This window comes from Malus sylvestris, chromosome 11 (assembly GCF_916048215.2).
Source record: "Malus sylvestris chromosome 11, drMalSylv7.2, whole genome shotgun sequence".
NCBI lineage: Eukaryota > Viridiplantae > Streptophyta > Magnoliopsida > Rosales > Rosaceae > Malus > Malus sylvestris.
Genome location: NC_062270.1, coordinates 37,961,050 through 38,025,885, shown reverse-complemented (window position 1 = coordinate 38,025,885; position 64,836 = coordinate 37,961,050). Strand labels below are relative to the sequence as shown.

General features: G+C 37.2%; 5 protein-coding genes across 11 annotated transcripts; 3 read left to right on the top strand and 2 right to left on the bottom strand.

Annotated features, from left to right (window-relative positions):
- Positions 1-18,516: 18,516 nt before the first annotated feature.
- LOC126590477 (uncharacterized) lies at positions 18,517-19,581 on the bottom strand. Its single transcript, XM_050255926.1, has 2 exons — positions 19,556-19,581; positions 18,517-19,212 (listed from the first exon to the last, which is right to left on the bottom strand). The coding sequence occupies exons 1-2, from the start codon at positions 19,579-19,581 to the stop codon at positions 18,687-18,689; spliced, it is 552 nt and encodes a 183-aa protein (XP_050111883.1). The 3' UTR covers positions 18,517-18,686.
- Positions 19,582-36,612: 17,031 nt separating this feature from the next.
- Positions 36,613-40,512, top strand: LOC126588332 (heat stress transcription factor A-6b-like). 5 transcript variants are annotated; one of them, XR_007611418.1, is made up of 5 exons: positions 36,613-36,918; positions 37,117-37,418; positions 38,435-39,624; positions 39,735-39,838; positions 39,942-40,512. XR_007611418.1 is itself a non-coding variant. In XM_050253409.1 (3 exons), the coding sequence occupies exons 1-3, from the start codon at positions 36,870-36,872 to the stop codon at positions 39,209-39,211; spliced, it is 1,128 nt and encodes a 375-aa protein (XP_050109366.1). In that variant the 5' UTR covers positions 36,613-36,869; the 3' UTR covers positions 39,212-40,286. The 5 variants fall into 5 exon arrangements, 1 of the variants encoding a protein (XP_050109366.1); XR_007611417.1 differs by having other exon boundaries at positions 39,727-39,831; XR_007611416.1 differs by having other exon boundaries at positions 39,735-40,286.
- A 6,593-nt stretch (positions 40,513-47,105) lies between these two features.
- On the top strand, positions 47,106-51,327 carry LOC126588389 (protein indeterminate-domain 12-like). Its single transcript, XM_050253475.1, has 3 exons — positions 47,106-47,860; positions 48,128-48,527; positions 50,289-51,327. The coding sequence occupies exons 1-3, from the start codon at positions 47,686-47,688 to the stop codon at positions 51,112-51,114; spliced, it is 1,401 nt and encodes a 466-aa protein (XP_050109432.1). The 5' UTR covers positions 47,106-47,685; the 3' UTR covers positions 51,115-51,327.
- Positions 51,328-56,532: 5,205 nt separating this feature from the next.
- On the bottom strand, positions 56,533-62,329 carry LOC126591610 (lysine-specific demethylase JMJ31-like). 3 transcript variants are annotated; one of them, XM_050257367.1, is made up of 16 exons: positions 62,145-62,329; positions 61,949-62,026; positions 61,437-61,520; positions 61,169-61,333; positions 60,967-61,035; positions 60,732-60,858; positions 60,310-60,382; positions 60,033-60,149; positions 59,798-59,917; positions 59,669-59,687; positions 59,272-59,343; positions 59,064-59,148; positions 58,596-58,924; positions 57,818-57,933; positions 57,636-57,729; positions 56,533-56,884 (listed from the first exon to the last, which is right to left on the bottom strand). In XM_050257367.1, the coding sequence occupies exons 1-16, from the start codon at positions 62,232-62,234 to the stop codon at positions 56,819-56,821; spliced, it is 1,704 nt and encodes a 567-aa protein (XP_050113324.1). In that variant the 5' UTR covers positions 62,235-62,329; the 3' UTR covers positions 56,533-56,818. The 3 variants fall into 3 exon arrangements, with proteins under 3 accessions (XP_050113324.1, XP_050113326.1, XP_050113325.1); XM_050257369.1 differs by having other exon boundaries at positions 61,213-61,333; positions 62,145-62,311; XM_050257368.1 differs by lacking the exon at positions 59,272-59,343 and having other exon boundaries at positions 62,145-62,328.
- Positions 62,330-62,523: 194 nt separating this feature from the next.
- LOC126591611 (transmembrane emp24 domain-containing protein p24beta3-like) lies at positions 62,524-64,368 on the top strand. The gene is made up of 4 exons (XM_050257370.1): positions 62,524-62,833; positions 63,043-63,229; positions 63,836-63,943; positions 64,131-64,368. The coding sequence occupies exons 1-4, from the start codon at positions 62,606-62,608 to the stop codon at positions 64,262-64,264; spliced, it is 657 nt and encodes a 218-aa protein (XP_050113327.1). The 5' UTR covers positions 62,524-62,605; the 3' UTR covers positions 64,265-64,368.
- The last annotated feature ends 468 nt before the right edge of the window (positions 64,369-64,836 follow it).

The window sequence follows — 64,836 nt, the reverse complement described above, 5'->3', positions numbered from 1 at the left end:
TAAATGTGACATATTCCATAAGTGGTGGCACACCCATATCTAAATCTTCCAACAGGGCCATGAAAAATAGTGAACGAGCTTTAAGGTCTGGCCACCAAGTGTTTCACGTGGAAGACATCAGCGAAGGTAAGTATCAAAAACCTAACTGGGATCCAATATGTTTCTACCCTGAGGAAAAAAAAGGTATCATCTACCCTCATAATGACCCACTGATCGTGGAAGCTCACATAGCCAACTTTGAAGTACGACAAATCCTGGTATACAAAGGGGCTTCAGTGAATATCATGTTTGCTGAAGCTTTCAGGGCACTTAATGTAGCTGAACACTTGCTCGACCGCTTGATTTCCCTTCTGATAAGCTTCTCCGGTGATATCGTACAACCTTTGGGGAGCATACACTTACCTTTCACCATTGGTACAGGCCTTTACACAACTACCATTACCACTAACTTCCTGGGGGTTGATTGCCCAACGGCATACAATGTCATCTTCGGACGCACAGGCATCAATGATCTCAAGGCCATGGTATCCACACATATGTTGTTGATGAAATTTCCAACCCCTTATGTCAATGGTTACATCAGAGGAGATCAACTTAGTGCACGATCATGTTACAACACTTCGGTCAAGCAACAGCACCTGCATGTGCCCAAGGAAACCCTTTCTATACATGACCAAGTTATAAAGACCAGCCCAAACGAAGCCAACTTGGATCTTCACAGTGGCAACAGTCAACCCGACGATCCTCGAGATGACTCTTTCACCCAGCAAACACAACCCACTGAAGAGTTGGAGAAGGTTTCTATCTCAAAAGATTATCTGAATCGCATGGTAAAGATTGGTACCACCTTGTCACCACCCACTAGGTTGGCATTGATCTCAATTTTGCAAGAGAACACTGAGGTCTTCGCCTGGTCATACGAGGACATGCCAGGCATCTCTCCCGATATAATTTGTCATCGTTTAAGTATTAACCCCAGGACCAAGCCAATGAGACAGAAGCGAAGATCTTATGACGCTGAACAGTACGAGACAATGAAGGCAGAAGTTGAAAAACTCAAAGGCATAGGCTTCGTCCGTGAAGTCAATTATCCAACGTGGGTAGCAAATGTTGTCCTTGTTAAAAAGAATCCGACCAAGGAAAGTCTCATGCTCCAAAAGGTCTTGTGGAGAATGTGTGTCGATTACACCGACCTAAACAAATGATGCCCGAATGATAGCTTTCCTCTCCCTCTCATAGACAGACTTATAGACTCTACGGCAGGGTGTGAACTCCTAAGCTTCATGGATGCTTACTCAGGATACAACCAAATCCTCATTAACCCTCCGGACTAAGAACACACAACCTTCACTACTGACAGGGGACTATATTGCTATAAAGTCATGCCCTTTGGCCTAAAGAATGCAGGAGCGACTTATCAGAGACTGGTCAATTCAATGTTCGCCGAACAGATTGGGAAGAGCATGGAAGTTTACGTTGATGATATACTAGTCAAGAGCAAACATGCTAACCAACACATCACCAACCTACCTGAAACTTTCACCATTCTGAAGAGGTATCGAATGAGGTTGAACCCCAACAAATGTGCCTTCGGCGTAGGCTCTGGAAAATTCTTAGGCTTCATGATAAGCCAACGAGGCATTGAGGCTAATCCCAAGAAAATCAAAACAATCCTCTACATGAAGGAACCGGTAACTTCAAAAGACATCCAGAACCTTACTGGCAAGCTGGCAGCCTTAACTAGGTTCATCTCTAAGGCCACAGACAGATGTGCTCTTTTCTTCAAATCACTTAAGGGAAGTAAGAAGTACATTACATGGACTGATGAATATGCTGAGGCATTCAAGGACCTCAAAGACTACATGAGTAAAGCTCATTTGCTCTCCAAACTTGAGGTTGGTGACACTCTCATTATCTATCTGTCGGTATCGGCTTCAGCAGTAAGTTCCGTTCTCATTCGAAATGATGGTAATGTCGAACGGCCTGTCTACTACGCTAGCAAGGCCTTACAAGATGCAGAGACACGATACTCCAACATTAAGAAATTGGCTCTAACATTGGTCATGTCTGTTCGAAAACTTCGCCCTTACTTCCAAGCACACTTCATCATCGTGCTTACCAATCATCATCTTCGACAGATACTCCAAAGTCCTGAAACTTCCGAGCGAATGATCAAATGGGCGATAGCATTGGGTGAGTTTGACATCTCCTACCAACCAAAGCCAGCTGATAAGGGCCAAGCAGTGGCAGACTTCATCGCCTACTTCACATATCTTATTAACATTGTTTCTACGCCTAAAGAATCAATTTCATTACCCTTGGAAGCTCAGAAAATAGAACCAACAGCCCCAGCATGGAGTCTATATGTTGATGGCTCGTCTAACTAACAGGGTTGTGCAGCAGGACTAGTCCTTACGACCCCTGACAAAGTGGCGATGGAGTATGCTTTTTGTTTCAAATTCAAGGCATCGAACAATAAGGCCGAATATGAAGCCCTCCTAGCAGGCTTACGTTTGGCCAAACACCTTGGGGTTAAACGAATTGATATCTTCAGTGACTCCCAATTGGTGGTTAACCAGGTCACCAACAACTTTGTCGCTAAGGATAGCTCCATGGCAGCATATCTGGTACAAACACAATTGTTGCTCAAGCACTTCCACTACCAGATCACCCAAATTCCTCGAGCGGCAAACAGTCATGCAAATGTTTTGGGTCACCTCGCCTCAGCGGTGGAAGACAAGATTAGGAGAAAAATTCAGGTCAAATTGTTGGCAGCACCAAGCACCATGGCTGCGGAAGTGTGCAACTTACAACAAGGAGATAGTTGGATTACCCTGATTTATAGATTCCTTGCTCATGGCACCCTTCCAATTGACAAAGTCCAAGCTAAGCAGATTCGATACAAGGCTACCCGTTACTTGATCATTAATGACCAACTCTACAAGCGGGGTTTTAACCTACCATACCTAACCTGCGAAGATCATGCTGGATCTCGATTCCTAGCACACAAGGTTTTTCGCCAAGGATATTACTGGCCAACACTCCACCAAGATGCCATCAGAATATCCCGCTCATGTGATAAGTGTCAACGCTACGCAACTATTCTTCACTCCCCTCTCTAGCTGCTCACTCATATAATCAGCCCTTGGCCCTTTGCCCAATAGGGACTTGATGTGATCGGCCCAATGCCTGCAGGGAAGGGCAAGGTTCGTTATGCAATCGTTGCAATTGACTACTTCATAAAGTGGGCCGAAGTAGAACCCTTGGCAACCATTACTGAGCCAAAAATAGAAAACTTCGTATGGAAGAACATCCTTTGCAAATTCGGCATTCCTAATGCAATAGTCACTGACAACGGGCAATAGTTCGACAACAATAAGTTCAAGATGTTCTGCTCTAAGTTCAACATCAACTTATGTTTTTCCTCCCCAGCTCATCCCCAGTCTAATGGACAAGTTGAAGCCATCAACAAAATAATCAAGTGAACTTTGAAAACCAACTTGGACAAGGCTAAAGGTTGTTGGCCAGAATTTGTACCCCAAATTCCTTGGTTATACCGCACTTCGTATCGGACATCAACAGGAGAAACCTCATTCTCACTTGCCTTTGGTACAGAAGCAGTTGTCCTAGTTGAGCTTGAGCAAGCAACGTTCTGAGTCTAGAACTATGTGCAAAGCAAAAATGACAAACAATTTACCCTCAACTTAGATCTAGTCGAGGAACACATAAACCGGGCTTACTTGAGGAATGTCGCCTACAAGCAGCGCATCTCCAACTACTATGACTTAAGGGTCAAACCTCGTTCTCTCAAATATGGGGGACTGAGTATTGAAGAAAATATTACTCTGCGACAGAGTCCCGAGTGAATGAACACTTAGTCCAAACTGGGATGGACCGTTTGAAGTTGTTGGCATCAGTCACCCTGGCTCCTACAAGCTTAGAAGCTCTGATGGCAAGACCCTTGGCCATCTATGGAACGCTAATCACTTGAAGTACTATTACAAGTAAACTCACATTGTATAAGTGATAAGCTTCAGCCGTTCGGCATCCTATGTAACGAAGACTATTTGGCATGAATTCAATAAAGAGGTGATTTAGACAACTCGATCATAATCCTCTTACATTCCTAGCAATGAAACACTCGGGTTCAAAGCTTCAACATAAATGCTTCCAACATGAAACAAAGTCTAAGTATATGTCAACAAGACTATAGAAATAAACGAACAGCTTCACAGTATATTCGTTCAATCATACATTCCAACACATTCATACATAAGCCAATTGTGCTTTGAAAGGGTTCAACATATTTTGTGTCATTCAACACTTGCTACAATGTGCCTAGACACATTGCCCTTATTCTCACCAACCAGGTGATGAAATGTACAACCTGTACTCTCCTTCATGCCACCAACCAGGTAATGAAATGTACAACCCGTACTCTAATATCATTTGGCAACTTGCCACTTATGCCACTAACCAGGTGAAGAAGGAACTCATCTTCATGCCACTAACCAGGTGATAAAATGTACAACCTGTACTCTCCTTCATACCACCAACCAGGTGATGAAATGTACAACCTGTACTCTAATATCATTTGGCAACTTGCCACTCATACCACCAACCAGGTGAAGAATGAACTCATCATCGTGCCACCAACCAGGTGATGAAATGTGATGAAAGGTGATGAAGGAACTCACATTCGTACCACCAACCAAATGATGAAAGCAACTCATCATTCATTCCACCTACCAGAAGACGAGTGGTACAACTTGTACATGTGAACTCCTAGCATTCACAAATAATCAAAAACCCTCAAGCTTGACAACTCAACTAGGGGAGCACTTATGCCCAACAAGAGTTATAGTCACCAACAAAGTCTTATTGCAAGCCAACATCATATTCAGTGCATGGCATACGAAGATTAAGCTATTCAGCCCTCTTGCATCTGCTTCAAACATTTCCCCTCTGTAACAATGCAAACACTATAATTCTCAAAAGTTTCACACACTCTTGATCAAGACAGTGTGAAGCAAAACCAATTTATGGTGTCAACAAGAGCTTCATCAATAGAGGGCAACCACAATTCTCAAAAGCTTCACACACTCTTGATCAAGACAGTGTGAAGCAAAACCAATTTATGGTGCCAACAAGAGCTTCATCAAAGGAGTTCAACCACAATTCTCAAAAGCTTCACACACTCTTGATCAAGACAGTGTGAAGCAAAACCAATTTATGATGCCAACAAGAGCTTCATCAATGGAGGGCAACCACAATTCTCAAAAGCTTCACACACTCTTGATCAAGACAGTGTGAAGCAAAACCAATTTATGGTGCCAACAAGAGCTTCATCAATGGAGGGCAACCACAATTCTCAAAAGCTTCACACACTCTTGATCAAGACAGTGTGAAGTAAAACCAATTTATGGTGCCAACAAGAACTTTATCAAAGGAGTTCAACCACAATTCTCAAAAGCTTCACACACTCTTGATTAAGACAGTGTGAATCAAAACTAATTTATGGTGCCAACAAGAGCTTCATTAATGGAGAGCAATCACAATTCTCAAAAGCTTCACACACGCTTGATCAAGACAGTGTGAAGCAAAACCAATTTATGGTGCCAACAAAAGCTTCATCAAAGGAGTTCAACCGTAATTCTCAAAAGCTTCACACACTCTTGATCAAGATGGTGTGAAGCAAAACCAATTTATGGTGCCAACAAAAGCTTCATCAATGTAGGGCAACTACAATTCTCAGACCTTCGAAGCAAATTCAATTTATATGGTTCATCCAAACCTTCGACTACTACAAGGTGTGGCTTGCATCACAATCTCTTGCTCAACAGTGTGGAAGCAAAATTTGTATATGTTGTCTCTCCCACATTTTCAAATTTCTAGTTTCCCAAAAAAACAAAGCTTCAACTCCAAAGCCTCACCTCCAAAGTTTCAACACAAAAGCTTCACCAACAAAAGCTTCATCAATGAAGGACAACTACAAATTCTCAAAAGCTTCACACTATCTTGATAAAGATAGTATGAAGCAAAATCAATTCATGGTACCCAACAAAAGCTTCAACTCCAAAGCTTCACCTATAAAGCTTCAACTCCAAAGCTTCACCTACAAAAGCTTCAACACAAAAGCTTCACCCATAAAAGCTTCACCAACAAAAGCTACATCAATGGAGGGCAACCACAAATTCTCAATAGCTTCACACTGTCTTGATCAAGATAGTGTGATAATCAATTCATGGTACCCAACAAAAGCTTCAACTCCAAAGCTTCACCTACAAAGCTTCAACTCAAAAGCTTGACCCACAAAAGCTTGACCTACAAAAGCTTCACCCACAAAAGCTTCACCTATAAAAGCTTCACCCACAAAAGCTTCACCCACAAAAGCTTGACCCACAAAAGCTTGAAACACAAAAGCTTTAACACAAAAGCTCCACCTACAAAAGCTTGACCCACAAAAGCTTGACCTACAAAAACTTTACCCAAAAAAGCTTCACCCATAAAAGCTTCACCCATAAAAGCTTCACCCACAAAAGCTTCACCTACAAAAGCTTCACCCACAAAAGCTTCACCCACAAAAGCTTCACCTACAAAAACTTGACCCACAAAAGCTTCACCCACAAAAGCTTCACCTACAAAGCTTCAACACAAAAGCTTCACACTATCTTGATCAAGATAGTGTGAAGCAAAATCAATTCATGGTGCCCAACAAAGCTTCAACCTCAAAGCTTCACCTACAAAGCTTTAAAATATATATATATATATATATATATATTTTTTTTTTTTTTTCGGAAATTCAAAAATTCAAAAATTCGAAAATTCGAAAATTCGGAAAAAAAAATTGCCTAGGCCTCCTATCCTTTGGGCCTAACAATTTTCATAACAAATATATATGAAGGAGTTTTGGGCTACCACTTAGAAAGAAAATGCCTCATTTGTCAACTTCCTCGACCGGAAACTTGGGGGACTCCTACCATATGCTACTGCACCTTGATACTCGGAAGTCTCACGACCACTTAGTGACTTGGATTTTTCAAGTCTCCCAACGAGAAGTTTTCCTCACTCGGGAAATTAAAGGAGCACTACCTCAACCTACATGCTTCACTCACAAAGCTTCAACATACAAGCTTCAACAAAAGGAAAAATTCAAAGAACTTAGTGAAGAAGGCCTTGGTGTATTTAACACAATACGTTGAAATGAAGCAAAGCTTGTTTATTGATATCTCCGATAAGTTACAAATATGTACATATACATCAATCAAAATAAACAAACAAGAGGGAGCATTCACAAAGGTTGCTCGGGAGAAGTCTCAACAGTCGGCAGAACCCCAGAAAGATGAGGCACCAGAGGGTGATTATTTGGAGCCTCAGTACTAGGCAAAACCCTAGAATGAGGAGGCACCGAAGGTTGATCATTTGGAGCTTCATTACGCGGTACATCCTCAGAAGACGAAGGCAATAAATGTCTTTGGAACAAACCCACAAACCTCTGATGATCAAGTAAAATCTGACCATCAGATTCTTGCAGCTCGTCGAGCTTCCTTTTCATGTTTGTAGCATAGTCATGTGCGAGCCTGTGCAATTGTTTATTCTCATGCTTGAGCCCTCTGATCTCCTGTTTGAGACTTATCACTTCAGCCGCCAATGATTCAACATGGCGGGTTCGAGCAAATAGGCGTTGGGCCATATTAGACACAGAACCTGCACATTGAACACTGAGACCCAGAGAATCCTTAACAACCAACTCATCAGACAGTTTAGAAAGTAGTCTGTTATCTTTGGGAGTGAAAAGGTTCATGGCCATCACCGCAACGGTCAAATCATTCTTCATCACATAGTCCCCAACGGTAAGAGGACCAATATGGGATAAGAAGGATGTGCGCCATATGTTGTCTCGAGAAGGCATGGTTGCCTCTTCACCAAAGTTCAAGTCAAAACGACGGTCGGATGGGCCAAACATTCTCATAAATTATGAAGGAGAAATGAGGTGCAATAAATCTCTGAAGTAAGGGGAAAATTCCTACAAACAATAACTCTCTGAATGTACTCCTTGCACACAATTGGTGCCCTTATAAAAGAAAAGACAACAGGGCCATTGGTTCAAAAATCGAAGATGCACCACTCTCCGGATTTCGAAGAGGCACCACTTTCCACACGCAACATTAGCCCCTCAAGTACCACAGATAACTTTGCCAAATATCTCTGACAAAGTTTAGACACATAAATTTTGAAGGTCCAGCTACTCTACTATTACCCACAAGGGTAAAGGAACAGCACCACTGCTTGATAACTAGAAAGTCCCAATGTGTGTCAACCTCCGTGCTCCGTGGCAAGGCAGAATGGCAAAAATGCCCAACCTTTACTCACATTCAAGAAAACATTCCCAACAATATTACTTGCTCAAAAATCGAAGAGGAACCACTATCCGAATCTCGAGAGCCAGACTCCCAACAGGTTACTTTTTCAAAAATCGAAGAGACACTGCTCTCTGAATCTCAAGAGTCAGACTCCCAACAGGATTGCTTTCTCAAAAATTGAAGAGGCACCGTTCTCTGAATCTCGAGAGCCAGATTCCCGACAGGATTACTTGTTCGAAAACCGAAGAGACACCGCTCTCCGAACTTCGAGAGCTAGATTTCCTTGGATAAAGCTTGTCTGCAATCTTCACACGCAACATCAGCTTTCCATATACCACAGACCACTTTTTCAAAGCGCTCTGACAAAGTTAAAACATGTGAAACTTGAAGCTCCCACTACATTGCTATAACTAAGAAGGGTAAAAGAATAGCATTATTACTTGCTCAAAAATCGAAAAGGCACCGTCCTCCGAATCTCGAGAACCAGACTCCCAACATGATTACTTTCTCAAAAATTGAAGAGGCACCGCTATCCGAATCTCAAGAGCCAGACTCCCAACATGATTGCTTTCTCAAAAATCGAAGAGGCACCGCTCTCCGAATCTTGAGAGCCAGATCCCCGACAGGATTGCTTGTTAGAAAATCGAAGAGGCATCGCTCTCCGAACTTCGAGAGTCAGATTTCCTTGTATAAAGCTTGTCTACAATCTTCACACGCAACATCAGTTTTCTAGATACCACATACCACTTTTTCAAAGTGCTCTGACAAAGTTAAAACACGTGAAGCTTGCAACTCCCACTACATTGCTACGACCAAGAAGGGTAAAGGAATAGCATTACTACTTGTTGTTAGGGATACTCCTATATATGTCGACCTCCATCCTCTACGGATAGGCAGACCAGCAAAAATGCTCAACCCTTCCTCATATCTGAAAGGACACTCCCAACGAAGCCTCTCGAAATACTCAGCCTTCTTCCCCCCTCCCCAATAATACCTATGCAAACCAGCCACACCAGAGCAAGAGTATCTCATATCATCAAGGTCAAAAGCAAGAGTATCTCATGTCATGCTTTTTCCCTGTCTTTTCCTTTGCCCTTGTTCTTACCTGCAAGACAATGAGAAAGAGAGCAATCAGTCAGCACTTGGAATCAAACTTCCAGTCAGGAACTGACTGCCTGAAACCCCTTGCCTGATTACTTACCTGGCATTACTCTCGAGTACTGATCTTCAACATCTTATGCTTCCAGAAAAGATACCACATCTGCCTGAGGAACGGATAGGGCAAGTGAGAAGGATACAAGGAAACATGTGGAGACAAACACAACAGAACACATGTTGATTCATCTATTACTTCGTCAACAGCAAAAGTATCACATATCATCAAGGTCGAACGCACTCTTGATTTGAATGACTTGTTTTGACCCTCAAATTCTTGAGTCGGCCTTATACTCTGGAGGAAACCAGAAAACCTCCAGCCCAGTTCAAGAATAAACCTGTAGAAAGTTACTTCTTCAAAAGAAAAAGTATCTCATATCATCTCTTCTCCATTTGTTTCTCCTTATCCTTGTTTCTGTTTACGACACAAGGAGAAGGAGAACAATCAACTAGAAGCCGAAGTCAAACCTCCGATCCAGGTTGCTTGCTTGGAAGTCTGATTACTTACCTTGTCTGTTACCTCTTTCGGCAAATCTCCTAGCTCAGCGACTTGGATGACTCCTACTATAGGGTTTAGTATCGCACTTAACCAAGCCCGAAACTATAAGAAAGCTTCAAGTGAAATTGATACATTACCTTGTGCATCTTCATCGGTTAAATATACCACCCCTGGATGAAGGAAAAGTACTTCCAGAGAAGATACCACATCTACATATGAGACACATAAGGCAAGTGAAAATGATACCACACTTCGGTACTTAGAAGTTTCATGATTACTCAATGTCTTGGATCTTGCAAGTCCCCAACTGAGGAGCTTCCCTCACTCGGGAACTTAGGGAAGTACTGTTTGTACCATACTTGACCAATCCCGAAACTACTGAGCACCGGTCAACGTTATACTATCAAGGACCCAGAAGAGTTTCCCTCCAACCAGGAGGCCAATCACAGCGCGACACGTGTCGATATCAGAAGCCAATCATAGCGCGACATATGTCAACATCAAAAGCCAATCACAACACAACACGTGTCAATGTCAGAATGAAACTAGAAACTCTCTTCTATAAAAAGAGATCATTCTCTCACAATATTGCCTAATGTCATTTGTACTAAATCATTCAATAGTACTCACAAAATGAGAGCTTGAACCTATGTACTTGTGTAAACCCTTCACAATTAATGAGAACTCCTCTACTCCGTGGACGTAGCCAATTTGGGTGAATCACATACATCTTGTATTTGCTTCCCTGTCTTTATCTATTTACATACTTATCCACACTAGTGACCGGAGCAATCTAGCGAAGGTCGCAAACTTAACACTTTCTGTTGTACCAAAGTCCTCATTGATTTTGTGCATCAACATATCCAATGATAAAAAAAAATATCCACGGTTAAAATTTAAATTCAACGGTCAAAATAATAAAATTAATTTTCTAAAACAAATCCACTTTAAAAAAATTATCCCAACCTCTATAAATACTCATTCATTGGTTTATTCATCTTCACAAAATCAATTTCTTCCTCAATTTTTTTATGATGTCTTTAAGACAAAATGCAAGAGGTCCAAATTGGAAAAAAAAGAAGAAGATGAAGCTTTATGTGAGGCTTGGTGTCACAATTTTTCAAATGAAAATTTATTGTTGTTTAGTGATTGTTTAGGTAGTTTTGGTTGGTGGATATTGAAGTTGGTTGGTGGATCTAATTTGGTTGGTCCGTTTATTGAAGTTTGGTTGGTTAGTTTGTTTATTGAAATTGGGTTGGTGTGTCATTGAAGTTTAGTTGGTTGGTTCGACATTGAAGTTTCGTTGGTTGGTTTGTATATTGAAGTATGGTTGGTTGACTGGTTGGTTGGTGTGATTAGTTCGGTTTTGGAAATTTTGTAGGAACTTAAATTTGTTTAAGTTAAAACATTCGTAAAATTAAATTAAGATAACAATTAATATATTTTAGGTTCTGAAGTTTAGGTCATGAGAGTTGGGTGGCATTCATTGTTCATAGAGCTAAATTTTATCTTTGAACCTAAATAATTAAGTTTGGGTCTAAAGGTTGAAGTTGGTCCGATACTTAACAACCAAAGTGCCGGCGCTAGACTGGGCTGGAGAACAACACAACCCCATGAACTTTGGGTAGGTTAGCCCATTGAATTTGGTGATGTCTGCATTCTTTCTTGTGTTTGAAAAATAGCACGTTCCAACCACTTAATACTATATTTTAGCGATATTTATCTTCACCTATAATTGAAAGGTCTTAGATTCGGGTCTCGTTAAAGGTGAATTTAAATCATATTATTATTAGCCTATTGTGAAGCTAAGTTCATCTCATTCTCCTTTAGTGTAAATAATATCGTTTATTAAAAAAAAAAAAAAAAGGCACGTTCCACGATCCTTTCAGGGTTCCAACGAATAGAAGTGTTGCCAAAAATGCCGTATCAACAAGCTCAACTCTCCCTCAAAATCTTTCACTAAAGGGGTTGATTTTGGACTCCGGAGTCGGGAGGAAGCTTTAGGTGATAAGCAACTGATCCACCAATCTTAGCCAGAATTTCATTGAAGTTCGTTCAACTCTAAAACTTTTGGAGATTTTGATGTATATAGTTTTGTTCATATCTCCTTTCTTGTTTTCGTCCAGATGGTGAAGTGAACTAGGATGAAATTGCAAAGGAATTTTAAAATTCCCTTGAACATACTATTGTATTACTTGTTGATAAATTCTAGTGGAAAATGGTTGAAAATCTATACAAGATAAAAATGGCATGATTTTATTATGATTTTTCCTTTTTACTGAAGATGAATTCTTTAATGTTGGGCCTATATACTATACATATGTTTTGTTTATATTAGTGGCGGTCTTTTCTTTGTATGTCGGTCTTTTTTAAAACTGTGTCCATTTATACTTATTATGAATGTTCTCTACCATTTGACCCAAGAAAATACTATATACATGTGCTTGGGGTGGATCATGTACTTACATTAACTGAAGCACTTGCTAATATGATTAAAGTTAAAGGGGTGAATTATATAATATTTCTACAAGGAAAACAAAACTACAATCCTTTGAAACTGAACTCCAACAAACAACAATTGCAACTTTGGAATCCTATTCCTCAATTAGTTTATGCACTCTCATCGACTTTGCAAGCACCAGCGCATCTCAGATGGCTCATCTTCGCCAGCAGAGGAGAGATCATCATTTGAGCGTCAAAAGATTGAGGGACTCTACTCAAATGGAGGAACTCCATAGCTGCTCTATCTGCACTGGTTGCCACCTCTAGGGGGGGGAGGGGTGCAGAGTTTTTCCTTTCATAAATAAAAGTTCGTATGTTACGTTGCGACAACAATAAACGAGAGTTTTATCTTCAAGCCAGCTATCCTTACAAGTCTGATTAGTATATCCAAATTATATTGAATTTCCAGTTTGTAATAGTAATGACACGCTTGCCTTCTTCTCCTTCCTCCACCGAGAAAGGAAAAAAAAGGTATATTGCTTAGCTTCTCTCCCTTTCTTCCTTGGATTAAATGCTTCTTAGCCTATTGGGGATTTCCTTTGTTTTTAGGAAAGGAAACTAACCTGCAACACAGTATTATAAATATAGATCTTTCTATTCTAAACACACTCACCTTTAAGTTTACGTGAGTACTTGCCCTTAGACGTCTTCAATTGGCCTTGTGTTAGTTTGTTTCAGTTATCAAGATGTCAACCCCAACAACTAAAGAAAGTAGATTATATTAATGCGACCAAAAGATGTGTCATGTCCGCCAACTCCAAAAAAGTATTGACCTCCTCAAGATGGAGTTGATCCTAAGAAAGCCGCAAAACGTGATTTGAATAAATACTTAAATGAAGAAGCAAACTAAGAAAAGAAGTAATATTAGAGCTATCAAGAGAAGGGATGGAGTTCAAGTTGAGATTATTTAAGGTTTAGGAGTTTAATTTGTTTTTTCTCCTTTTGGTTGTTCCTTTTTTTTTTTTTTGGTTGTCGAAGTTTATCGTATTGTTATGTTACTTTTGTGATGAAATTTTGTTCTGATATGTGGTAGCTAAGAGGAGTTTATCATTATGGATAAAGAGTTTTGTTTGCTAACTTATATAAAATGAGCTTCAAGATATACACATGGAGTTAATTACGATTATTTTAGCATATGTTGAAATTCAAATAGTATTGATACTACTTGGTAGTTGGTACCGTGGAATGGAACTGCTGAGTGCTGATGAAGAGAATGCAACTTCGATTCTCTGTAGGCATGCATCTCCAAAAATATCCTTGGACTAAAATTATACTCAAGTCACTTATCAAAGTTTCCAATAAAAAGTGCTGCAGTTTACAAATTACCCACCCAAATAAATCTGAACCAGTAATTCTGTTTTTGCACCCCACAATTCAAACGAAAAAATCCTCAACTTCATAGCATAGTTAAAAAACAACTCTTTGTATTGAAAGGCTTTGTAGAGTTGTGGATTGCTTGCGCTAAAGTGCTCCAGCTGGTTCTACAAAGCAATGATCCGAAAGGGTAATAACAAAATGCAGCAGATAACCGAGTATCACTTGAGCTCGTCAAGGCCCAATGTTCCCTCTGGTTGGCCGAACATTCCTTGGGATGTTCAGTGGACTTGGCCAAACTCTCCAATTGATTTGCCGAGCCATTTGCATACACATTCGGTGTTAGTTTTCGAGTAAATTATAGCAATGGTCTCTCAACTTTAATCAAATTAGAGCAATGGTTCATCAATTAAAAATTCATTACCATTGGTCCCTCATCTCATAAAAATGTGTAGCTATGGTCATTTTCGTCAACTTCGTTAGAATTTTGTCAAAATAAGTTGTATTGGAAGGATCATTGCAATAATTGGGGTCCCTCAACTCATCAAAACGTGTAGATATGATCATTTTCGTCAACTTCATCAGAATTTTGTCAAAATTAGTTATGTTGGAATGATCATTACACCAATTTGGTTAAAGTTGAGAGATTATTGCTCTAATTGAGTTAAAGTTGAAGATTCATTGCTAAAATTTACTCTTAGTTTTCCGAGCAATTCTCAAATCTTTAGTTTGTCAATAACGGAAAATCACAATTCAATCTAAAAATTGTTTGCGTAACCGCTTTTTGGTTTCTCCAAGTGACTTCTTAGTCATTCATTCTTCAAAACTTTGTATCAGTTCAACAAAATTGAGTGTTGAAGAGAATGAACTTAGGTTCTTGATGGTTTGGAGGGGTGAGTCGTGAGTGTTGTGCGGGGATCACTACACAAAAAGTGAACAATAGTAACAAGGGTTTTGCATGAGTTTGTTGGGTGGCGAGTATTTTGCTTTAAAAGAAGGGTAGTGCTATCCACACACCAATTTTTACTTCTCACACATCTTCTTAATTTTTAGTTGTTGGATCTAATGAATTGAAGAAGATCGATGGTAAAAAATTAACATGAGTGTGTAGGAAGTGAAAATAGGTGTGTGAATAGTACTATCCTAAAAGTTTTTTTTTTTTTTTTTTTTGAAGTTTACATCTTTTTTTTTTCAAGAGAAACGATAGTGATTTTATTCAAACTCAAAAAGTCATACAATCATCTAAGAGGGAATTATGGATAATATCCGAGGGCTCCTCATACTAATATTTAATCGAATCAAAATACAAAGCAAATTTAGCTAATCTATAAGCAACTAAATTAGCAGAAAATCGGACATGTGAAACCTGCGCACCATCAAGAGAATGAACCCACATTTTGATGTCCTCAGTAATGAGACTTAGAGGGGAAGCATCTCATGCATTCTTTGTCACTGCTTGAATCAAGAGGAAAGAGTTACTTTCAAAGAGACTCCACTGTCACCGGGTTGGAAAATTGATAAAATCGATGGACCAAAGCCCAGGTCAACCACCAGAGCTGTCTCTAAAAAACATTTGTTATGCTTGTGTGCCAAAACCTTTAAATTTCAGTCGAAAACCCTAAGTTATGGGGTCCAGGATCCTACGTTGAGGTCCAAACCTTAAGAGTTTTTTTACATATTTATATCATTTTCGTTCCTAATAATTAACTAAATCAATATTATCTTAATATTCGTCGATTTAACTGTAATTAAACTATTGATATTTCCGTAAGAACTAATACTCTATGAGCAAGATGAGCTTTTAGAGCTAGAATTTTGTCATCAGAATACGTGTTGCCTCAACATGTAGTGATTAAATTAAGAACGATCCATATATAAGGCAGATATTTATGTCCCATTTTCTTAATCGAGGACGCAGAAGACAAAATACCAAATTATGATGAAAAAGTGTTGAGAGGCACTCATGAACTCCTAAATGGCTGATAAAGTTTCATGTAATCTTACACGATTCATTAACACAACACGTAAACGACACGAAAATAATAGGTTTCGGATCGACACGACAACTAATCGGATCACACGATGATAAACAACTGATAATAGGTTTCAAATCTTTCACTAAAGGGGTTGATTTTGGACTCAGGAGTCGGGAGGACTCTTTAGGTGATAAGCAACTGATCCGCCAATCTTAGCCAGAATTTCATGGAAGTTCGTTCAACTTTGATGTATATAATTTTGTTCTTTCTCCTTTTTTGTTTTCGTCCAGATGGTGAAGTGAACTAGGACGAAATTGCAAAGGAATTTTAAAATTCCCTTGAACATACTATTGTGTTACTTGTTGATAAATTCTAGTGGAAAATGGTTGAAAATCTATACAAGATAAAAATGGCATGATTTTATTATGATTTTTCCTTTTTACTGAAGATGAATTCTTCAATGTTGGGCTTATATTATACATATGTTTTGTTTGCATTAACGGCGGTCTTCTCTCTGTATATCGGTCCTTTTTAAGGCTGTGTCCATTTGGACTTATTATGAATGTTGTCTACCATTTGATCCAAGAAAATACTATACATGTGCTTGGGGTGGAGCATGTATTTACGTTAACTGAAGCATTTGCTAATATGCTTAAAGTTAAAAGGGTGAATTATATAATATTTCTACAAGGAAAACAAAACTACAATCCTTTGAAACTGAACTCCAACAAACAACAATTGCAACTTTGGAATCCTATTCCTCAATTAGTTTATGCACTCTCATCGACTTTGCAAGCACCAGCGCATCTCAGATGGCTCATCTTCGCCAGCAGAGGAGAGATCATCATTTGAGCGTCAGAAGATTGAGGGACTCTACTCAAATGGAGGAACTCCATAGCTGCTCTATCTGCACTGGTTGCCACCTCTAGAGGGGGAAGGGGTGCAGAGTTTTTCCTTTCATAAATAAAAGTTCGTATGTTACTTTGCGACAACAATAAACGGGAGTTTTATCTTCAAGCCAGCTATCCTTACAAGTCCGATTAGTACATCCAAATTATATTGAATTTCCAGTTTGTAATAGTAATGACACGCCTGCCTTCTTCTCCTTCCTGCACCGGGAAAGCAAAAAAAGGTATATTGCTTAGCTTCTCTCCCTTTCTTTCTAGGGTTAATGTTTCTTAGCCTATTGGGGAGTTCCTTTGTTTTTAGGAAAGGAAACTAACCTGCAACACGGTAGTATAATTATATGTCTTTCTATTCTAAACACACTTACCTTTAAGTTTACGTGAGTACTTGCCTTTAGACGTCTTCAACTGGCCTTGTGTTAGTTTGTTTCAGTTATCAAGATTTCAACCCCAACAACTAAAGAAAAGTAGATTATATTAATGCGACTAGAAGATGTGTCATGCCCGCCAGCTCCAAAAAAGTATTGACCTCCTCAAGATGGAGTTGATCCTAAGAAAGTCCCAAAACGTGATTTGAATAAATACTTAAATGAAGAAGCAAACTGAGAAAAGAAGTAATATTAGAGCTATCAAGAGAAGGGATGGAGTTCAAGTTGAGATTATTTAAGGTTTAGGAGTTTAATTTGGTTTTTCTCCCTTTGGTTGTTCCTTTTTTTTTTTTTTTTTGGTTGTCGAAGTTTATCGCATTGTTATGTTACTTTTATGATGAAATTTTGTTCTGATATGTGGTAGCTAAGAGGAGTTTATCGTTATGGATAAAGAGTTTTGTTTGCTAACTTATATAAAATGAGCTTCAAGATATACACATGGAGTTAATTACGATTATTTTAGCATATGTTGAAATTCAAATAGTATTGATACTACTTGGTAGTTGGTACCGTGGAATGGAACTGCTGAGTGCTGATGAAGAGAATGCAACTTCGATTCTCTGTAGGCATGCATCTCAAAAAATATCCTTGACTAAAATTATACTCAAGTCACTTATCAAAGTTTCCAATAAAAAGTGCTGCAGTTTACAAATTACCCACCCAAATAAATCTGAACCAGTAATTCTGTTTTTGCACCCCACAATACAAACGAAAAAATACTCAACTTCATAGCATAGTTAAAAAACAACTCTCTGTATTGAAAGGCTTTGTAGAGTTGAGGATTGCTTGCACTAAAGTGCTCCAGCTATTTCTACAAAGCAATGATCCGAAAGGGTAATAACAAAATGCAGCAGATAACCGAGTATCACTTGAGCTCGTCAAGGCCCAATGTTCCCTCTGGTTGGCCGAACATTCCTTGGGATGTTCAGTGGACTTGGCAAAACTCTCTAATTGATTTGCCGAGCCATTTGTATACGCATTCGGTGTTAGTTTTCGAGTAAATTGTAGCAATGGTCTCTCAACTTTAATCAAATTAGAGCAATGGTCCCTCAATTAAAAATTCATTACCATTGGTCCCTCATCTCATAAAAATGTGTAGTTATGGTCTTTTTCGCCAACTTCGTTAGAATTTTGTCAAAATAAGTTGTATTTGAAGGATCATTGCGACAATTGGGATCCCTCAACTCATCAAAACATATAGCTATGATCATTTTCGTCAACTTCATCAGAATTTTGTCAAAATGAGTTATGTTGGACGGATCATTACACCAATTTGGTTAAAGTTGAGAGATCATTGCTCAAATTGGGTTAAAGTTGACGAATCATTGCTACAATTTACTCTTAGTTTTCCGAGCAATTCTCAAATCTTTAGTTTTTTTTTTTTGGTAGAAACTGGGATTGAAAACCAGGGCAAAGATGCCAGAACGAACACAAAAGCCTACAGCAAGGCAAGCTAAAACAAACCAACAAAAACCAAAGCAGAGGGTTACAATAAAGAAGACGCTGCAACAAGCAAGCGTCGCCCCCTACCCAGTCAAAACAAATTAATAAGGACACGGCAAGCCATCATTGTTTAGAACATGTACCAAAGAAGATGGGGGTCGATCGACCCAGACAACATCACACATCTCCTGGTTGTTAATTGACGCAAGAGAGTCCGCCGCAACATTGGCTGATCTTGGAACCCAAGACCAGCGACAGTTCTGAAAAGTCTTCCCCATCTCCTTGACTCTCACCAAAGTTGGAAAAGCCTCCCAGGAACCATCCTCCATCGAACCCGTGAGGCAAGAAATGGATTCTAAGAAGTCAGATTCAAAAATCACAGATGAAAGACCCAAAGAGGATCCCACCTCACAACCACGAAGCAGTGCATAAGCCTCCGCCAGGGCAGCACACGAAGCAGCAATAGCAAATCTCGCAGCTGCAACGAACTCCCCCACTTCGTTCCTCACCACAACCCCAACAAAACCAGATTTGGCCAACTTGGACCAGCTCGCATCGACGTTTACCTTACAGAAGGGAGCTGCAGGAGGACTCCAACTAGAGACTAGACCCACCCTATTCTCAAATCTTTAGTTTGTCAATAACGGAAAATCACAATTCAATCTAAAAAATTGTTTGCGTAACCGCTTTTGGGTTTCTCCAAGTGACTTCTTGGTCATTCATTCTTCAAAACTTTGTATCAGTTCAACAAAATTGATTGTTGAAGAGAATGAACTTAGGTTCTTGATGGTTTGGAGGGGTGAGTCGTGAGTGATGTGCGGGGATAATTCTATATAAAGTACTCTTTCTCCTTCCCTCTGTCTGATGTGGAACAATTGATTTCAACACTCCCCGCACGTGAGGCCCCATTTATGGGTCACACGTGAAATTCCACACATCGGCAACCACGTGGAGCCATGTTGGGACTCACCCAATCGCACGGCAGTACGGACCCATCCCCTGGCTCTGATACCATGTGGAAATTTTCAGGTCGACGGGCCGATGGCCCACTCTAACAACACCGATACTGTCCCCACTTAACCACCTGCACAATCCTCAGGTGTAGGGTTTTATCACAAAAGGCCTCGGTGTTAGTTAGAGTGGGATAATTCTATTTAAAGTACTCTTTCTCCTTCCCTTTGTCCGATGTGGGACAATTGGTTTCAACACGCTACACAAAAAGTGAACAATAGTAACAAGGGTTTTGCATAAGTTTGTTGGGTGGCAAGTATTTTGCTTTAAAAGAAGGATATAGTGTTATCCACACATCAATTTTTACTTCTCACACACCTTCTTAATTTTTAGTTGTTGGATCTAATGAATTGAAGAAGATCGACAGTAAAAAATTAACATGAGTGTGTAGGAAGTGAAAATAGGTGTGTGAATAGTACTATCCTAAAAGATTTTTTTTTTTTTTTTTTTTTGAAGTTTACATCTTCTTCTTTTTTTTTTCAAGAGAAACGATAGTGATTTTATTCAAACTCAAAAAGTAATACAATCATCTAAGAGGGAATCATGGATAATATCCGAGGGCTCCTCAAACTAATATTCAATCGAATCAAAATACAAAGCAAATTTAACTAATCTATAAGCAACTAAATTAGCAGAAAATCGGACATGTGAAACCTGCGCACCATCAAGAGAATGAACCCACATTTTGATGTCCTCAGTAATGAGACTTAGAGGGGAAGCATCTCGTGCATTCTATGTCACTGCTTGCATCAAGAGGAAAGAATTACTTTCAAAGAGACTCCACTGTCACCGGGTTGGAAAAATGATAAAATCGATGGACCAAAGCCCAGGTCAACCACCAGAGCTGTCTCTAAAAAAAATTGTTATGCTTGAGTGCCAAAACCTTTAAATTTCAGTCGAAAACCCTAAGTTATGGGGTCCAGGATCCTACGTTGAGGTCCAAACCTTAATAGTTTTTTACATATTTATATCATTTTCGTTCCTAATAATTAACTAAATCAATATTATCTTAATATTCGTCGATTTAACTGTAAATTAAACTATTGATATTTCCGTAAGAACTTAACTCTATGAGCAAGATGAGCTTTTTAGAGCTAGAATTTTGTCATCAGAATACGTGTTGTCTCAACATGTAGTGATTAAATTAAGAACGATCCATATATAAGGCAGATATTTATGTCCCATTTTGTTAATCGAGGACGCAGAAGACAAAATACCAAATTATGATGAAAAAGTGTTGAGAGGCACTCATGAACTCCTAAATGGCTGATAAAGTTTCATGTAATCTTACATGATTCGTTAACACAACACGTAAGCGACACAAAAATAATAGGTTTCGGATCGACACGACAACTAATCGGATCGTTATCGGATCACACGATGAGAACCCGTCAATAAGGGGTTCTTAACAGGTTCACACGAGATTGACACACGAGTAACCCATTTCAACACGTTAAGAAAAATGTTATTTTGATGATTTTAATTTTTTAAACTAATAAAAAAATCTTACTATAAAATACAATAGGCATAGTATATATGTATATTATATATTGCATTATTATATTTAAGTTTTATTTATTTATTTATTTATTTTTATAGTATACTATAGCAAAGGGTGAGATTAAAAAATCATAAAACACATTAAAAGTAAAAATACCAAACACATTCAAAAATTATAATAATTAATTTACAAGTACAAAAAATGTGAAAAAAAATAGGCAAACGCTTGTGATCGCATCCTCTACACTTTGAGGATGGGTACATTGCCGTTTGAATGTTTAGAATCATACAAAACCTCATGAATAGTATATTTAAGGGAGTTCAAAATAAATAAAATTCATATTTATTAATGTACAAGTCTGAAAAATGTGAAAGCATATATAAATACTCGGGATTGGATCCTCAACCTTGAAACGTAACTCCATTTATTTTGCATATCCTTGAACCTTTGGTATTTTGTAGTAATGTACTAATGTTTTTTCATTATACTCTTATTTTGGGGTATGCAATACTTGAAAGACAAATGTTTTTTTTTAAATGTTTTGAAGTGATATTTACATGACAGTGTGATATACATACACAAATTTAGTATTATGTTTTTCATTTTTTGGGTCAAATTATATTTTTCATTTTCATTATTTATTGATTTAAAATATATTTTTTTAAAGGGTAACGGGTCGGGTCATATTACTTAATAATATTAACGGGTTAATTTCGGGTTGAGTCATATTACCCATTTACTTTAACGGGTGTTACACGACACGACATGTTAAGATATCAAGTATGTCACGAAAACGATACGAATACGAGAAACACAATACGAATGACAGGTTTAATGTAATCAGATTTGGATGCTACGAAAATATTAGGACCAAAATTGTGCCACCTGCCCACTATAGGTAGGCCAAATGTAATAGCCAGAATGGTCACACCCGGAAAGGGATCCTCTCCGGATCCCTTCTTCCTAATTCACCAAGTCCGGGGATCTGAACCGTTGAAATTTGATCCAACGGCTAAAGTTATTATAATTTTTAAAGTGGACCCCTATTTGTAGCCGTTGGATCAAATTTCAATGGTCCGGATCCCCGAACTTGATAGATTAGGAGGAAGGGATCCGGAGAGGATCCCTTTCCGTCAAACCCTAAACCTAAATTCCTAATAAAAACGTACTAATTACCGCGTACTTATATTTAAGGGTGTGATATCCACACACACCTTTTTACTTCTCTCACACCTTTTTTGTTTTCGGCCGTCGGATCGGATGAATTGAAGAAGATCAATGGACATAAATTAATAAGGGGTGTGTGAGAAGTAAAAAGGGATGTGTGGATAGCACACGCCTATATTTAACGCTTTGATTCTCTTGACACTTGTCCCCTACTTGTAAAGCCAAATGTAATAACAACCCTAGACTCCTAATTATATATCATTTGCATGATCTTCCTATGATCTTTTCGAAGTAACACGTATATTATGATGAGGCAATAGAGGAAACAATGCCCAACGTAAGGGAGATGATGCACTCCTAGAACCCTATCTTTAGTCTAAAGTCTCCAACACTCCATTCACGATTGAAATGTAAACCCAATCCATAATTAGGGTATTCGATCTACCTATCATTTATACTTAATTTTCTCTATCAGTGACGTACTTTCATTATTATCTTTTCATTATGCAATTGATGCAGAACATTTGGCTTAGTGATTGAAAGAGGAGGACGCCACTGTTCAAACACATGCCTTTACCATGACATACAATGGATTTTGATTATTTGAGGTCGTTTAGGCTTCCAAACTGCATTTTAAATTCTTTAATAAAAAACGAACTTCTCGTTTATCGTCCGATTAATGTCGTTTTAATGTCGGTCATTTCCTTAAGGCCCTTGAGTTTCCTCAAGGAGTTGTGATTAAGCTATTTAAGCAGTTGGCTTCAATGTAATCACATCTTTCATCAATAATCAAACAAACCTTTCGGTTTTCTAATAACTATAGTGGATTTCAGAACTTATTCAAGGACTTATGTTGGTATCCCCTGTGACCTTCGTGTTACGTCGGCAATGTTGCATAATAGTCAAAAAAAATTACTTTAACGTTATTCTAGAGAATGAAGCCACATTTTGATGTCCTCAGTAATAAGACTTAGAAGGGAAGCATCTCGTGCATTCGAAGTCACTGCTTGAATCAAGAGGAAGAGAGTCACTTTCAAAGAGAACATGAGAAAAGTTAAGCTCCATAGCACGACGAACACCCTCCCTAACTGCAAGAAACTCCACTGTCACCGGGTTGGAGATATGATAAAATCAACGGACCAAAGCCCCGGTAAAACCACCAGAGCTGTCTCTAAAAAAGTTTTGTTATGCTTGAATACCAACACCTTTAAGTTTCCGTCGCAAAACCTAATTTATGGGGTCAAGGATCCAACGTTGAGGTCCAAATCTTGACAGTTCTGTTACATATTTATATCATTTTCGTTCCTACATAACTAAATCAATACTAATATCTTAAATTCATCGATATAAACTTAATGATATTTCTGTAAAAACTAAAAACTGATACTCTATAAGCAAGATGGGCTTTCAGAGCTAGACTTTTGTCATCAGAAATGCGTGTTGTCTCTCAACACGCACTGATCAAAGAACGATGCATAAGCCAGATATTTATGCCCAATGCTGTTGATCGAGGAGACAGAAGACACGAAAGACCAAATTATGATGAAAAAGTGTTGAGAGTTAGGCTGGTCAACTCATGAACTCCTAAATGGCTGATAAAATAAGTTTCATGTGATCAGATTTGGATACGGTACAAAAATATTAGGACCAAAATCGTGCCACCCGTCCTCTAGGCAGGTCAAATGCGATCACAACCAGACTGGTCAAAACCCCAAACCTAAATTCCTAGTAAAAAGTACCAAGTACCGTGTGATTACATTTGAGGCCTTTGAGTGTCTTGACACTTGTTCCATAGTTGTAAAGCCAAATGTAATCACAACCCTAAAATCCTAATTATATATCATTTGCATGATCTTCCTTTGATCCTCTCTAAGTAACACGTGTATTATGAGGGAATCAAGGAAACAATGTCCAACGTAAGGCAGATGATTCACTCCTAGAACCTAAATTCCTAGTAAAGTATACCAAGCCGCGTACTTTAGAGACAATTGTCCCCTACTTGTAAAGCCAAATGTAATCGCAACCCTAAATTCCTAATTATGTATGATTTGCATGATCTTCCTATGATCTTCTCTAAGTAACACGTGTATTATGATTTGCATGATCTTCCTATGATCTTCTCTAAGTAACACGTGTATTATGAGGCAATCAAGGAAACAATGCCCAACGTAAGGCAGATGATTCACTCCTAGGACCTAAATTCCTAGTAAGTACTAGTACCACGTACTTAAATTTGAGGCAATTGTCCCCAATTTGTAAAGCCAAATGTAACCACAACCCTAAATTCCTAATTATATGTGATTTGCATGATCTTCTCTAAGAAACACGTGTATTATGAGTCAAGGAAACAATGTCCAACGTAATGCAGATGACTCACTCCTAGAACCCAATTTTAGTCCAAAGTCTCTAACATTCCCACGCACGATTGAAATGTAAACCCAATCCATAATTAGGGTATTCGACCTACCTATCATTTGTACTTTTCTTTATCGGTCATGTACTTTCTTTTTACTAGGAATGTTGAAAGCAATGTTGCATGATAGTCAAAACTGTTTACTTTCAACGTTATTCTACAATGCTTCATGAAAAAATCAATAAAATAGAAAATTGTTGAACTTTTTATTAACAGTGAGATAATTCATTTTACGGTCAACGATACTCTGTATTCGTCTAGTTAGTTGATTGCAACTAAATGACTAAGGTCTAAATTTTCATACCATACATAAGAACATGGTGGAAGATGATAGAAACGGAAGGTAGCTACCATGCCTCATGAATCATGCATTATCTTTAACGGGTGACATAAAGAATAACGTAATTTTCGTCTGATTAAGATTCAACCCTAAAGCCGAATCATAAACCCATTTATTTGATTGGATCTCCCTCATTAAATTATCATTTCCCTGAAAAATATCTTGCAATGTGGTCACTACACAAAAAGTGACCAATAGTAGCTAGGGTTTTGCAAGAGCATTTGGGTGGTGAGTCTTTTGTTTTAAAAGAATTTAAAAAAAAAATATCTAAGAGAAACGATAGCGATTTTATTCAAACTAAAAAAGTCATACAATCATCTAAGAGGACATCATGGATCATAGCCGGATAATATCTTTAAGCTCCTCAAACCATTGTTCAATCGAATCAAACACAAAACATTAGTTACTCTGTGAGCAATTGAATCGGCATAATGTCGGACATGTGAGGTTCGCACACCATCAAGAGAACGAAGCCAAATTTTTATGTCCTGAGTAATGAGACTTGGAGGGGAAGCATCTCGTGCATTCGAAGTCACTGCTTGAATCAACAGGAGAGAGTTCTTTTCAAACAGACTCCATTGTCAATGGGTTTGAAATATGATAAAAGCGACGAACCAAAGCCCCGGTAAAACAACCAGAGCTGTAAAAAAGTGTTGTTATGCTTGAGTACCAAAACCTTTAAATTTCAGTCGCAAACCCTAAGTTATGGGGTCAAGGTTCCTACCTTCAGCTCCAAATCTTAAATGTTTTTACATATTTATATCATTGTCGTTCCTAATTAACTAAAACAATATTAAATCTTAATATTCGTAGATATAATTGTAAAGTAAGCTATTGATATTTCCGTTAGAACTAAAATCTGATACTCTATGAGCAAGATGGGCTGTCAGATCTGAACTTTTGTCATCAGGATACGTGTTGTCCCCTCACGCAGTGATTAAGGAACGATGCGGAAGGCAAATATTTTTATGTCTAAAGAACAATGCATAAGGCAAATATTTATGTCTACAGAACGATGCATACGGCAGATATTTATGTCCCATGCTGTTGATCGTGGAGGCAGAAGACACAAAAGGACCAAATTATGGTGAAGAATTGTTGAGAGTTAGGCTGGTCAACTCATGAACTCCTAAACGGCTGATAAAATAATTTTCATGTAATCAGATTTGGATATGGTCGAAAATAATAGGACCAAAATCGTGCTACCTGTCCACTAGGTAGGCCAAATGCAATCACAAACCGGACTGGTCACAACCCTAAACCTAAATTCTTAGTAAAAAGTACCAAGGAATATGTACTTACACTTGAGGGTTTGAGTGTCCAGACACTTGTCCCCTAGTTGTAAAGCCAAATGTAATCACAAACCCTAAATTCCTAATTATATATGATCTGCATGAAGGTCGTATGATCTTCTCTAAATAACACGTGTATTATGAGGCAATCAAGGAATCAATGTCCAACGTAAGGCAGATGACTCACTCCTAGAGCCCAGTCTTTAATCTAAAGTCTCCAACACTCTCACGCACGATTTAAATGTAAACCCAATCTATAATTAGGGTATTCGACCTACCTATCATTTGTACTTTTCTTTATCAGTCATTAATTTCTTTATTATTTTTTCATTATACAATATTGTATGATGATCAAAACTGTTTATTTTCAGCGTTATTTTACAATGCTTCATGAAAGGAAACTGTTAAGGAATTTATCTCTATTAATTAGTCAATATTGTAAATTGATATTGTAGTTATTTACTTCCTTGTTTAGTTTCTGATCAAGCCTTGTTTATAGGCGATAGTTTAGAATCCTATTGACTGTATCATTTTATAAAGTTGTAAACCTAGTTGTTGAATGATATATCGAAAATCATAATCCCATTATATGCTTCTTATGATGGTACCAGAGTGATTGATATCTGGGAAAATAAAAAGCAAACACACAGACACCAAAACAACCCTAGCAAAACATAGCCATGGGTGATAGCGCAGACATGAAGTCAACCTCCTCAGGCATGACTTCGCATCCAAAGTGGGAGAGTCCTAATCATCCACTTTATCCCCACCATTTGGACCAACCTGGTGCAGTCCTTGTGCCGGAGCCATTGGTGGAAGACAATTATAGTACATGGGTTCAATCCATGACCATGGCCTTAACGGTCAAGAACATATTAGGGCTTGTTGATGGGACAATCAAGAAGTCAAGTGAAGATGAACATGAAGAATTGCAGCAATGGAATCGATGCAATAATCTGGTTAAGACATGGCTCTTAGGATCCATGTCAAAAGAAATCTCAGGTAGCGTCATCAATTGCATGGATGCAAGGCAGATGTGGCTTGATTTGCAAGAAAGGTTTTCTCATGTGAATATTGTTCAATTGTTTCACATAGAAAACGAGATTCATGACTATGTGCAAGGCAACATGACAGTGAGTTCATATTTCACCAAATTAAAAAACTTGTGGGACGAACGTGACGTGTTATGTTCTATTCCTGCATGTAGTTGTGATACGAAGAAGGAAATCATCTCTTGTGTTGAAACCCAGAAAACAATGAAATTTCTCATGGGTTTAAATGATTCTTATTCCATTGTTCCTAGTAATACCCTTCTTCTTAAGCCTTTACCTACAGTGAACAAGGCCTACTTTCTTGTTCTTCGCCATGAGAGACAGGCAGAAGTCTCAAGTGGAAAGCATACTTTCCAACCTGAAGCGGCATCTTTTGCTGTGAAGAATGGTGGCGGAGAAACTGAACCAGAAGATGGTGGTCTTCGCTGTGGAAAATGTAACAAGACAAATCATAGCACCAAAAACTGTTGTGCTCATCTCAAGTGCACTTTTTATGGGTGGAAAGGTCATTCCTTTGAATATTGCCACAAAAGCAAAACGGCTGCTGAAACTGAACAAAGCCACTCATCCACTTCCAAGGGCAACCAAGTTGCCATGCACGACAAAAAGGACGGGATGCCAAACTTTCCTTTCTCCAGGAAGATTGCAAGTAGATACTCGCAATGTTGAACAAAAACAGATCTTCCTTAACAGATTCTCCTTTGCAAATCAAGTTGGTAATTCCTCGAATAATGAAGAACTTTCAGGTAAAGCTTTTCATGCATAATGGCATAAAAAAATGTTTGGATCTTGGATAGTGGTGCAACGAACCACATTGTTTGCAGCCCTCATTGTCTCATGACGTCAAGACCTATTACAAACCATACTGTTAAACTACCCACTGGTTCTCTTGCCACGGTCACCCACATTGGACAAGTTGTCTTCTTTCCCAACCTTGTGCTTGATAATGTTTTGTGTGTCCCATTTTTCAAATTAAATTTGATATCCATTAGCAAGCTCGCTCATAATTCCCTCTATATTACCATCTTCCTAAAACAATTTTGTGTTATACAAGACCTACGCTCGGGGAAGATGATTGGGACAGGAATTAAACGAGAGGGACTATACTATCTTGATCCACCAAAGAAAGGAACATGTAACACCATTCAAACATCCAACCATCATCTTTAGCATCAACGCCTAGGACATCCATCACAAACTATTTCCATGTTATTTCCTTTTTTCCAACAGAAATCTTGTGATTCTAATAAATGTGTCATTTGCCCATTGGCCAAGCTAACAAGAGCACCATTTTTATTGAGTTTCATATCCACTAAATCATGTTTTGAATTGATACATGTTGATATCTTGGGGGGGGTATCATGTTCCTTTTATTTCGAGTGCAAAATACTTTCTCACTATTGTTGATAATTACACCAGAAGCACATGATTTATTTGATGAAACACAAATCTGACATACAACAGCTCATTCTACAATTTGTCCATTTGGTCGAAACCCAATTCACGACCAAGGTTAAAATGATTTGAAGCGACAATGGTCCCAAATTTAAACTTGACAATTTTAATGCCAAACAAGGTATCATTCATCAAACTAATTGTGTCAACACACCATAAAAAAAAGGTGTTGCTGAATGTAAGCATCGACATTTATTAAATGTTGCCAGAGCCCTCATCTTTCAAGCCAACATGCCAAAACGTTTTTTGGGGGGACGCCATACTTGCTTCAACCTATCTTATTAATCGCACACCCACACCCCTTCTTCAAGGAAAGACACCTTATGAAAAGTTGTTCCAGAAAGCACCTACTTACTCACACTTACGAGGGTTTGGTTGTTTGTGTTTTGCTTCCACTCACGCACATAAACCTTCAAAATTTAATCCTTATGCTCGTCGCTGCTATCTATATGGTAAAAAGGGCTATCGATTATTCGACCTTCAACTCAACAAAGTTTTTGTCTCACGAGACGTGATTTTTTTAAAGAACAATTTCCTTATCACTCAGACATTTCCGTTGCTAATCCATAGTACTCCACTCTAACCAACTCCTTGTCACAATTTGATATGGACTCTTTTCTTGCTCTATCTCATACGCCACACGACTCCCCCGACCATGACTCTACACTTTCTCCCATTAACTCCCCACTATCAAACTCCACACCCTCAGATATCCCACCCTCAGACACCCTACCTTCACCTTCCCTACCTTCTCGACCCTCAGATATCCATGCGTCTTCCCCGTTCCCACCCACTATAACCCTAACCCTACCTTCTCCATCCACACCACAAACAGCCTCGCCAACTCCACCCCGCCGTGGAACACGACCTACCAAACCCTCTACCTTTTTGCAGGACTTTCATGTCGATGTCTCTCTTCCGTCCAGGCCTGCTCCCACATCTTATACAAACGTGGTCCAATCCTCGTCAAGTACTTCCCATCCTCTATCCACTTATTTATCCTATGATCGTCTCTCACCTCCCCATAAATCTTATACCGCTAATCTCACCCTCCTCAAAGAACCAGTATGCTTTTTGCAGGCTGTCCGAGATCCAAACTAGCGCGATGCCATGCAAAATGAAATTGATGTTCTTCAAGCCAATCATACCTGGACACTCGTGCCTTTGCCGCTACATAAACGTCTCATTGGATGTAAATAGGTCTACAAGATTAAGCTTAAACCTGATGGCACTATCAAACGGTACAAGGCACGCCTCGTTGCCAAAGGTTACAGTCAAATTGAAGGTGTTGATTACCGCGAAACCTTTGCTCCGGTGGCTAAGTTAACCACAGTTCGTGTGCTTCTTAGTGTTGCCGATATGCAAGGTTGACACTTCCATCAACTGGATGTGAACAATGCCTTCTTAAATGGTGATCTCGAAAATGATGTCTACATGACCTTGCTTCCTGGTTTCGGATGAAAGGGGGAGACTCGAGTCTGCAAGTTAAATAAATCTCTATATGGTTTAAAGTAAGCTTCGAGGCAATGGTTCATTAAGTTATCCAATGCTCTTAAGGCCACTGAATTTCATCAATCATGGTCCGACTATTCACTATTCATCCAAAGTCGTCATGGTAACTTCATTGCTTTATTAGTCTATGTCGATGATGTGATATTAGCAGGTAATAATCTGCATGAAATTGAAGAAACCAAGCAGTTTCTCTCTCAATGTTTCAAGCTGAAAGACTTGGCGCAACTCAAATATTTCTTGGGAATAGAAGTTGCACGTTCAAAGTGTGGAATTACTCTATGTCAACGAAAATATGCACTAGAAATATTGGATGATGCTGGGTTTTTAGGAGTTAAGCCTTCACGATTTCCTGTGGATCAAAATTTGTCTCTCACACAAATGGAAGGAAAGGTGTTAAATGATCATTTATCATATAGACGACTTGTGGGCAGGTTGATATACTTGACCATAACAAGGCCTGACTTGGCTTATGTTGTTCACATGCTAAGTCAGTTCATGCAGAAACCTCGGTAACCACATCTTAAGGCTGCACACAAGGTCCTCAAATACATTAAACAAGCACCAAGACAATGAATTTTTCTTCCTTCCACGGGTTCATTGCAATTACAAGCATTTTGTGATGTTGATTGGGCTAAATGTAGAGATACTAGAAGGTCGATAACGGGGTACTGTATTTTGCTTGGTCAAGCACCTATTTCCTGGAAAACTAAGAAACAAACAACTATATCTCATTCTAGTGCAAGGCTGAATACCGTTATATGGCCACCACATGCTGTGAAATCATATGGCTGAAGAATATTTTGAAGGATCTAAGAGTGAATCATCCATGACCAGTCAAGTTATTTTGTGATAATCAAGCGGCATTACACATCGCTTCAAATCTTGTTTTTCATGAACGAACAAAGCATATAGAGATTGATTATCACCTAGTACGAGAAAATATTCAAGAAGGAATGATACGCAGGGCTTACATAAGGACAAGTGATCAACCAGCTGATATATTCACCAAGCCATTGAGTTCAACGCAGTTTGAAGTCTTACTTAGCAAGTTGGGTGTCATTAGCATACACTCCAACTTGAGGGGGAGTGTTAAGGAAGATATCTCTATTAATTAGTCAATATTGTAAATTGATATTGTAGTTATTTACTTCCTTGTTTAGTTTCTGATCAAGCCTTGTTTATAGGCGATAGTTTAGGATCCTATTGACTGTATCATTGTATAAAGCTGTCAACCTAGTTGTTGAATGATATATTCTATGCTTCTTATGAGAAACAATAACATGAAAAATTGTTCAACTTTTTTTTGGGTAAATTACATAGTACCCCCTCAGATTTGAGATATATTATAACCCCATACAACATTTTTAAAACATTTCATTTTCATACAACTTATCATTTTATTTCAATTTCATACAACAGTTAAAAAATCTGTTAAATTAACTGTTAAGTGATGATGTGGCAAATATGGGGTCCCCATTTGTGATGACGTGGCTGCCACATGTGTGCCACGTGGCTAAACAATTAATAAAATATTTAAAATATTAAAATAATTAATTAACAAAAGTTATATTAAAAAAAAACCCAGAAGTTGTCTTCCCCACCCATCCCTCTCTCCCATCCATCATCACCCACCCCCAAAAATCCCACCCGAGCCCACCCCCTTCTCCCATCCCCCATCACCCCTCCCAAAAATCCCCTTCTCAGTCTTCTCCTCATCACCATTTCTGATAGCTTCTTCCTCTGCTATTCTTCTTCTCTCTCTCATCTCTCTCTCACTCTCGGAGATGAGCTTCTCCGCAAAGCCTCAAACCCTAACCCTAATCTCATGCACTTCTCTCTCTTCTTCTTCCTCTTCCCATCGCCGATAGATTCGTAGAGACGCTCGTCAGCGGTTTCCGCTCTCACATAAAATGTAGGAGCTTGGACGGAGGGGGTGGGCTCGGGTGGGATTTTTGGGTGGGTTGGGGGGTGGGGTTGCAGAGAAGGGAGAAGGGGAAGGGATGGGTAGGGAAGACGACTTCTAGTTTTTTTTTTTTTTTTTTTTTAAGAACAAATCTGGGTATCTAGGTAGGGTGGGGTGGGGGGTTGCAGGGAAGGAGAAGGGATCGGCTAGGGGAGGTGAAGAGAGTGGAGGATAGGGGGTGGGTTGGGGGGGTTGCGGGGAAGGGGAAGGGATGGTGGGGAAGACAACTTCTAGTTTTTTTTTTTTAATATAACTTTTTTTTAGTTTATTATTTTAATTTTTTTTTTTAAATTATTAATTGTTTAGCTATGTGGCACACATGTGGCAGCCACGTCATCACAAATGGGGACTCCGTATTTGCCATATCATCACTTAACGGTTAATTTAACAGATTTTTTAACGGCTGTATGAAATTAAAATAAAATGATGAGTAAATGTATGAAAGTGAAATGTTTTAAAAATGTTGTATGAGATTGTAATAGACCTCAAACCTGAGGGATACTATCTAATTTACTTTTTTTTTTTATTAAAAGTGAGATAATTCATTTTAGAATCAACGATATTGTATTCGTATAGTTAGATGATTCCATTTAAATGACTAAGGTCTAAATTTTCATACCATACAAAATAAGATGGTGGAAGATGATAGAAACAGAAGATAACTTCTAAGCCTCGTGAACCATGATCTTTAATGGATGACATAAAAAAATAACGTAATTTTTGTCTGATCAAGACTCAACACTAAGCCCGAATCATAAACCCATTCATGATTGGTTCTCTCATTAAATTATCATTTCTCCAAACAAATATCTAGCAATGTGGTCCTATAACTTGAACAAGACCGAGTGAGAATCAAAGCACAATTTGCATTATCTTACAAAAATATTACCGATGCTTAACTTTTTTATCGGATTAATCAAATGCAACTTGTCCTTAGTGCGTGGCTGGTGACTGTGTAATATTATTATATTGTGCCAAGAAACACTATTGGCTCTGTGCTGACCAATCCCCTAACTCCACTTTCCCTAAGCCTGTGCCGAGAAGGTGGCGTGTCGGCATCGTAGGGCACCACGTCTGACTATTCCATAATCATATTAACGTAATTAGAAGAAGACAAGCATTTTTTAACAGCTAAAACCGTGCTACGTTTCAAGTTTGGATTGGTCCACGTAGCACTTTTCAGAGACCCAAAGAGGGTATTTTACTTGGATGAGGATCATCTCTGGATCCTCTTTATAAGGATCCTAAGATCCTCACATTCTAATCGTTCATCGTATATCGTGCGGTCAATTTTCGTTAGGTACTATTTATGTTTAATTTTAAATAATAAAATTCAAATAATTTTTTACCGTACGATGTACGATGAATAACTAAAATGTAAGGATTCCCAAAATCCCCACAATTTGAATCCCGTATCCAAATCCATTTTACTTTGCCATGCTCAACGGTGGTGACTACTTGCTCATGCTCAATTTTTTTTTTTTTAATAGGACATGCTTAATTTTTGTAAGGAGGGATTCTCTTTGGATTTAAAGATTAATTTACTGACCATTAAAGTAAGTTTCAATATACAACTTTCAACCAAAACCTAATTCGGGACACATGGAACTTAGCCATCTGCCCTTAGAAGACTCTTTGAGGTTTTTTATTAAATAAAAATGATATTTTTATTCTAACTTATCTAAAAATAGACGAGAGTTTGAACCCATAGACGAGTCGAAGAGACAAAAAGGTTTACGATTTATAATTTAGAGAAAAAATATTTATCCACCAATATAACACTTGCGACGACTACTAAAGCTCTAAACTTCAAATACAACAATAAATATTCTTTTTTTTTAGTCCTTTAGTTTCTCCTTTTACTGTCGACATCTATTTTAAAGAAGAAAAACACCACACCAAAATTGATAAAACGAAAGACCACAAAGAAAATGCCAAAAGCAATGTTTTTCAACTCAAAAGCTAAATATGATGTGGCATGATATGGATTGTCAACCCTTATTCCTGTTGCCAAAATTGGCAGCAGCTTCAAATTTTTTTTAATGATTATTAAATGTATTTTATTATTGATTTAAAAAAAACATTTATTATAATTATTAATGTAATAAAATAATAGTTTAATTTGACATATCAGGTGGAAAGAAAAAGTTTAAAAGTTGTTAAAGTGCCACATAGACTGTTAAATTTAAATTTTATGTAATATGATTTGACATCTCGTCTGGAGATGCCCTAAGATGTGTTAGGGCATGTTTGTTTACCCTCGCTAACTTTTACTGGACTGGACTGACTTAGCTAGGATTACTAGTTTGTATTTGGTGCAAGTAATTAAGGACTAACTTTAATGAGACTACGTCGTACTCGTGTCAACTAAATGCTTCACTGGTGGTCTTAGCAAGACTCCCCAAAAAGTAAAGGATTGCCCATCTCCAACACCCGCGTCATTTGCACACCTGAGTGTCTGCAAGCACGCATCGTTTACAAATCCAACATCTGAAACCTAGGCCTTGTTGAAAGGGAGAGCTCAAGCGCAGAGTTGGAGACGGAGGTGAGGCCTGGGTTTGGAATCCATGAAAGCTTTCCAGGTTGAAGGGGGAGAAGTTGGAGATAGAGGTGTGCCAGACGTTGCAGGATTCGATTGAATTTTTCTCCATTTTTTGTCAAAATAAAAACAAAACAATTTGGGATTTTTTTTTGTTTTTGTTTGATTTGAATTCGCCATTGTAATTGCTACTAGAGAGGTTGGGTACAATGCTTGGTTTTTTGGTTCAGGTGTTTATTCGCAATTTCCTAATGCGTTGATAGGAAGGCGTTTTGAGAGCAATTATGGACGATGCGAAGAAGAGAAAGGAAAAGAAAATAAGAGAAAAGAAAGGAAAGGTGGAGAGAGACGACAAAGAGTGAGTCAGATAAAAAAGTAAAGAAAATTAATGAAAATGGTTTGAAAACTTTGAATTTTAACGATAAAGACAAATTTAATGGTAAAGTGAATAGTATCAAGATTGATTTTTTAGTGTAAAAATATATTTTTTCATTAAAGTGAACAATACCGAAAGCTTTTTGTTAAAGTTTCCAAAAAAGTATGGATTAATAGTAATAAAATATTAATAAGATGAATTAAAATGACAAAAAAAATATTGGGATCTCAAAAATAATTTAGTATGTGACTTAGTCCGATACTGCATTAAGAGTTTCATTATTCTTATGCTACTTAATCCATATCAAGTCAATCCAACTTAATCCTTGAAGTTAATATTGTCCAAGATAATCTGGTGCAACAAACCGTCTTTAGTATTCAAAGTATAATTTGTAAGGGAATTTTTTTTAAATGTTATAACTTATGTAGCTTTTGTAGTTTGTCATATAAATTAAAACTTTAAGGTATTTGTCATATCAACTTTTCAAATTCATTAATTTGTCATCTCACTCATTTTTCATCTAAAATAAGCCATGTGCCTTGCACATCACTTGGTTTCAAAGTTATTTTAGACTTTTTAATTCTCAACACCCTTTCAAAATCATTACGGACATATAAAAAATTAATAATTTTAAAAACTTACTATGACAAATCGTTTAAAATTTTAGTTCATAAAACAAATTAAAAAATATGTATAAATTCATATAAAATTTCTAAAAACTCCCAATATTTTAGTCCAAAGGCAAATAAAGCAAAACATTCTCAACGCAATAACACATCACTAATTGTCCAACAAATAATTTAGAATTGGTCAGTAGTCCCTACCAACCAATGCAACCGCATTTTTCAATTTTTTCAACTCCAGAGTTCCAAAGTCCAAACCCTCTTTACCAAATTATATTATTTTGTGATATTTATCCTCCACCCAATAGCGCTACCCCATGTGATGTCACCCAATTATGAGTGGGGTCCATGCCTCATCCAATGAGATTTTAGATATCTACACAACTAATCTCTCACCTATGCCTCCACCATACTCCATGGAACCTCCTTCCAGAACTTTCCTAAGGACCATTCTCTCTCTCTCACCTAAGGACCATTCTCTCTCTTTTAAATTCTTGCCCGATTGGAGAAAGAGTTAATGGGCGAATTAGAAAATTAAAATTACAAAGGAATTGTTATTAATATTTTAAAATTTTTATTTAATATTATAAATTTTTTATTGTTAAAAAAAAAAATACACTTATAAGAAGTATAGAAGAAAATTTTTAAAATGCTAATAATAATTCTCATTTACAAATACTTCCCAAAAGTGTAGAACGTTCCCAAAACATTTTAGAAAAAATTGATTAAATCACTATTTAAACCCCTTGTGATCTTAGTATTTGCAGTTTCTTCTCATGTGACAAAACCTGCCAACTATATATAACGGCTAAAACGACTTTCCCAAAGAAGAAAGCAGAAATCCAAAGCCTCAATCTACGCAGCTCCGCCCGCTCCTCTCTCTCTATCTCTCTCTCTCTCTCTAGCTCTCCTCTCTTTCTCTCTCTTCCATCCATTTTCAGAACTTATTCTTGCTCAGATTCAGCTCAAATCTTCCGTTCCCTGATCAGAAATCTCGAAAAGTTTGCGCCTTTGAGCTCCTATTCGGAAGCAGGAAGCTCATGACAACCGCAGCTCTGCCTTTTATCTTGCATTTCAACAGCAACCCATGTCAGTTTTTTACTCTCTTAATCTCTTAATTAGTCTTCTTTTTCTTGCTTAATTGATTATCAAAATCGGATTTTGAATCCGACCCAGAATTCGATTTCGAAAAGAAAAAAACGTAGTGGAAATCGGTGCGAGATTCGATACCCACCAAGATATTGTTCATATTTCTGCGATTTTCAGCCATGAATTATTTGTACCCAGTGAAAGAAGAGTACCCGGGTTCGAGTTCGAGTTCGTCTCAATCGGGTCCAGATTTCGACCCGATGGTGATGATGATCCCTCCGCCGCAGCCGATGGAGGGCCTGAACGACACGGGCCCTCCGCCGTTTCTGAACAAGACATACGATATGGTGGACGACCCGGATTCGAATCGGGTGGTGTCGTGGAGCAGGGAAGGGGGGAGCTTTGTGGTGTGGGACCCACATGCTTTTGTGATGAGCCTCCTGCCTAGGTACTTCAAGCACAATAATTTCTCAAGCTTTGTGAGGCAGCTCAACACTTACGTAAGTGTCTGTTTTCACCCCCAAGCTGAAATCTTTAAAAATTGGTTAGTGAAAACTTCAATCCTTTTTCATCAAGTTTTTACAGATGTTCAAAGTTTAAATGTACGTGGAAACAATCCGATTGGGTTGAGAAAACGTCAAATATTCAATTTGAGCACAGACGGCTAAAAAGGGTGTGAGAAAGTCGTTAACTTTACTCAAATCTTATGTGGATGAATATGATCATCCATCTTTAATATATTGTGTTGTAGTCCCTTGTAATTTTCTTTCTTATATTTTTCACCACTATTAAGAAAATCCTAAGCTAATCCTAAATGTTCTTGATCATCTGAGCATTTTTGTTTTTTTTTTTTTTTTTAATATTTAATTTTGGATAAAAAAAAGTTGTTCTCATTTCTTGATAGTGTTTTACTTTCTGGAAAATAATCGCTTTCATGTCTTGAATTTCATAACTCATGGTTATACATTACTCTTTTAATTACCTTGCTTTTACCCCCTCCGCTCTTCACTTCTTTTTAATGTATGCTCCTTTTCCACAGTGTTGCCCTTTTGGGTGGTGATTTTCGCAATCATTTCTACCCTTGCTACACTTTTCCATCGCTTTCTATTCTCGAGATTTAATAAATCAAATATGAATTTAGTGCCAAAAGTAAAGAGAGAAGTGCAGAATTAGAGGAATCGGAGTGAAAATCACTACATTTTTTAAGTTTCTAGTCTTCTCATTAGTGGCTCACCTTTCTTGATTTCCACTGGTGTCAAATTTCAAAAGTTAGTAATACAATATTCAGCACTTTCTGATCTCCTTGTGAAGTGCAGAATAATTTAGTCTCTCTCTTGTCTCGTTCCACCAATACTGATAGATAAAAATATTTAGTGTGTATCAAATATTTGATGGGCATTGGTTCAAAGCGTTAATGGAGAAGCTTAGTAGATTTCTGAATCTGATTGGGCAATTAGGGTTTGTAATGTCATTGGTTCTTGGGAATTTTGGTCCTAAATGTAATTAACTTGTGCAGGGTTTTAGAAAGGTTGATCCTGACCGATGGGAGTTTGCCAATGAAGGATTTGTAAGGGGTCAGAAGCATCTTTTGAAGAACATTAGAAGAAGAAAGGCACCTTCTCAGCCTTTTCCGGCACAGCAAACTGTCAGCACTTGTGTGGAACTTGGCCAGTTTGGGCTGGATGGAGAAGTTGATCGGTTGCGGCGTGACAAGCAGGTTCTAATTATGGAACTAGTGAAGCTTAGGCAGCAGCAGCAGAGTACTAGAGCCTACCTTCAGGCCATGGAACAAAGGTTACAAAAGGCAGAAATGAAGCAGCGGCAGATGATGGCTTTCTTGGCAAGGGCAATGCAGAACCCGGCTTTTATACAGCAGCTTGTCCAACACAAGGAGAAAAGGAAGGAGCTTGAAGAGGCAATGACTAAGAAAAGGAGGAGGCCAATTGATCAAGGACCTAGTGGTGTTGGTGGTGGCGAATCAAGCCTAAGAGGCAAAGGAATAAACCCAGTTAAAAATGAGCCTCTTGAATTTGGCGATTGTGAGTATGAAATGTCGGAGCTAGAAGCACTTGCGATGGAAATGCAAGGATTAGGTAAGGTGAGAAAGGAACAGGAGGAAGTGGTAGAGCCTCTAGATAGCGGAGATAAGGAGCTTGATGAAGGATTTTGGGAAGAACTATTTAGTGAGAGATTCAAGGGAGACTTGACCGTTCCGAGTGCTGAAGTAGGCGAAGATGAAGATGTGATTGTCTTGGCTGATCGCTTAGGTTACGTAGGTTCATCCCCAAAGTAGACTAGCTAGCTGGACTTCTTCTGCATTGCTCTCTCTCTCGCTCTCTCGCTCTCTCTCTCCCTCTCTCCCCCGTCTTTGGTTTTCACTTCCTCCCATATCTTTCGGAACAAGGCTAAAGCCTTCAACAGTTGTTTTCATAGTCTCTCATTTTGTCTCTGGGGTTTCTCTTCATGTGCCATTACGCCATAACTTTCTTCTGGATTTCTTGGTATTGACAGGATAGGGGGATGAGCAAGCAGTTATTTGTGGAAAAGAAACCATCTTTGTTTCTGGTGTTTCTAACCCTGCACATGATAATTGATTGCCACCTTTTCTTCTTCTAATAATTTCCTCTCTTCTTTCTTTATCTTGGCTAGGTTGCAGGCATTGCTTGGACAGAACCTTTGGTAACTTTTATCGTTATTTATGGCAAGGTTGTTGTTTATTAATCTATACAAACCACTGTTCTATGTACCATAAATCAAATTAATTATCTGTCTCTGCCTGTTGTAATCTATTTATGGCCTCTCTTAAAGGAATGTAGATTGTTGAGAAGCTGTTAAACTTGAAAAGGAGTTGCAGCAAAAGCTCCAAGAAACCCTAAAACATATTCTTGTTTTTGGGTCCAAGTGACTACATTGGTAGTTTGTCAGTATGATATATTCTGTTACTGAAATGTTGTTTTAATTAGTTAGATGTAAATAGAGTTAGGTAGTAATGAACTTCATAATGTTACCTTTGTACCGTGTAGATCGTAGATTGGTTCATGTCCGATATGGTTCTCTCCTCAGTCACTTCATCAGCTGTGGACTCTCAAAAACTGGTACACTATGCTCCTTAAAACATCACCATAAAACTGTGTTCCTTACCCCATTGATGTCTTACAGATGAAGACAGGATCCGAGTACGAAAGTAATTCTACGAAAAGCACGAATTCGATCGGTTTGTAAGAGTAATGCAACTTTGGTCTGAAAGATGTTGTAATGTAGATGGCGGTGTCATCTCAACAGCTCAAGTATATTCCTGTAACATTCTGATACTAACACATAAAACCAGAATGACATTTTGAGAGGAAAATCTGAATTTTGGATTACTAGAGGAGGATAGAAAATTAAGTTCCATGGCTAATTTGTACATAAGGTTTCTAGAGAACAAGATGGGAAGTCCATGTTCTCGTGGACTGGTCACACTTTATAACACTTATCGGCTTCTTACATAAGAGAAGGAGAATTATTCTTTCTTAAAACACGAAAGCAAAAGTCTTTGCACTCGAATTGTAATTTGGGTGCAAGGAGAAATAAAGTATTTTCCTACTATCAAAATTCCTAAGCTATCACCAATTCATGAGATCAACATGATTTCCCTAGTGCATGACTGCTTAGAAATGCTAAAAGTGTTTTTGGATGATCAAAGACATTTTTACTACTGTGTACATAAAAACTTAAAAGTATTTTTGGGTCTTGGCAACAACACAGAGGAGAAGTGCTTAGCACGGTTCTTTTCTTGGACGTGCTTGGATTACTGAAATGCATAAGAAATGCTTTCTACAAAAGTAGTTTCAATTGAACCCTTATCATAGCCTCTACTCACAAGTGCAAGTGTATTAGATTTTACTGAAAACGGCGTATCAAGATTAGTCTGAATTATTCTAAAGGGAAGAGAGAGTCGGGTGTATTTTAAAGAAAGTGGGACAGTTATGGTTGCTAATTCAATTTTCATGTTTGGTGAAAAATATAATAAGTGTGGAAGACACATGAGAAGTGAGCAAACACAATCTCAAATGAAAACTTAAAAAATTAAGTAGTTAGACCATCTTCAACTCATAATGCTAAACCTAACACCCCCCCCCCCCCGACCTCTCCCCGTAAGATACAGTCTTTTTCACCTTCTACACACTATCTTTGAATTTTAGCTCTTAATTTGTTCAGTCTAATAGCTAAAAAGAGTGTGCAAAAATCATTTCTCATTCTACAAACACTTATTCTAAAGCTTTCCAAAAGAAACAATTTCAATGGACGTATTGTCACTTGCCCTTGGTTTCTTTTTCTTTTCTTTTTTTTTTTTTTTTTTTTTTTTTTGGCCTTTCCTTCCTTTCATTGATGAGGGCCATCCATTAATTTCACAAACGTGATATCCATCACTTAAGCCCATGAATTGTCGTTTGGGCCTGCAATCCTGCCCACTCACCCTTATTGTTCATTGCTTCCAACCGTCGTTTGTCTTCGACGACTCCCGCCGTTTACCTCTCTTGTTCTCCTCCCCGGTGTAGGACTGATGTAAACTTCTTCCTGTAAGCCCCCGTGCAGGAAGGCATTTAGAATTCTTTCTTCTCAACAGAAAAAAGAGTTACTGGATTAATCCAATATATATACATTTTAAATATATATAATATGTTTGATATTATAAGCCATTTCATGTTCACTCGAAATCATGAATGACTACCTTAGGGTTTACTTGTTTAGTCTTCTACGCCGACACATAAAGCTATTAATTCAGTGTTATACTATTGATGAACAACGTGGTTGATACTTGACATGATATAGTATAATTAAATAGATATAAAAAGAACAAAAATAAAATAAATGCATGTGTTATAATTAACATGAATAAATTGATAACACGGTCTAACAATTCGCACTGAAAAATTAGGGTTTACTTCATAAATAAGTTCGCCGCGTAGACATAGAATAAGCTATATATATATATATATATATATATATATATATATATATATAACGTTCATGTGTATTTTATATTCTATGCCTTTTCATGTGCCCAAAATTCAAAGCCAAAAACTTGCATGTGAGAATCTGGTGATAGAAAGAACCCGTGAATAAGGCATGGCCCGCACGGTGTTATATTTCTTCCCAATTCATCAAGATTTACCTTATCTCTGCATGCAATGCAGAATAGAACAAAGTTGTATAAATAAAATAGATTCAAATTAGAGTAATGTTATTCATACCATATTTTTATACCATCTTAAGTGACATTTGATGTGGACAGTCACATCATTTGAATTAATCATATTTTTAAATTTCATTATTTAATAAACTAATAATTAAGAAAAACTAGTTAATTAAATTATGATTGTAGTATACGAGGAGTCTTTCTTCTTCCTTTCCTTGGTTTTTACAAATTTTTCAAATAATGTGGCTGTCCACATCCTATGCCACCTAAGGTGGTATAGAAATATGGTATAAAAAATATGATATGAATAACATTACTCTTCAAATTAATTAGAATAAGCAAGATGTATATATGTAGAGCAACTAACATGAAAAAGTTAGTTGCTCTACATATATACATCTTGCTTATTCTAATTAATTTGAAGAGTAATGTTATTCATATCATATTTTTTATACCATATTTCTATGGTTTAGAACATATCATCACCTTGGTGGTAAACCTATTTCATTTAAATCATTCTCCACAAAATATTGAGATGGCTATCTATCTGAATTTCATATATACTTCAGTTACTTGAAAGGGTAGTTTTTTGACGTCTCCACGCTACTAAGGTTTCTGATTTTTCAAACTTGGCCAAATTGTTAAATAAATTATTAGTTGTCCTACTTTGCTCACTCATCGCTCGGTAATTACCTTGACAATGACTACCGCATAGTATTTCAATATTATTCTTCACTTGTATTACAATCTAACAATATATTATTAGAGACTAAAGGCCAGTTTGAGATTGCTATGCTTTTTTAAAAAAACAGCTTCTGCTGTCTTTAAAAATAATCCGCTACAAGATAAAGCAGTTGAGCGTTTGATAAACTGTATTTTTAAAGTGTTGTGAGTATGAAAAGTAGTGTAAAATGTTTGGTAAATTTTGTAAAAGTGATATAATTGTATATAATGGCAAAAATGGATGTGGTAGTGTGGGCAATGGCAACTACAACGGTGGCAAGAGCAATGGTTGTGATGGTGGTGGTGATGGTGACAATAAATGGGTGTGGTGGTTAGGATGCTTAAATAACAATGGTCGTAAGGGCAACTGAGACTGCGGCGGTTGTGGTGGTAGTTGTGTTCATGGTGGTGGTGGTGGTGACGGTGGCAGTACAATGGTAGTGACAGTTGTGGTGGTAGTGTGGTGTGTACGATTATGATGGTGGTGGTAATGGTGGTGGTGGTGGCAATGGTGGTGTAAGAGTTTATGGCTTGTAGTGTTAGGTGATGGTGGTCACTTTGTTCTCCAAAGATAAAATGTATCGAGAAGAATAAATAATGTCATTTTTTTTAAATTAATGAGCGTATTACAATAATTAAAAATATTAATTAAAGGCTAAACTTCGCTTTTTATTAAAGCAACTTTTAAAATCAACTTACAAGTTGCTTTTAAAAGCTGGAAGTCATTGCTTTTAAAATAAGTAGGATATTTTATTTTTACCAAACATTGTTTTACTGCTTAAATTTAAAGTAAGCAGCTTGTGGTGAAAAAAAAATTAATACCAAATTGGGCCTAAGACTAAGATTAAGATGTAAAATTATAAGGTTCTAAAAGACGCTAGACACTAGTCGGGCGGTGGGCTAGGGCCTAGCGCTTAGGCTGCTAGGCGGATTTAATTAAATCTATTATATTTCGTGTAAATAAGTGTCTATTTATACTTAAAGTATATATAATTTAATCATAAACTACACAATAGAATTATATATATATATATATATATATATATTATGTGCTATTGAAACAAAATGAAAACATGGGAAACAAGCATATAATATTTGTTCATTTAAGTATTCAACAAGTCTCTTACAATTTATTGAAAAAAATAAAATGTAAAATGAAAGTTATCTATTTTTTGTCTAAGTGAGTCGCAACCTAGGCAGGTGCCTATGCGGGTCTTGGCGGGCAGGTGCCTAGGCGGTCTAGGCGGGCGCCTCAGTAGGTCTAGGCGCCCTTTCTTAATTTTCAAACACCTAGGCATTAATCGGGGCAGTGACCAGCCTCCTAGTGCATAGGCCGCTATTTTATGATATTCTGACATGACATGGTCATGTGTGATAAATTCAATTTAATTAATATTGTTTTGAAGCCACTTATTAGTACGGTCTAGTGGTATTCATCTTCACTTGTAAGTGAAAGGTCTTAGCTAGGTTCGATTCTCGCCAAAAGGCAAATAGGCTTAGCCCACTCCCCCACCTCCTTAGTGTAGACAATATCGTTTGCTAAAAAAAATGAATATTGTTTTGAAAGCAACCCTATTGGTCAAATTATGAGAATTGACTTTCTATTTTATTGAGTGATAATTAATTTCAGGCTTCATTAGGAAATGAGTCCTCCCTCGGCCTATGACAGAGATTATCAAGCTATGTAAACTTTTGTTCTGCAATTATTATTACTCATGAATTGGATCTTATAGCTTTACCCAATTTTAAGTTTACATAAGAATAAGGATTGATAAATTTGCCACCAACTTCCAGGACCCTAGCTGGATCCAAATATATGATCACAACGAAGAAAAACTTGACCTCGTTGTCGATCTCTCCCATTTGTTAAATGCCCAACTTTTTTTTTTGGGGGGGGGGTAAAGCCAAGTTCATAAACAGTAAGAAAATATAATCAACCCAAACACTAAACAACAACAAAGAGACCCCAACAACCACAAGGATCTTTGTTTGCCAATTTTCAGTTAACACCAAAAGGATTCAGTTCCTAATTTTACACAAATTTAGGTTAACTTGGTGAAGAGGGGAACTGGTAGGGCAAAAAAAGTTGGGCAATGCTTTTACAGAGAATATTGCCTTCTTAGGTTATGTTGATGTTACAGTTAGAGTGCTATACTCAAATGACTTTACTTTTTTATTCCAACTTAGGTTATATGATTTATTAATTTTTTTATCTTCATTTTTTTTTTTGGGCCAATTGTTTTTCCCTAAAGGTGTTAATCAGTGAAGCATAAATCTCATCTTATCCCAAAAGAAAAGAACATGAATCTCACTAAAAAGCCCTGCATATTCAAAATATTTAAAGATCAAAAGAAAACCCACATAGGATTCCAATTTCCAAAGGATTTACATGAGAAACAAAAAATTTAGAACAACATGCAGCTCGCAAATGGGGTCCTATATGCCCTACACGTCTGAGGCTTAAGGGATTGGTTTTGCATGCCCATGCTAGTTAAGCCACGCATGGCTTCAAAAGGAAGAGAATCCCTTGCCAAGGACACTTTTGGTAATCTGAAGGGGACAAAATGGAGAATTTGCTTGTGGCTTTAGATTTGGGTTTGGAATAAAGTAAGTTATAAGAGAAAAAGAGCAGACGGTAGAGGGCCTTCTAAATTGCCCCCCTTGGTGGGGTTTGTTTACTTGGCCACAACAGACACAGAGTAGGGGAAAGAAAAATCCTCAACTATTAATGACCACCAGCAATTGAGTTGAATAAAATTCTAAAACCCCCCAAATAGTTCAATGACAACTTTGCACAAATAATTGCAGATAGGGAAGGTGGTGAGTTTAAATCAACAAAAGTCATTATAAATTCTCAATAATATGGTTTCAGGGTAAGAAATAATATTATTTGCTCTCTCTCTAGTATCTCAATCTAACTGTACCAATTTGAATCAACCGGATATAACAATCACTTCCATACTCATATTCTTACACATACTATATATAGTTGTAGTCAATCAGTGAATCAATCATGTTAGTAACTTAGTAGTAGTGGGGTATTATAAAAAAAAAAATTAAGTTAAGAAAGGTCAGTCCATGCATCTCTATTTATCTCTTTGCCTTTTTACCACCTTGACAAAGCTTTTTAAGCTGCTTCTTGTTCTCCTTTAAGTCTTCCTGTAAACAAATATCCCTCCCTTTAATATTCAAATCAAGCTCCTTTTAGGGTTTGGGTGTTTTATTACAGCAACAAAGGAAAAGGCAGAAAGTGCCAACGTCATCCTTCCAAAAGAAAAACTAACACAAAAACAATTATTTCATAAAAAAGGGATAGTGTGAGAGAGAAATAAAAAATTACCCAAAATATTTGACTGGATTTGTGCTTCTTCCTCGTCTTTGCTTTGGCTGACTTCCTTTAGCTTTTTCCCTAAATTGCTATAGCCTTTTCCCTCTACTTTGTGTGTGTGTTTTTTTTATTTTATAAATTAGGCATTTAAAATTAACACATTTGCTTATCAGACATCAATATACAATTGAATTTTATCATCTATACATATATAAAGAGAAAAGACAAAAAGGGTAAAACTTTTATAATACTCAAATTATCCTTCTTCCATTAAAATTTGAAAAACTAAATAAACTTAAATGAGAAAACATTAAAAGAAATTGGTGAAACATGAGAAAAATATGTAAATACATAAGTGCACAAAAATGACTGTATATCATATATATATACCGAAAAGTATGTACCTAAATGTTTGTCCTGAAATATATTATAATGAATTAGTGTACATAAATGTTTGTATAGAAATGTCTTAATTATAATGAATTTGGGTACCTAAAAACATTTGTACGAAATATATTTATAATTAATGAGTTAGTGTACCCAAACATATGTACCTAAATAAATTATAGTGAATTAGTATAGGGTTAGAAAAAGAAAAATCATGAAATTACAAAACAAATGACATAAAATATAAATGATGGCATTTAAATAGAACCAAGAGATTAAACTCAATTTCGAATCTTGTACCAGCTTTAATCTAAACTTTATCTTATTTAGGGGTTGAAATCTAATTTTCTATGTAAAATAACACCACGCTTTCTTTTTATCTTTTAGTTTTTTTTTAATTTTAGTTTCTTCCAAGAAAATTTAGAAATTTCCAAATTTTTCTAGCCCCACCCTTGTTTTCCTTAGTCTTCCACAGTTCCACTATAATCATCACACAGCTGCAGAAGTAGTACTGTACACTATAAGCCTACAATAAGCTGCTTCTGAGTAGTACTGAAATATCCTCTTCATAATTTCCACCTGTCGCTCTCTAACTTGAAATTTATAGAATCATATACAGAAAAAAAAAAAGGAGAGGGTTATTGGATAGTGAAGAGAGAGAGAACATCTTATTGCCTGTACTCTTTCCATGTTGGATTTGCATGGACAACGGCTCTTGATGATGATCTGAGAGAGAGAGAGAGAGAGAGAGAGAGAGAGAGAGAGAGAGGGAGGTTTGTATTGGTGGTGTTGCAGAGTTGCTCAGAGAAGCAATCCATGCCATGGCCTAGCTAAGATAGTGACTTGGAGTAGAGATCGTATAACCCATCATCATCGTCACTACTTCACGAGATTGAAAATATTTATATTTTGCTTTTTGCCCCCTCAAAAATGAATTTTTTTTTTTTTCGTTTCCCTGCTAATTGTGTGTTCAAGGGTGCGAATAAAAGTGAAGGCTAAAGTGGGATAGAGAAGAAGTTCTCAGATTCTCTAATATCTAAAGATCTATCTCTCTCTCAGTCTCATCTCTCAGCTTATCCAGCTAGCTTTAATTTGTTTTTTCTCTCTTTGGAGTTTTCCTTAGTCCAAAGAAGCTTGGACACTAACCATGTTTCCAATCTCCATGTCCAATTCCACTTCTTTGTCTGAGGAAGCTAACAGTGTTTCTTCAGACTTTGCAGCTGCCTTAAACCCTCTTCTCCTTTCCACCAATATTTCTTCGCATCAGTCTGATCAGCCACCCAACAAAATTAAAAAGAAAAGAAGCCTCCCCGGAAACCCCGGTATGTACTAATCTCTGGTTGATTGATTTCCAGATGTTCTAGGATTTGACTTTTGTCGATATAATTACCGGTGTTTTCAGTTGTCCAAATTAACTTAGAGACTCTCTAGCTATTTTTATTTTTTAAGACAGGCAATATCATTCAAAAAATTTCATTTAAATGACTACGGGGAGAGATTCAAACTTGGGTGTGCAGAGGGAAAAGCGTAGCTCTAGCCAACTTATCTATTTTTAGATTAAAGTAATATCTTTGTTTCATGCGTTCCAGATCCAGATGCTGAAGTGATTGCATTATCCCCAAAAACCCTACTTGCCACAAACAGATTTGTGTGTGAAATTTGCAACAAGGGTTTTCAGAGGGATCAAAACCTGCAGCTTCACAGGAGAGGCCACAACCTTCCATGGAAGCTGAAGCAAAGGAACAGCAACGATCAGATCAGAAAGAGAGCCTATGTTTGTCCTGAGCCTTCATGTGTTCATCACCATCCTTCAAGAGCACTTGGTGACCTCACAGGGATCAAAAAACACTTTTGCAGGAAGCATGGGGAGAAGAAGTGGAAGTGTGACAAGTGCTCCAAGATCTATGCTGTTCAGTCTGATTGGAAGGCTCACTCCAAAACCTGTGGTACAAGAGAATATAGATGTGACTGTGGAACCCTTTTCTCCAGGTGATTAATTAATTTCCCTTTCTTTTCTTTAAACCTAAAAAAATAATTGGACATTGTGTTTTTTCTTGAATTTTCATGAGTTTGGACCCAATGTGATCCATACAAAAAATTGGTCTTTTGTTTAAATTGGGAAGTCTCATGTTATAATTTATATCTGGCTGAGAACATATCAATGTTTTTTGTTTTTCCATGGGATTTTGTTTTTGTTTCTGAGGTTGTTTTTACACAGGAATAGTAATAAATTATGCCTGGAATATATATCTGAAGGTTTGAATGCAGTGTTGCAGGTTGCACCAAAATGTACACCATTAATACAAGTGACTGTTGCCTGAAACCTTCCTTCTGTACGTAGATACTGCTTGTGCTTGAAAATTTAAATGTCAAACTTTTTTTATAAAAAGAACAAAAATTATTTAACTTTTTCGGTTTATATGCTGTGTCCTCAAGTTCATAGACGAAAATAATCCTATTTGGTTTTTCAGATGGAGTCTTCTCTCCACTCCTCTTTCAGTTTCCTCTTCTTCATTCTCTCTCTACAGTGACAGTGAAGATAAAACAAGAGGATGATATATGTTAATCTTGAGCGTTCAAATGGAAAGATAGGGAGGGGATGGAAGGGAGAGAGGGGAGGAAGGGGAGGGGAAAATGGAAGGTGAGAGAATCCAGATCCTGGTCGGAGAAGGATTCTCTCTCCTCTTTTTTTCCTTCCCCTTCCCTTCCTTCCTATTTAAACGATCACGGTTAAGCCACGTTAACATTTTATATTAATTTTTTATAAAAAGAGAAAGACAAAATAGGAAATGTGAAAGGAGGGGATGAAAGGGGATAAAAAGAAGAGAGAAGAGAATCCTAATTCTATCTGGTCTACAAAACAATGATGGAGAACCTAAGAAAAAGTTAGAGAAATATAAGTACTTTTGGATATATTTCATGGTTGGGGAAAACCCGTGAACTTGTATTTTATTTTTATTTTATTTTTTCATTATTTTGGCCTTTAAGCATCAAGCATGTGGTATCAATTACTTGCAGAAGGCAGAGAGTCATCATGAAAACTGATAAATCTGCAAAGAATATCTGCTGCTATCCTTCTTTCTCAGTTGCTTTCTTTGGCTTGTGATTTTGTGTATCCTCTTGTTTCATGCACGAGCCCTTTTTTCAAGTAAATTTTTTTGGATCTTCGTAATTTTCTCCACATTTCCACAATCAATGCTTATTTTTGCATGCATTACTAAACATATCAATCAAATTATGGCATGCATCTTATAAGTATATTTTTCTTTGGATTTTTGACGTTTTAATCCCTGTGATCTTATCCCACATGCATGTGTAGTATACATGTGCGGAAAATCTTTTTGATATGTCTTCCATCTATGCAGGAGCGATATTAACAAATGAAATAACACAAATTTGCACCATCTGTAAGAACAATGTGCTTCTAATATGCATTTGTTGTGTAGCTGTGTTCTTTGTCTGCTATAAATTCCTCCTTATATTTATTTAACTCTCATTTTATTTATCTTGATCCAAATCAAATTCCAACTTAAGATAAAAGTACATGTTATATACGATGATGATTGGTTATATCTTATAACTTGTTAGCTTTGTGATACAACTAAAAATTAACAAGTTGAATTATACAACTAAAGGTAACAATTCTTGAATTTGACGTTGCATTGGGTTGAATTCGGCGTTGCATTGGGTATTTTAGTTCTCATATTGATCAAAACTTGCTCCTCTGGCTTGTGATCCAACATTTTTCAGGAAGGATAGCTTCATAACTCACAGGGCGTTTTGTGATGCTTTGGCTGAAGAAAGTGCTAGACTCTCAGCAAATCAATTTGCTACCGCCACAACTACCACCGCTGCAATTACACCTCAAATCTCCCTCTTCCCTTTTCCAACCCACCAACAACAGCACTTCACAAACCCAAACACACCAATGCCTCCCTTCACCACCATCCCCCTCACCCCATGGGACCTACCACAATCTCATCAGAACCCTAACACTAATCCCACCCAAAACTCCCCACTTCATCATCTCATCAAGCCTGAGTCTCATCGCCATTTCCCACCACGACCGCCACAACCACAACAACCCCACAATGGTCTGATCACCTCACCCTTCCAAAACCTCCACGTCAGCACACAACCCAACTCCAACCCCGCCACGTCATCAGCCCACCTTTCAGCTACTGCACTCCTCCAAAAGGCTGCAGCCGTTGGTGCAGCAGCAGCCCAACAGGGCCAGTCAGCGGGCTTGACCGTGGGAGAGTTTGGAACGGCGAGCCACATGATCTCCACCGAGTATCTAGGCGGGTTCACGTCCGGAGATGTCTCCACGTGGCGCAAGACTGACAGTCTGACAAGAGACTTTCTAGGGCTGAATGGCGATGGCACTGGGAATAATAATAATAATAATAACAACGTTCGCGCTGTTCACGTTAAGGACATGCTACCGTACGCCGGTGGAGTAGGGTTCCATCAGCCGCTGTCTGAGCGCCTTCGTGGCCCTGATTCGCAGCTGAAGCCCCAGGGTTTCGGGTTCGCTGAGACTACTACTGCTTCGGAAACGTGGGGAGACTATTGAGTTGCGTATTCGAGTCAGAAATTTGAGCGCAAGGGTAAAAAGGTAATTTAGCGTTTCTTGAATGGCGGAAATTCCCCTGCCTCCTATGCCCCGTAAAATTATGAAATTAAAATGAAGTCCTTCTCAAGAACATCTTCATTTTGTAATTGCAGTACTACTTTCCCAGTTTCCCTAAGATTATTTCAATCAGTTCTATATCTTCTTTTCGACTCATTTCTGAATTTTATTTTTCTTCTAATTTGTTAGTTCTAGAATCTATGACTTATTCAGTCTTCTTCTTATTTTCGTTGAGACCTTCGATGGTAAAAAAAATAGAACAGAAACCCTAACCCTAAATATGAAATGTACGTGCCCAAGTTTTGAGGAAATTACATGTGGGCTTTGCATGGCCGGTGGCCCCATGTTTAGATTTATAATCTTGAAGGTCTGATTGGTAATCTCATTTTATCATCAAAATTTAAGTGAACTTATAAAATTGAATTATTTATGCCGACATTGATCTTGTGTATACTTGGTAATTGGGGAACAACGGGTGTGTAGCAAAGAATGCAGTGTGCCAGTACAGTACGTGCATCATTGCATGCATAAGATTCCCATTGTACCCTTCAAGTATACAATTTATTACAAGCAAATGACCAAAATAAAAATAAAAGAGGTACAATTAACGAAATGTATGGTTCATTTGGAAAATGCTTTTAAATTACTAAAAACGTTTTTAGATAAAATATTTTTAAGTTCTAAAAGTAATTAAGTGCGTCTTGCACGAAGAAAAAATTATGTTTTTCTTGTAGAAAACACTTCAAATATTTTTCTATAATTAACTTACATTTTCACTAAAATTTAATTTAAAAAATATTTTCTTTAGAAGCATCTTCAATCATTTAAAAACATTTCTCAAACGACAAGAAGTGAAGCAATCATATCGATAGAGGGTCCCATACGTGCTAGGGATTGTCGTATGTACCCTTGGACACTTCAACTCGACCCAACAGTAATGTTGACACCTGGATATACAGTGGTGGCCCCATATAAACATAGAAAAACTAATGAAAAATGTTTGAAAACTTTGAGTTTTAACGATAAAGACAAAATAAATGGTAAAATAAATAGTACCAAGATTGACTTTTTAGTGTAAAAATGTGGTTTTTCGTTAAAGTGAACAGTACCGGGAGCTTTTCGTTAAAGTTCCCTATAAACATACATGCATTATCATTTAGTTATTCAGTCACAAATTTGAGAAGTTTTTCTCTGATTAACCAGAGACGGAGATTTGGATTCTAATTTTTAAGAGATATATATTTTTTAAATTAAAACAATAATGTTACTTTACTCCATCATTGCTATCATAGATAGTTATATTGTTGTGAATATAAAAGAAAAAATAAAGATACACTAAGTTAGAAAGAAGATGAAGCAATAAGAGAAATATCTGAAGTAAGAAGGTGAAGCAATAAGAGAAATATCATGAAGGAAGGAGTATACATTGTTCTGGGAAAGCTTGTCCGAGTTCACTCATGGCTTTTCTTGTGACTGCTGCCCCCACTGCATGGCCTTGTATGTTAGTTACTTGTGAACTGGCTAGAATAGTAGCTTCAATTGACCAAGTAGTCAAGCAATGAATTATTAAATTTCAAGTTGGTAAAGTACGTAGATCCGTGAATCACTAGATATATCAAGACTAATAATTATCATCCGGCAAATGCAAGAGATTTTTAGTGTGCCTGAGACGAGAACATAGATAATACATCATTATACAAGTGAAGGGAGAATTAAAAAAAAAAAAAAAAAAAAAGAAGCCTTCCCTCTATTTGTATAATAATTTAGCTCATGAGTCATGACACATTGAAATATCTCTCCGAAAATGCATAAACAAGTGAAAGTGTTCAAAATAATTAAACAAATAAATTATATTCCATGAAGATAATTTTAAGATGTCAGATCATTGTATCCATTCCATCTGTGTGATGATTCTTATCATGATTATTAAGAAGATTCTCTTACAAAGTAGAACTCTCTTTATATGGATTCTCTGTCATCTCATATTTTGAACACAATTTCGGTATAAACATCATAAAATAGAGAGTTTTAACAAAACACTCCCGGTACTGTTCACTTTTAACGAAAAAAACCACATTTATACATTTCCCTAGTACTATTCACAATACCTTTAAAAATGACTTTTCATTAAAAGGGTAGGTTTTTTGAACTTTTCGTTAGTTTTCCTTATAAAATATTGTACCCAAAATATGATAGAGAGTCTATGAAGAGTCCCACTTTGAGTCTTCTTAGCATTTCTCTTATGGAGTATGGAGATTTTGGACCAATGCTAATTTGAGAATTTAAGTATATATTCATATACAGGAAGATAATTTTCACTCAATTTTCTTTTTTTTTACTTTTTACATACCTTGCTTTAATTTGGTCATCGTTTTGAATAAATCAAACGAAAACAACAAACATGATTAAACATGGGAGTGCTTGTTTATATATATAATTGAGATTTTCTTTCCTCTGTGAAACAGCATAATGGAGAATTTGAAGAGCTTTTTTAGGACACTTTTTTTGGGGTTCTGGGTTAGTGAAAAATTGGGGCATTTCAAAGAAACATGGCCTTTTCTAAAGAGAGATAAGTGAGCCCTAGACTATAAAACCTGGCGTAAGCGTGAGTAGAGAAAGGTAAGCTCGGTGTGACGGGGTGTGTGAATCCGTGCTGGGTGTGATGGTGGTCCGGGGACATGCATACTGGCTAGTGGTACTATAAACCCAGCTAAAGAGAGAAAAAAAGAGAATTAGGAGCAGATGAACAAAAGAAAATGAAAGTCTGTAAAATGTCAACGGTTATGAAAAAGATGTCTCTCTCTCTCTCTCTCTCTCTCTCTCTGGATACAACTTTGAAAAATAATTCTGAGTCTTCGTTTTTTGGTTGACGGACTTGCTCTTTATTAATTTCTGTGCAGCATCGCCACAGCCTTTGGTTTGGCAGCACAACCTTTCAACAAACCCTACCATATATAATTGCAGTCATGTTTTTTGTTCATGGACCAGGCTGTTTAATTACATCACATCTTGACCATTGATCCTACCATATATAATTGCAGTCGTGTTTTTCGTACATGAATTATAGGGTTTTGGGTTTTGAATGTTAAGGTTTGAATTAATCCCAAAAAGGTGTCACTAGCTAATTGAGTGATTTTCTTTAATTGATGACCATCTTGAATAAAGACCAAATTATCACATCGGGTTAGGGCATTGTTCGATCAAGTTCAAATGCCCTACGATGATCCGATAATTAGAGTTTCATTATGTCTATATACGGTTAGATAATTGAGATACATTATAGAGTAAGTCTTACAAAAATGTGTGTCAAAATGTGTGTCAAAAGTTGAACGATGTCATTACTAATTGTACTAAAATCTTTCATATAAAACCCCACAACTATTGAATTTGAGTGACTAAATTAGAAACAATATCAGTATGATTAGTAGTAGGTCACTCAACCATCTCTAAAACTTTATCATGTGATTAATAATGAGTCACTTATCGTCTCTAAAATAAAATTCTTTCAAACATTTTTTACTAAATCAAAGGAATGAATCCTTGTTACAACTCAGTATATCCATCAAGAGTGAGAAACCTAGGGATTAATGAAAGTAAGGTATATCCATCCAGAGAGAGAGAGACCTAGGTACTAATGAAAGGAAGGTTTGGGTGGTTATGGTATATCCAAGCTTTTAGAAAGTTTTATATAAGTTGCAGGGTTAAGGTACAAAATATGCCATTTGCCTTGTGAAAGGGACTGCATCTTTTTATCTCTCCCTCTGCTCCCACAACCAGACAAACTAAAAGCTTCTCTCTTCTCTTCTATTCCCTCCCTTTCTCAGCACCTTTGCATGTCATATTCCACCATGGAATCTCACCTCAACAAAAACCCCTCCTTTTCCCTCTTTTAATTTGTCCTTCCAACCCCAATAATTACCAAAACCCCTTTTCCATGCTTTTCTATTCTTTTCCCCCTTGTTCTGCAAATTTATACACAAATGAAATTAAGACTGGCATAATTTCCATGACTTCTCTTATCTTTAACTTCCATTTTGTGTGTGTGTGCAAGAATCTAGAGAATAAGAACTATTCTTCTTTGAAACGGGATATGTTCATTATCTTCATTTTTCATAAATCACGTTATTCATACAAAAGGTTAGAAGGGAAGAGAATGAGTAAATACATGATGTGTGAAAAAATGAAGAGAATTAGTGCATTCCCATTTCAAGGAAGTCTTACTCGTCCAAAAGAGGAATGATAGCTAGAAATCACACATCGGTACTTTTCATTTTTTTTTAAATTACTGTTTTTCAAATTCTAATTGCTAAAACTGATAAATTTATAGTACGTCATGGATGAGAATCAAGCCAAGCCAATCATATTAGATTTGAACTCGCTATTATATAGTTGTCCACGAGATCACCGACTTAAAGCGATTAGAATTATTACTAGTGGCAATGTGGCATCAAGCGCTGGTACTTAAATGCTTTACAAGTGGAGTTAGATTCCCCTGCCAAATGAATCTTATCTGAATAAGAGAATTCAGGTAAGTTGAGGGATTTTATCAAGAAAAATTGGTATTTTTAAGACTATTTTAATAGTTTAAAATTACTGAGTAATCTGAAAATAACGATAAAAAGTGAATTTAAGAAATCGAACAGTAAAAATTGTTTTAAAAATCAAACCACTTGGTAAATTGGGTTGCCGAAGACAAACGTTCCCTTGAATTTTGGTTATCTGGCCTCTAAATATTTGCTTCTCTGCACTTTAGAGATTAGATGACCCGTTTGTTCATGTTTTCAGCACGCTTGTGGTCCTTAACTAGTAGGTGTTTTTTTAATTTGCAAGTAGGACTACTTTGATTGACCCTCTACCATCAATTCAAATGACAAACAAAACACAAAGTTCTCAAATCAAACTAAGAAGAAAGACGATATTTCTTTTCATTAACAATTTTACGAGAAATTATTGTGTAGTACTAAATATTGTCACTATGTTCACACAGCATGTCATAAGTTCGTTTCTAGCATTGGTAAATTACACAATAGTGACCAGAAGAGGTTGAAATGCATCTGTGAGTCTTTCTGACCCCTAAAAAGATTAACTGCCATAACAAAGCCATCAGCTAGTCATCTTTTTGTTAAAAAAAAAATTATATTGTCTCTATATATATAAATCAATCCACATGTTACAAGACAAGTGGATATTTATGAAGATTACAGCCTTAATAGTTAATACAAAATTCATCATCCACCAATATTATATCAAGTTGCGATTTTCGGTACCACGCAATAATTTTTCCAATTTGAGCTATTTTGTCTTGCTTTGACCAAAATGAAAAAGAAAAAAAGCTAGTTTGTCTTGGTAGACGACGTCGTATTTGGAATGAGGTAACAAAACATATCGTCTCAAAAGCTGTTATAAAACACAGAACATATCAGACCAAGTAAAAGTTGCAGAGCATATAACTACATAGAAAGAATGCACAACCAATCATACACTCATATACTTAAAGTTAGTGATGACATGAATTCTAGGTGCCTGTAAATGAACACTTGTAAAGCACGGTTGAGAATTCAAGCAAAAAGAAAGGTTTCGGTAAATGAATATGCATCGATTTCCTCCCCTCAAGATACTGCCGGGGACCAATTTCTTTGAAGTTTCATCAGACCCCGGGTTTCGGCCCACTCCAGTCTACTCCCAAATATTTATCCAATACGTTCTTGTATGCCTGCAACAAAGAATACGGTAAAAGTGCGTTACTTTGTTCTTGAGCAGCTAGTAACATTTTATACCGTACATACAAATCTAACGTCTCCAGTAAAATATGAAGGGACGTATATGCAAATGCACAAACATCGTCATTGAGATGATGTTAGGCCAAAATGTAAAGACAACAAAAAGTCTACGAAGAGTGTTAAATTGGGGGAAATACGGGTTGTCAAGGATCAGAAAATTCATGAGTAGAATAAATTAACGGAATACGGTTCATTGCTCACCCAAAAAATTACAGTAAAAAATGTAAAATAGAAATATGAAGGCCTTATGATCCTTGTTCATAACTTATGACATTGTTCACAACAAAAACAAAAGCAAAAGATGAATTCATAACTTATGATCCTTGTTCACTGCCCTGCTGTAGTCAAGTGGCCTTCTACGCCCGGGACAATGATAGGCAACAAAATCGTACTTCAAATTTTGATAATTTAAGATATTTAAAATGATAACAATATCAAATGGGAGCACGTCAATTGACTATAGCAGTCCATGACATCGATACTAACTGATTTCGACCAATTACAAATTTGTATAACAACAAACTAGATTCCTGGTTAATCATTTTATCGTAGTAGTTCATAACAAAGAGATGATCATCATCTGGTAGATGAGCCAGTGAACATCTTATTTCCGGAATCAATCCCTACCCAATTTATGGTATCATGAGTGCCAGAAGACATGTTTCAACAAGAGCACAGCATTACCTGTTGTGCAAATACTTCTTTCCCATTCAAAATTGCATCCATTGCTGCGAATTGGTCGTCAAATGCCCCATAGAAAGCCTTGTAGAAATTGTTCCTGAAATGACGAATAAGAATAGCAGATTGTAGGTGAATACAGATCTTTACCTTTTTCACTAAAGAATTAATGACAAATTAGCATTTACCGTTCTTCCTCGGTGATCAGTTGATCCATTCCTTCAAATTTGCGGGTAAGCACTTCTGCTCCCACTGGTGAAAGCAAGTGCAGTATTAAAGCCTCCAAAGTTCTTGGAAAATTTTTCTGCAAAAGATTATATAAAAGTTGCATATAAGAATGAGAAATTTATTTTTATTAAACAAAATAGCAGTGGATGGTCATTCGAGTTACAAATATATAGTTATCCTATAGTGGCTCCCCTCACCACCTTGCCATGATGGCATTACTAAATGGTATGCTTATAAGACTCACTAAAAATCATAGAGCATATGAAGGTTAAAAGAAAAAAAGGAAGAGGGGAGTGTCCTGCCCAGCTGCATTCTCGTAAAGAAATACAGAAACAAGAGTCAAGCCTTCAAACATTACTGGATTTAATGAAAGGATAAACTATCATGGCTCACTTTTCCATTAGATGGGACAATATTCACTGGTAAAAGCGTAGAAACATAGTTATAAAGCACACGAAACCAGAATAGTAGGCAAAAATAGGGAATAAAGACGGCCTTTGAATCTAAAAGAAATGAAGCTCCTCTAGATGACAACTTTCTCCTATCCAAGTAAGATGACCTGCTTGCTAATTAAGCTGTTACTGTTTGGCATGCAAGACACGCCAAACATTAATAGAAAGACCTTGCCTTATCACTTTCTCTTGATAATAACGAACAACTCTCATGAAACGAGAGTCGACTAGCCTATTAGTCTACAAGTTTAAGTTTTACAGTGAAAGTAAAAATGTTCAAACTCACCACCATGGCAAGAAATACATTTTTCAAAGTGATGGGGTGAAGAGTCCAAAAGATTTTAGCAACTGGATCATCTTCCAAGCTAAACGAACTCTGTCTCACGACTTTGATGCATTCATCTTTCACATTAGCTGCAGAAGCAGTTGTTGAAGCGGATTGCACTGGTTGTCTTTGCTCAGCAGCATTAACATGACCATGAACTAAAGAAATAAGTTCATGAAGAGCAGGGACGGCAAGGGGCTCCAGTACATGCGACATAAATCTTTGTTCTACTTCCTTCCCTTTAAGATCCTTTCTCTCACATGCCTGATCCAAAGCATTGTCATTGTGATCTAGGTGTAATATCAAGTTAGGGATGTCAGCAAACAGAGGATTTACAGAGCCATAATGATTCACTACAAGTTTTTTTTTACCAAATAATCTTTAGTACATAATGATAATCAGTGAGCTCATAGAAAGTTACAAACTGACCTACTTGTCCTTTTTTAAGCACTATACCAGTATGCCTCTTCATGTTCTCCATTTCAGATAAAGAAGGTACGGGCAGCACTCGGTCCTGTCCTAAAATAAAAAATAATAAAATAAATATACTTATAGTGTTCAATTACAAAAACTTCTGATTGTAACTTATATGTTTCATATTGTAACTTAAAACTTGTTATTTTGAAAATAAACGCACAAATAAGAATGTCCACCAATGTGTGTGTTTGTGTGAGGGAGAGAGAGAGGTACAGGCAGCACTCGGTCCTGTCTAAAATAAAAAATAATGAAATAAATATACTTATAGTGCTCAATTACAAAACTTCTGATTCAAAGTTAAAAACAAAGGCGGAAGAAAACGTAGTCGATGTGACCACAAAGTTTTCAAATACGACAAAAATAAAATGATAAAGCATATACCAATATCGAACCATATGTTTACTTATATGTTTCCATACTGTAACTTAAAACTTGTTATTTTGAAAATAAACGCACAAATAAGAATGTCTACCAATGTGTTTGTGTGTGTGTGTGTGTGTGTGTGTGTGTGTGTGTGTGTGTGTGTGTGCGTGCGAGAGAGAGAGAGAGGTACACACCATTTCTCTATCTGTCAGTCTTTTGATGCGGATTGGACAAGTAAATGACGCATGAGAGAGAAACAAAATAACGTTAGCTTGTTCCGTTAATGCTTTGCATACTAACTAAAAGGAAACAATACCACAAACCTTCTTAATATTATGCGCAGATAATATGCATCCATGTGTTCTGACATGTTTAACGCTACATTGGACCGCCACCAAAAGTTCACAGCAATGGTCAGATCATCACTATCCACCTGGTGGAACCTGTAGCAAAAATAAATAACCACTATGAATAAAAAGGTCACACTAAAGTCTTATATTATAAGAAGACAAAAATAAAGGACTCCTAATGGACACACTAATGGATATTAAACCTTACCAGCCTTCAGGAATGAAAAGGGCGTCACCTGGCTGAAGAATAAGCTTCTGCGAGTGCTGCATTAAACATTGTGCTCTTGGATAATTTGAAAAGTTTGGGTTCTCTAAAGGAACAGAACTGCAAGAGGGCGTAAATTATAAGATTGAAAGACTGCAATTCGTTCTCTTTGTTGATAGAACAATAGATACAAATAACTAACAGAAGCATAAACTTTTCATAATTAAATAAGTACAAAGATATCTAATCTGAATTCATATTATTATTACAGGTACTATACCTGTGATTTGATGCCTCCCCATATATTGGCATAGGGTATAACATAGGACTTGCTGAAGGAGGCCATAAAACCACTGTGAAACATGCAAGCTTTTATTAGAAAAATCCAGAAACAAAAAATCTATTTAGACAAATTTTACACACTAACACAGTTGGGAATACTGAACAAAGTTAAGTTCTATATTCAAATCTCAAACCAACTTGTTCTAGAAATCAAATGACCCTTAAATTTGTGGCCTTCTAAGAATAAAACTAAAAAAATCTCTTTTGGAGGGATGCAAATAAACAATAAGAGAGAAAATCAATTTGCTTTCTTGGCAGCTAATCATTCAATGATATAGAGAACCGGTAACATGAAACCTATCTAACCACTCTGAAGTTGGACAGAGCATTATGCACTAAGAGAGCCAGAGAAAATTCGACCTTGTTTGCGGCCAGAGACTACGCAGAGAAGGTTATGGTGTGGATCATAGTGAGTACTTGATCTAGCTTGAGCATTGTTCATCCACAAGTTGATAGAAACTAGTACTTTGTCCTCCAAAAATACAGGCTACAAAAAACAACCAGTGGTCATTAGAAATCAAGGATGAGAATAAAGGATTCACTAGTGGAAGGCTGTAGGATAAACAACAAGGACTAGTACAAGAAGCTCACAAACCGTTTGGATATCCTCCCTCAAAGATCCTAGTTGAACCCTCTCTTCAGTTTCAGTATTGATTATTGGGATCTGAATCACACATAATAAGAGTTATGTCCCAAATATGTGACCCTTCAAAGAAAACTAATAAGTCTAACATATTAAAGAAAGTTATTTAAATAATGACTAATCAAGCCATTAACAAACCCTTTGAAGGTTAAACCTGTGCTAAATAGATTTGTTGAGGAGCATCCTCATAGGGCTTACTGTCATACTCAGATGAAGACTCCAGTAGCCCTTGCCGATCTGATTCAGCACCGGAACCATCCTCCGAATGATGCATGTGTTTCTTACATAGACCAATGAATGCAGAAAATTGCAGCGGTACCTACAGATGGAAGGGGTAGTAAACTAGTTAGGGCTAATGAGATCCAGAAGAAAGTAAAATTCAAAGTTTCAGACCATTCACAAGAGACATACAAATTACTTACCCTCTCATGGCTTCTAATATCACCATTGAATACAGGTGCTGAATCAGATAGCATAGCTTCCACAACACACAATCCGACTCGTTCCTAATTTTCCATTCATAGAAACCATATCAATCACAAACTTCAATTTAACAAAAGCAAAGAAATCAACGATATAAGCAACAAACAAATAACTTAAAAATGAAACAAAAAACTACTTGTTAATCCCTGAAAAACTACATGGACAGCTCCCTGAGGCCTAATTCAGTAGTAGGAACGGATTAGCTCACCCAAGGCTCGGAATTAGAAACAGAATTCGAATACGTTAAGCACAAGAACATCATTAAGCAACCATTTGAGGTTGATCCTGATCACATTTCGTTGCTGCTGTGGTAAAATTTTAAGTACTCGAAAGAAAGCAAAGCAATTTTGACCACATAATCCCTAATTTCCTCAAATTTACAACCAATCACCACACAGAAGGAAGCAGAATCGACGAGAACAAAAATTCAAGTAAAAAAAAGGGAAAATACCTGCAAATAATCGAGACCGCCATTACATGGATTCCAATTGGAGAAAGCTTTCCAATCTTTGACGCAGCCGCTGAAAACCTAATAAGAAGAAGAAAGCAAGAACACACAGAGAGAGCGAGAGTGAGCAAATGCTCGTGAATTTTAGAAAGGCGCGAAGAAAATTGCAGTTAATTATGTGAAACAGTAAGGAATTTACGGCGGGAACGTTCTCGGATTCGATCCGAGACGCGAAGTCTGTGGCCGAAGGAACTTCGTTCAATCTTCGAACTCGCAGAGACGACTCCATTACTGCACTGATTCGCTTTCCGACTCACTGAGCTTGGTGAACTGAGAGTGAGAGAAAGTTTTTTTTTTTTTTTTGGAGGTACATCGATATTTTTACAGAGATCAGGAAACGGAAAGGGGAGTTCGGTTAAGCTGCATGTGCAGGTTAATTTGGTATCAAATTGCACAAATTGCGTAGAAGCCCAACCATTTAAAGAAGCTAGGCCCAAAAGAAAGCCCAATCATGAAGAAAACAGTCATGGAGGCAACAAACGGATTTCTCAACGAATTAACCGAATTTCAAGCCGCCTTATTTTCTTCAGGAACACTCTCTCTCTCGATCGATCGATTCAGTTCTGTGGCTGATTGAATTCCAGAGCAAAGATAAAAAAAATGGAGAAAAGAAAGAGATTCGAGACCGCCAAGATTTACGTGGCGTACGGTTTTCTTCTGAGCCTCATCGGCAATGGCAGTGTTGCTACTGCTCTTTCAATCACCGTGACGGAGTTTGAATGCGTATCAGAGCAGGTTCTGCACGAGGGAGACACCGTCTCCGGAAACTTTGTTGCCATAGACCATGACATCTTCTGGAGCTCCGACCACCCTGGCATCGATTTCACTGTAAGCTCCTAATACAAAACTTTCACGTCAAATAACTGAGCATGTTACGCTGTCAGACGGTGTAAATCAAAATCATTACGTAGGTGACATTGTTTCAAAATGTAGAGTCCTAATTTACGAACAACGAAATTTGTCAAATAATTCGTAGAAGATTGTTACATTTCCATTCAAATGGGAGGTGCAATACAACTTATGTGTGGTCTGTGCAGGCTACAGCTCCAGGAGGTAGCATTGTGTCTTCTCTGAAAGGAACGTCGGGAGATAAGTTCAAGTTCAAGGCACCAAAAAGCGGAATCTACAAGTTCTGTTTTCGAAATCCTGCTTCGACTCCTGAGACTGTTTCGTTCTACATCCATGTTGGCCACATCCCAAATGAGCATGAATTGGCTAAAGACGGTTAGTTCAATGTATTTTTTGCTTCGTGGTAGCGAAATATGTACGGTAGGAGAGTCTTTCGAGTTTGAAAATTTGAGAGGATCCCTTTGATTGTTTGCGTCGGATTATTCATGATGATAAAATGGGTCACATTCATCTCCGATTGATCGTTACTCAGTTGTTTTCAACTTTTATTTTACCACATATGTAACGGGAAAAAAATGCTTTTAGTCAAAATGATTCATAAGATTGACATAACTCCTTACTTTTATCTCTAAGATTTGAAATCGTTAGAAGTGGTCTTGAGTCCATCATCAATCATTTTAGTTATTCCATAAAAAATCTCCATTAAATAAACATAAAATGACAAAAATACTCTCAATTTTGTCAAATCATTTTGGCCTATTGTTTATTAAATTGAGGATATTTTTGTCATTTTTATTCTTATTTAACAAAATTCTTCACATAATGACCGAAATGATTAATGGCGGACAAACTCAATGACCACTTCTATCGATTTCAAACTCAAATATCAAAGTGATGAATTATACCAATCTTAGATACCATTTTGACTAAAACGTCTAGAAAAAAACAAGGTCATTTTCATTTATTGTAATTTTGGTGCAGAACATATGGACCCTCTGAATATTAAAATTGCCGAGCTGAGAGAAGCATTGGAGGCTATCACAACGGAGCAAAAGTTCCTTAAAGCGCGCGATGCCAGGCATAGATACAGTAAGTGTTGAGATTATGAATCCAGCATCCAGGAACGAATAGACTTTGCATGTGCTTATAAGTTATAAGTTAGGTTATTTTTCATATTGCCAATTAGTTGCATGGTGTAATCTCAACTTTTTCCGTATGTCTCGTACGTTTCCAATTGATTGTGTTATCGTCTAACAACATTTTTGTATGGTTGCAGCAAATGTTAGCACGAACAAACGAGTGATCTACTTCACACTTGCAGAGTACCTTGTATTTGCCGGTGCAAGCGCTCTTCAAGTGCTCTACATCCGCAATCTGTTCAGCAAGTCCGTTGCTTATAACAGAGTTTAATTAGGTTTCCATTTTTCTTAATAATCTTCTTATAAATTCGTAACAAATGTTATTTATCTCTTTTTATTGGTAAATAAGGCAACATTACCAGCACATTTCAAACAGTTTTTAGCCTGCAATTTTTTCTTTTGTTTTCATGTTCAACTGTTAGAATACGTGATACCTACCGATCATAATCGACCTCATATATTGCGTGTCAAAATTACAAGGGAAGAGGATCCTCTCATGAGATCAGGATGGGGATCCTCATGACCACGAAATCTGGGCCGTTCAAATTTAATCCAATAGCTCCAAATAAGGGTTCTCTAAAAGTTATAATAATTACAACCGTTGGATTAAATTTAAACGGTCCGGATTTCGTGGTCAGAATGATCCCTATCCGAAGCTCACGAGAATCCTCTTCCAATTACAAGCACTAGTAAATGTCGTTTATGTTAGAATTGTGTGGCTCGATAGAAAGCAAGGACGTGATGATGGACTCAGTACCCTATTCCAAAAAGTACAATAACTCGCAATACAAAAATTAGGTCGTTCATTACTGATAGTATTTCCAAATAAAATGTATACTACAA

What these genes read in the sequence shown, in the direction of transcription:
- LOC126590477 (XM_050255926.1), bottom strand. Translation starts at nt 19,581, where the DNA reads ATGGGTCCGTACTGCCGTGCGATTGG. An exon ending in CCGTACTGCCGTGCGATTGG is followed by an intron (nt 19,213 to 19,555) that starts GTGAGTCCCAAC and finishes GACAAACTAAAG; the next exon opens with ATTTGAGAATAGGGTGGGTC.
- LOC126588332 (XM_050253409.1), top strand. Translation starts at nt 36,870, where the DNA reads ATGACAACCGCAGCTCTGCCTTTTATCTTGCATTTCAACAGCAACCCA. An exon ending in GCATTTCAACAGCAACCCAT is followed by an intron (nt 36,919 to 37,116) that starts GTCAGTTTTTTA and finishes ATTTGTACCCAG; the next exon opens with TGAAAGAAGAGTACCCGGGT. An exon ending in TGAGGCAGCTCAACACTTAC is followed by an intron (nt 37,419 to 38,434) that starts GTAAGTGTCTGT and finishes TAACTTGTGCAG; the next exon opens with GGTTTTAGAAAGGTTGATCC.
- LOC126588389 (XM_050253475.1), top strand. Translation starts at nt 47,686, where the DNA reads ATGTTTCCAATCTCCATGTCCAATTCCACTTCTTTGTCTGAGGAAGCT. An exon ending in AAGCCTCCCCGGAAACCCCG is followed by an intron (nt 47,861 to 48,127) that starts GTATGTACTAAT and finishes CATGCGTTCCAG; the next exon opens with ATCCAGATGCTGAAGTGATT. An exon ending in TGTGGAACCCTTTTCTCCAG is followed by an intron (nt 48,528 to 50,288) that starts GTGATTAATTAA and finishes AACATTTTTCAG; the next exon opens with GAAGGATAGCTTCATAACTC.
- LOC126591610 (XM_050257367.1), bottom strand. Translation starts at nt 62,234, where the DNA reads ATGGAGTCGTCTCTGCGAGTTCGAAGATTGAACGAAGTTCCTTCGGCC. An exon ending in GGGGAGGCATCAAATCACAG is followed by an intron (nt 60,150 to 60,309) that starts GTATAGTACCTG and finishes GCCCTCTTGCAG; the next exon opens with TTCTGTTCCTTTAGAGAACC. An exon ending in CTTTTCATTCCTGAAGGCTG is followed by an intron (nt 59,918 to 60,032) that starts GTAAGGTTTAAT and finishes TTTTTGCTACAG; the next exon opens with GTTCCACCAGGTGGATAGTG.
- LOC126591611 (XM_050257370.1), top strand. Translation starts at nt 62,606, where the DNA reads ATGGAGAAAAGAAAGAGATTCGAGACCGCCAAGATTTACGTGGCGTAC. An exon ending in GCATGAATTGGCTAAAGACG is followed by an intron (nt 63,230 to 63,835) that starts GTTAGTTCAATG and finishes ATTTTGGTGCAG; the next exon opens with AACATATGGACCCTCTGAAT. An exon ending in CGATGCCAGGCATAGATACA is followed by an intron (nt 63,944 to 64,130) that starts GTAAGTGTTGAG and finishes GTATGGTTGCAG; the next exon opens with CAAATGTTAGCACGAACAAA.